This window comes from Nicotiana tabacum, chromosome 9 (assembly GCF_000715075.1).
Source record: "Nicotiana tabacum cultivar K326 chromosome 9, ASM71507v2, whole genome shotgun sequence".
NCBI lineage: Eukaryota > Viridiplantae > Streptophyta > Magnoliopsida > Solanales > Solanaceae > Nicotiana > Nicotiana tabacum.
Window position 1 is genome coordinate 55,995,783 of NC_134088.1, and position 72,089 is coordinate 56,067,871.

The 72,089-nt window shown below is 39.9% G+C and overlaps 1 protein-coding gene across 2 annotated transcripts; it reads left to right on the forward strand.

Moving 5' to 3' along the window:
* Positions 1 to 28,561: 28,561 nt before the first annotated feature.
* On the forward strand, positions 28,562 to 33,660 carry LOC107771935 (uncharacterized). Of its 2 annotated transcripts, none has more exons than XM_016591398.2 (8): positions 28,562 to 28,957; positions 29,520 to 29,628; positions 29,720 to 29,782; positions 29,905 to 30,543; positions 31,060 to 31,351; positions 31,938 to 32,019; positions 32,976 to 33,228; positions 33,307 to 33,660. In XM_016591398.2, the coding sequence occupies exons 1-7, from the start codon at positions 28,802 to 28,804 to the stop codon at positions 33,180 to 33,182; spliced, it is 1,548 nt and encodes a 515-aa protein (XP_016446884.2). In that variant the 5' UTR covers positions 28,562 to 28,801; the 3' UTR covers positions 33,183 to 33,228; positions 33,307 to 33,660. The 2 variants fall into 2 exon arrangements, with proteins under 2 accessions (XP_016446884.2, XP_016446883.2); XM_016591397.2 differs by having other exon boundaries at positions 28,564 to 28,957; positions 33,348 to 33,660.
* The last annotated feature ends 38,429 nt before the right edge of the window (positions 33,661 to 72,089 follow it).

Below are 72,089 nucleotides of genomic sequence, written 5' to 3' on the forward strand. Positions count from 1 at the left end.
TTCCAACTTTCGGCAAATAGCACCAAAACATCATAGGAACCTCCAAATCCAATTCCAAACATATGCCTCAGTCCAAAATAATGATACAAGCCTATTGGAACAATCAAAATACCATTCTGAGATCATTTACACAATCAAACCTCGGTTAACTCTTACACCTTAAGCTTCAAAAAATGACACCAAGTGTTCCAAATCACTCCCGAACCTTTTTGAAGCCAAACCAACCATCCCCCAAAGTTTCAAAACAACTAACACACATAGAGGAAGCATCAAATAGGGGAATGAGACTCAAATATACAAAATAACTGGTCGGGCCGTTATATTCCCCCTCTTAAATACACGTTCGTCCTTGAACGAGATTAGAAACATACCTGGAATGCCAAAAAGATGGGGATATATGCTTCGACATATCATTCTTGGTCTCCCCAGTCGCCTCCTCAACTGTTTGACCTATCCACTAAACCTTCACCAATGCAATATCCTTTGACCTCAACTTTCGAACATGCCTATCCAAAATGGCCACTACTTCCTCCTTATAAGCCAAATTCTTATCCAACTGCACTGAACCAAAATCTAACAAATATGACGGATCCTCATGATAATCCCGAATAATGGAAACATGAAACACCAAATTAACTCCCGACAAGCCGGGTGGCAAAACAAATCTGTAAGAAGCCTCACCTACTCAAATGGTCCAATGTACGGAGGGCTCAACTTGCCCTTCTCCCCAAACCTCATCATGCTCTTCATAGGCGAAACTCTGAAAAGAACCCTCTCACCCTCCATGAAAACTACATTGCGAATATTCCTATCAGCATAACTCTTTTGCCTGGACTGCACTATACCAAGCCACTCTTGAATAAACTTCACAATCTCTAAAGCATCACGAATCAGATCAGTTCCCAACAACCTAGCCTCCCTATGCTCAAACCAACCAATCAGAGAACGACATCACCACCTATATAAGGCCTTATATGGGCCATCTGGATACTCGACTAGTAGTTGTTGTTGTAGGAGAACTCTACTAAAGGTAGAAACTGATCCCATTGGCCTCTGAAATGTATGAAGTTGGCTCTTTACATGTCCTCCAAGATCTGAATGGTCTGCTCTGACTGCTCGTCCATCTGAAGGTGAAATGCAGTACTCAACTCAACTTGCGTTTCCAACTCACGCTACAAAACTCTCCAAAAATGCAATGTAAACTGAGTGTCGCGATCCAAGATGATAGACAAAGGAACACCATGCAGGAGAACAATCACTCTAAGATAAATCCGATCCAATTGCTCAAAAATGTAGGAAGTCATGATTGGAATAAAATATGCTGACTTGGTTAGTGTGTCCACAATAACTCACAAAATATCAAATCTCCTCAAGGTCTATGGCAACACCACCACAAATCCATAATGATACGCTCCCACTTCCACTCCGGTATATCTAACCTTTGAAGCAAACCACACGATCTTTGATGCTCATACTTGACCTACTGATAGTTCAAACACCGTGCAACATGCTCAACAATGTCCTTCTTCATCCTTCTCCACCAATAATGCTGATTCAAAGCATGATACATATTTATAGCACCTGCGTGAATAGAATATCGTGAACTATGAGCCTTCTTAAGAATCAACTCTCTCTAGCTACCAACCTTAGGAACAAAGATCCGACCCTGAAGCCTTAATATCCCATCATCACCAATAGTCACCTCTTTAGCAACACCTCGCTATAGTGTGTAGTTAAGGACAATCAAGTGGATATCATCATACTGGCGAGCCTTAATGCGCTCAAACAAATACGACTGTGATGCAATACAAGCAACAACCTTGCTAGGCTCCAAAATATCCAACCTCATGAGTCTATTGGCCACTGCCTAAATATCCATAGGCAATGGTCTCTCCATAGTTGGAATGAACTCCAAACTCCCCATGCCTCTGCCTTTTGCTTGTTGCACCCTATTTTTACACATGATTCAATATAATGGAAAATCCGAGGTTCATTAAAACTATGGAGTCGCCACCTAATATTTTAAGATATACTAGTATCTACGAGTTAAATCAAGATCAACTCTTAACAGTCTTCTAAACTAGTGAGATTCTAGGTTAGGGAAGGTGTAAGGCATCCCTTAAAATCTACCTAAAGGCAGTTCCTCAAACTTAGTCTAAAAATAGGGAAAAGAATTGTTTATACTCTGATTATTATTAAAGAGCGTTTAGGTTATAGTCTAAAGTTGTTAGGTGAATTTCTGTATGTGAAGTCTGCATACTTCACCTAAACTCATACTAAAAGTTATAGAGCTTAATTTTAGAAAAGTGAATGGCCTTTCTTGATAATGGCTGTTTTTAAAGAAAATGTTTAGAAGTGTTGACAACTTTATTAAATGAAAAGGAATGAGGAAAAATGTGCCGATTAAAAGAATGCATTATTAGTTACTTAGGATAGTAAGGATTGATTAAGTATAATGTAAAATGTACCTAGAGTCGTATGTTGACAAATAATGACCATGTTTGATTTGCGAAACAAATATTAGATATACCTTATTTGTTTGAAGAGATTAATTGGGCCATACCACATAGGCTTCAAAATATTTGTATCTTTTATGACATAACTGGGTTAGATCTTATAATCTACCTTCACGTTGTCTTTGTAACGACCCGACCAGTTATTTTGAGTATTTTAGCCCCTTTTTCCCTATTTGATGCTTTACTTATGTGTAATTATGATTATATGACTTATCGGGGTTGTCGGTTTGGTTTCGTGGAGATTTTGAAGTGAATTGGGATACTTAGTCCTAAGGTTGAAAGCTTAAGTTGTAAGAGTTGACTGGAGTTTGACTTTGTGTAGACGGCCGCTAGAATGGTATTTTGATGGTTCCTATATTTTCTTATGGTGATTTTTGACTTAGGCATATGTCCGGATTTGAATTTGGAGCTTCCTATGTCATTTTGGCTTGAATTGCTGATAGTTGGAAACTTGAAAGTTTAAAAGGTTAGTAGGTTTGACAAGGAGTTGACTTTGATCATATCGGGTTTGGATTTTGATTCCAGGAGATGGAATAAGTCCATTGTGTCATTTGTGCCTATACAAAATTTAAGGTCATTCCGAGTTGATTTGATATGGTTCGGCATGAGTTTTGGAAAGTTGAAAGTTCATTAGTTCATTAGGCCTGAATTGATATGTGATTCGTAGTTTTGATGTTGTATGGTGTGATTTAAGACCTCGAGCAGGTCCTTGTTATGTTTTGGCATTTGTTGGTGTGATTTAAGACCTCGAGCAGGTCCTTGTTATGTTTTGGCATTTGTTGGTGTGATTGGACGGGGTCCCGGGGTGCCTCAGGTGTGTTTCAGGGTGGTTTTTGACCATTTTCCTTGTATAGCATCAATTGTCTCTTGGTATTCAGGTGTACATCACAATTGCGGAAGGAGGGTCACGATCGCGGAGAGTATTTGGTGGAAGGTAAATTATTTCTCTATGTGTTCACAATGGAAAAGTAGTGTTTTCGGAGCTTAAGGAACAGTGGCTTTCGTGTTCGCGTACGTGGAGTCGCGTTCACGTAGAAGAGAGGGTGGTCATGTGCGTTAGGTTTTTAACCTTTGCGATCACGAAGGCTTGGCAGCTAGTGAGTCACGATCGCGTGCCGGGGCCGCGTTAACGTAGGATATTTTGGTGGAACAAGTATTTTGTTCTTCGTGATCGCGAAGAAGGTCTCGCAATACTGATGCATAAGCCTGGGCAGATTATTTAAGTGCTCTATTTCGAAGGTTTTGGTTATTTTGTCACATTTTGAGTTATAGAGCTCGGATTTAGACCATCTTGGAGGGGATTTTCACGATTTAGATTGGGGTAAGTGTTTTTTATTCGAATTTGTTCATTATTCATGATTTCATCCTTGTTTTGAGCATTTAATTGATGGTGCTAAGTGATGAAATTTGGTATTTTAGTAAAAACTTTTCAAAATGTAATTTGAGGATTTGAACCCTGATTCGGAGTCGGAATTGGACGAAATTAGTATGGTTGTACTCGTATCCGATTGGTTATTCAAATTTGTGAATTTTGTCGGGTTTCGGGGTAGGGGCCCGTGTCACGACCCAATTCCGTACTAGGTTGAGATTGCACCTAACGCCATCGATAGGCAAGTACACAAGCGAATCTACCATTTATTTATCCTCTTTGTAACATAATTTACTTACACCAATTTCATTTAATGATGATAAGTCTTTTTAAACAAGTTTCAACATAAAAGTATATATAGTCTAATGTGATAGAAGTGAAGAGTACGACGGTACAAAAGTGCTACAAATCCCCAAAATTTGGCGTCATAAGTACATGACAATCTTAGGAATATACAAACCACTAAGACTACTGTCGAAAAGTAATAGACAGAATCGTAAATAATATAGAAGGAGACTCTGGTGCTGCGGATTGTAGCAAGGCAAGTAGCTCACCCCTAAGTCTTCGTAACGGATCGGCTACGCGCCCGCGTGACCACTGGTGGAACCTGTCTCAGTACCTGCACATCAATGAAGAAGTGTAACGTGAGTACGAAGAACAATACGTACCCAGTAAGTATCTAGTCTAACCTCGAAAAATTAGTGACGAGGGATCGACTGGACACTTATTAGAGGTCAATAATAATAATGAAAGTGCATAAAGTAGACATGGTGAACAAATAACAAGTAATAATGAGACAAATAAGAACAACTACAATAAATACAATAGGAATTTGTAACACATCACCAACATGTCATAACTGGCCGTGAAGACCCTAACTCAATTATGTCCAAATTGGAACCAGTTCTGATTATTAAGCACGAAGTTTCCGAGGCTAATAGCCCGATCCTATAAGAATATGATATTGCCGAGGAGAACGGCCCGATCCCATAAAATTAGTGGTACTGCCGAGGTGAACGACCCGATCAAATAAGAGTAATGGTACTGTCGAGGCGAACGGCCCGATCCCATAAGAGTGATGTTACCATACTGCCGAGTTGAACGGCCCGATCCCATTAGAGTAGAGAAGTTTACCTCGCTCGCGGAAGTACTTGCGACGCGAGAGGACACGGATTTTTCATAGTTATTAAGTACTCCTCAAGTTTCCAAAGAAGAAGGCTACATCGATGATTGCAACTTTAAATCCCTAGTCTTAGCTCTATTCAAGGCAGTCATTATGCAAGGTAATCACAACAGTATAATTAAGGCATGGTGTGGATCAAAGTCTTCCCGGGCCTATCATGGAATATAGCTATGCACGGACTCTCGTCACCTCGTGTGTATGTATCTCCCCACATAAGAAATACACCACAAAATATACCTAAGGGGATGACTTCCCTCTTACAAGGTTAGGCAAGAGACTTACCTCACTCCAACGCTCACTTCCGGTCCACAAATTCACTCTAAAGCCTCAAGTCGGTGCCGAACAATCTGAAACGAGCCAAATATTATAAGAATTAATCAATATATGCTTAAAAGCTCATAATTAAGCTATTAGATTAATTTCCCAACCCAAATTAGAAGATTATAAAAAAAAATCGCCCCCGAGCCCACATTCCCGGATTCTAGAAATTTTGAAGATAATTATTACCCATAGCCTCACGAACTTAAATATATAATTTTTACTAAATTCCATTACCAATTTCGTGGTCAAATTCCATCTTTTACCAAACCCTAGATTCTTCATGAATCCTACAAGTTTTTCCAATCTTTCCATGTTTAATCTACCTAAAACCCGCATAATTAACTTGATAATGGGTGGAAGTTACTTACCTTAGGTTATTGATGAAAATCCCCCTCCAATGAGCTCTGAAAATCTCCCAAGACTAAGTGGAATTGTGAGGACAAAGGTCTAAGTCTCGGTTTAAAACCCTCAATGCCTTCAGCGATTTCCGCTTCCACGGCTCGCCTCGCACACCTGCGACCACTCCATGTTGCTCCCTTCGCATCTGCGATCCCTCCAGCGCAGATGTGAGTCCGCTACCGCGGAAGAAGATTCGCTTCTGTGGATACTGGCCAGCCCACTCCCAGCCGCTCATGAGCTTGTTGGCTCGCACCTGTGGCTAGATTCTCACACGTGCGAATGCACCAGAACTGCTGCTGCTTCAACCATGGTTCTAAGTTCAACCATGTTCCGCATCCGAATAACACCTGAGGCCCCCGGGACCCCTTCCAAACACATTCACACATCTAAAAATATAATATGGACCCACTCGCGTGATCAAAACTCCAAAATAACATCTAGAAATACGAATCGGACGCCCAAACGCATGAATCAAAGTATGAAACTCAATAACTTCTAAAACATTTTTGCGTGTCCGATTCCTATCGAATCAACTCAGAATGATGCCAAATTTTGCATGGAAGTCTTGAATCATCATACAGAACTAATCCCAGGCTCGGAATCCCAACGGACCTCGATATCACCAAAACCTACTCCAAACCAAACTTAAAGAACTTAAAAACCTTCAATGCGCCAACTTTCAATATTAAGCGCCGAAACGCTCAAGGGTCATCCAAAATCTAATCCGAACACGTGCCCAAGCCCAAAATCACCATACGAACCTATTGTAACCTTCGAATCCCGATTCCGGGATCATTTACTCACAATTTTGACTCAAGTCAAACTTATCCATTTTAAGCCATTATCAAGGAACTAGGTGTTCCGATTTCAACCCGAACCCTTCCAAATCCGAACCAACCATCCCCGCAAGTCATAAAATAGTAAAAGCACATACAGGGTCTTAATTAGGGGAACAGAGATCTAGAAAGCAAAACGACCGATCAGGTCGTTAAATTCTCCATCTCTTAAACATAAGTTCCTCCTCGAACGAGTCTAGAATCATACCTGGAGTGCTGAATAGGTGTGGGTATCTGTTCCTCATGTCCTCTTTGGCCTCCCAAATTGCTTCCTCGACTGGTTGGCCCCTCCACTGAACCTTCACCGCAGCACTCTTCTTGGACCTCAACTATCGAACCAGTTTGTCAATAATGGCAACTGGCTCATCCTCATAACGCAGGCTTTCATCTAACTGAACCTTGTTGTAATCTAGCACGTGCAACTTGTCTGCATGAAACCTCTGGAGCATAGACACATGGAAGATCGGATGAACTCCCGATAGACTGGGAGGCAAGACAAGCTCATAAGCAACCTCCCCAACTCGCCTCAATACCACAAATGGACCTATAAACCTTTGACTCAACTTGCCCTTCCTTCCGAACCTCATGATTCCCTTCATCGGCGAGAATTTCAAGAGAACCTTCTTGCCCACCATAAATGAAAAATCACGTGCCTTCTGGTCTGCGTAACTCTTTTGCCTGGACTTTGCTGTACGAAGTCGCTCCTGAATCAACTTTACATTTTTCGAGGCATCCTTCACTAAATTAGTATCATATAACTTAGCCTCGCCAGGCTCAAACCATCCTATGGGCGAACGACATCGATGACCATATAAAGCCACAAATGGAGCCATCTCGATGCTAGACTGATAACTGTTGTTGTAAGAAAACTCGGCCAAGGGCAAAAATCTATCCCACTGACCTCTGAAGTCAATGACACATGATATCAAGCCCTTCCCGCATGAATCAATCTCCGGACGGCTCGAATCTAGCAAAAATAACTTAATACCATCAATAATAGCCATAGGAAATAATTTCAAAAGATAAAGCTAAATTCTTGAATCAAATATGCAAAGTCAACCCCGGGACCGCACTCTGGAACCCGAAAAAATTCATAAATCCTAAATACCCATTCAATTACTAGTCCAACCATACAAATTTCATCTAATTCCATTCATAAATCGACCATCAAAGCACCAAACCTCACTCTCCAATACCATTGTCTAAAAACCCCAATTTTCACTTCAAATTCACATGAACTAGGTATAATAATCAATGGGTAATCAATATTTATTAACATAAGTTATTAAACTTCACTTACCTCTTCAATTTTAGCAAAAACCCTCTCAAAAATCACCCTTAGCCGAGCTCCAAATCTCCCAAAATGAGAAAATACTCAAACCCTTTGATTTATAATCCTGTCCAGCGATCTCGCATCTGCGTTACAAAAGGTCTCACCTGCGACGCCGCACCAACGGACAAACCATCGTAGGTGCAGGAATTCATTAAATCTCTGACCATGCGCACCTGCGGAGCCCTTCTGCATCTACGAATCCAACCCATCCGGCCCAACGCCGCTTCTACGGAACATTCCTCATAGAAGCGCATCTGCTTCTGCGGTATTCTAGGCGCATCTGCGATCTTACCTCAGCCTAGCCAACCTCGCACCTGCGCAACAAAAGCTGCACTTGCGGCTCTGCATCTGCAGCCATACCCACAGTAGGTGAGAAATCAACATAAGTCAGAATCCCTTCAGCAATACTTCAAGTCCAAAAATGATCCGTTAACTATCTGAAACATCCCCGAGGCCCCCGGGACTCCATCTAAACATACCAACAAGTCCTAAAATACAATACGAACTTACTCGAAGCCTCAAATCACATCATACAATATCAAAACTATAAATCGCACCCCAATTTAAGCCTAATGAAACTAATGAACTTACAACTTCTAAGTGTCATAATTCACTCTGAAACCTTCCCGAAACCAATACCTAACACCCCGCAAAGTCACATAACCACAAATGAACATAGAAAAAGCAATAAATAAGGGAATTGTGCTACGGTACACAAAGTGACCGACCGAATCATTACACTTCGGTTTGCAAAAAGTAATCACACATAAGTTGGTTGCTTTTAGGAAGGCGCCTAGTAATCAAACAGAAGTTGGTCGTTTTTTCTTTTGTCGCCCTTCGAGGATGGCTATTCATTTCTTTTCACCAACAAGTTGCAATTCTGCTCCTGGACCTGTTCTGCCACATATATGAGATCATGGGCAGATCCATCTTTTAGGTAACAAGTGTAATGATAGCAATTTGTTCCCCTCCAAATAAATATATTTTAAAAGAATTTAAAATTAAATATTTTACAGTTAATAAATTATTTTTTTATATCAGAGAAATTTCAATGGCTAGTGACGCACAATTTGAAAATGAGTGGATAATCGGTCCTTCCCTCTATTATATTTCACTTAAATACTATGCTTTTATTTGAAGTGAGTTCAAAGCATAATGTGCACCTATCTCACATATCAAAATATTGGGGTTACATTAACAGACATAAAATGTCTGATTCGCCAATGTGCGAGATGGTGCCAAGTACACTGTAGCCATTGATAAAAGAATGACCGGCTATAACTTTAGTGTCCATTTTCCTGCAATTAATTTTACGTAGTAATTTGGTGTCCCAGTTTGACCTGCTTAAATCTAGGTTGTTAAGTTACCCTGTCTCCATTAGTTGTCCCACCTCGAGCCCGGGGGGGAGGGGGGATTCTTGTTAAAGTCTTCTCAGACAACCACAAGTCAATATTGAATAGGGTAGACGAATCTTTTATTTTCTCTATTCTATATTAATTGTCTTTTCAAATTTTTGTATACTTATCAAAACATATATTCAATAATTTCGATCATAAGAGCATTTGTATAAATTAATTTTTATTTTGATTGTAAGTCTCGATTAATTTAACATTCGTAATTGGAAAATCAAGGTTTAGAGGCGGATGCAACACTGCAGCAACGAGTTCATCAGATAATGTTTTTAATGCATAACACAATTTTATGCATAAAAACAAACAAAATTATAAAAAATAGTATATATGAACCCATAAACTTAAAAATAAATGAGTCCAATGCTAAAACCTTAAAAGTTGAGCTCATAAAGTCTAAATCTTCAACCCCTCTAGCAAGTGTAAGTTAAAAAAAAATAGTCAATGACTTCTAATTTTTCTAGAACCTCAAGTATTTTGATAAATTTAATTTTCCAAAACATTAGTGTTTGAGACTAAGGAGAGTATTGCATAAAGGGGATTGTATAAGGGAAGGAAATAGTAAGATTTAAAACTCATTGTGGGTGTCACAATCTCAAATACCACCGAAGCGGTGATGGTGCCTAACACTGCTTGCTAGGCAAGCAAACATTCAATATATATATATATATATATATATATATATATATATATATATATATATATATATATATATATATATATATAAACTTCAATAACAGTAAGAAATAGTCTCAAAGAGGAATAAGATAATTAACTGTAGCCAAATAGTGATACAACTAAAATACCATTCAAGAACCTGGTGTCAACGAGTACATGAACTTTATAGAATAAGTAAGTACAACAGTCTCAGTAACAACACAATATTGTCTGGAGAACATAAATAGTAATATCAATATTAAGGAAATGGACTCCAAGGCCTGCGAACGGAACAACAGAGTTACTTTGAAATCTCCAACAAGTACTGATATGGCCTTCTAGATATCAACTATATCAGCAGCACCTGGATCTGCACCTAAGGCGTAGAGTGTAGTATAAGTACAACCGATCACATATACTCTATAAGTAGCAAGCCTAACCTCGAATTGAAGATAGTGACGAGATTGGCAAAAGTCTGCTACTTACTTTCAACCGTCAACAATAACAGTAACATCATAATGATAAAGCAAAAAGGAAAACAACTGAAGAATAACAAGTTCAACTTAATCACATTAACAGAAAAATAGGCTTGCTTTCCAATCAAATCAGTTAAGGCATCAATTTAAAGATATTAAGTATCAATTAGTATGAGGAAGATGTAACTCTATGCCTGCATGTTAAGTATTCATGCCAAAATCAATAACTTCACAATGAAATCATCAAGTAAGCACAATCTCAGCACTATACGGGTTCCTGACATAAAGCGCCTCACTAAGCACATACAAAGTGCTTGTATTCATAGGGCTCAAAGTAACATGTTTTATCACCTGACCTCGGAGGGGAGGATCCTAACCCAAACGCTGATCCGATCAAAAGTCAACGATTATTATAACTCAGTCTAAATAACCTGGCACACGCGTCACCTCAATATCAATACCACTCAGCCCGATATTGGGCCTGGAGTACGCGTCACCTCGTTATAAATATCAACACGACTCTATGGCCCAAGTTCTGTCATTAATCCACTCAAATCTCAATATGCCAATATTTTACAGTATCAAAAATTCAATATACCGCACAAGTTATACCAACGTGCCACAATTCCACTCAAACACATGTCACACAAGTAAGGACACTAACAAAATGTGAGATAACATGAAACAAATATACAGAGATGGTGATATAACATGCGGATATAATATCATGACTGAAAAGTATGCTACAATCAAGGTAAATAGATCCACAGAGCAAAACAACCCTTTCATATGTCAAATGGATAAACACATAGCCGAGGCATGATTTCTAGCATGAATAATAGCTCAAGTAATCATACAAGTAGAGAAAACACTGTAACAAGGAGGCATGATAGCAAAATAAGGTACATAATAGCTTAATGTCTACCCCAATCATGAATAACCATCGTGTACGCATATACGCTCGTCACCACGTACGTGCGTCTCCCCCAACATATAGCAAGCATCGTAGTCTACGAGGAAAATACCCTCAAGCCAAGCCTAGGCAAGATACTTACCTCAAAGTGTGAGATCAATACTCCAAAAAGCCCTTGCCTCATGAATCGGCCTTTGAACAAGTCAAATCTAGCCAAAATAACTCAATAACGTCAAACAAGGCTACAGGAGTCGATTCCAAGTAATAAATCTCCAATCATTATCAAATTGTAAAAAGTCAACCAAAAAGTCAATCCGGGATCACTCCCCGGAACCCAACAAAAGTCACAACTCCCGACTACCCATCCGCATGCGAGTCCAAATATACAAGTTTTATCTAAATCCAACTCCGAATTCGGGTTCAAATCTCCATTTTTCACTCTCCAAAATCACAGTCAAAATCCCCAAATTTCTCTTTCAAATCTCATAATCTATGTGTAATAATTCATGAAAAAAAAAGATATAATATCACAATCAAAATTACTTAACCTCTTGCCTTGTGTGAAAATCCTTTTCAAAAATTATCCCTCTCAGAGTTTAGGGTGTAAAATATGAGAGAATGAGCTAAATCTCGAAATTAGAACTTCATATAGTCTGCCTAGCGATACCCTTTGCGAACGCGGCCCATGCCTTGTGTTCGCGAAGCACAAACCAGCTCCTGCCTCAAAAGACACATCGCAAATGCGACCAACCATCCGCGAATGCGATGCACTACCAACACAAGCCTACATGAACGCGAGCCTGATCACACTAACACAATGGCTAATCCCCAGCCGGCTCCTAACCAACCTTTTCCCTATGCGAACACGAGCCCATCGCATGCGAACGCAAACAACGTCTCCAACCCTTCAGAAACGCGACATTGTATGCGAACGCGAAGGACAAAAATCACATCTGCCCAAATAAGCCTCTGCGATCGCAAGACCTGCTCCGCGATCGTGAAGCATACCAGACACCAGCAGAAAATTAGCAATTCAACCAAGCTCTGGGTGATTAGAAACTCACCTGAGCCACCTAGGACCCCGTTCAATCATACCAACAATTCTGTAAACACTACCTGAACCTATCCAAATCCTCCAAACACATGCAAGATCACCACATCTAAATCGACGATCAAACCATCAATTGAACTTCTATTAGGTTCATAAGCTTCTAAACTTTCAACCAAACGTCTTATTCCTATCAAACCAACTCAGAATGCAACCAAACTTTGCACACAAGTCCCAAATGACATAACGAATCTATTTCAAATCCCAGAATAATAATCGAAACCTGATATAATCAAAGTCAACTCTCAGTCAAACCTAAAAATCTTTCAAACCTTCAATTTTCCAACTTTCGATAATTAGAGCCAATACATCCTAAGAACCTCCAAATCCGCACATACGCCTCTGTCCAAATCCCCATACGAACCTAATAGAACCATCAAAATATCGATTCGAGGCACACAAGTCTAACCTTGGTCAACTTTTATAACTTAAGCTTCCAACTATGGAATTAAGTGTCCAAATTCACTCCAAAATATTTCCGAAACCAAACCAACCATCCCCGCAAGTTACCCAACAACAAATACACATGTGGAGAAATATCAAATTGGGGAACGAGGCTAAAATTCAGAACATGATCGGACGGATCGTTACAGTGGGAGAGACTTTTAATGATACAACTAATTTAGGGATCGTTTGGTATGATGGATAAGCAAAAATAATTCTGAGATAAAAAATTAGTACCACTTTATTCCTTATTTGGTTACTAATCCTATGAAGAGTTAATCCATGATTAAAAATAGTATCGGGATAACTTATGCATGCCAGAGAATGGAATAGTAATCCCAAGATAAGTTATTCAAGTTAAAGCAGTAAAATTAAAAAATTCAGGATTAATATAACATATCAAACAGTCAATAAAATAATAATAATAATAATAATAATAATAATAATAATAATAATAATAATAATAATAATAGGATAACTAATCTTAACATAACTTGTCTCCAAACCAAACGACCCCTTGGAAAGCCAATTTTTCTGCATGCCACGTCTTCTTTTTCTACTTCCACATTCACTTTTCACCCCCTCTACCTCTGCCTTCTCTTTGCCATCATGTCATTTACCTCAAAGACTCGAGAGTCCAGACATAATTACTTAAACACCTTCTTTCCCTGTTGAACATCAATTATGAAATGGTAAACAATTGAGATTAATATAGCGTGCAAAAGAGTGGAGGTTGAATCCTCTCCCCCTTCATTTTCAATCTTTCTTGGCTCAAAGAAAACTGGATAAGCATTAAGATCCTCAAGTTGTGGATCCATGCTTTTTAGACGTCTAAGAGTGGTAAATGTGTAATTTGCCTACATCTTGCAAATTGAATCAAATCTGAAATGTGGGTTTTTAGATCTATCAGTGTCATATGGACAATGATTAAGAAAAATTATTTGAAGTGATTGTTGTACTTTTATGTACGATATATTAAAAATAGGAACCCCTCAAGTTAAAAGTCAAATTGCAAAATTATCCTTATTTTAGTAGCTTTATACGAAATTACTCTTTACTTAAAAATATTTTTTAGAAAAAACAAACGGAAAACCCTACGCATACGTGCCTCTCTCAACAATCGCACCCTTTTGGCCACAGACGCCTTTTTCAAAATGCCTTCAGCTAAATTTTGCTCTCTCAAAATTAAAGCAACATGTGTGGAATCAAAACTCTACTCCAACACATTCTTATTTTTTTTTTTACTTACGACTCCTTTGGTACGAGCGATAAGGAATAATTAATCCCGAGATTAAATTTTATCCCATGTTTGGTTGGTAGAAACTACGGTATTATTAATCTTGGGATTGTAATATTTTTTTATCCCCTTGAAAATGTGGAATAACTAATCCCGGAATAATTAATCGTGGATAATTTTTTTCCAACCAAACTACCCCTTAGTCTTTTCCTACTCAATTTTTCTAATCTCTTCTTTATCAGATATTTGGCATTATTACTATTCCATCTTCCCATGCCTAAATCCTAGCAAAGTCAAGTTGTAAGTTCCTTGATTTTGTTCTTTCTATGATTTTATTATAATTTTACTTTAATTAGTTTCCGAATCATTGTTTACTTCTCTGAAATGGTTAGAATTTAAGATGACTAGCGTATAAATAAAGGATAACTGTCAAATTATTTAAATGGTTACTTAAAATGTCATTTTAAATTTTTTAAATACTCTATTTTCCTACTAACAACTCTTAATTACCAAATCGTCATTCATTAAAAGTCACAACCCTTGGAGAAAAGAAAAAGCCTAACTAATGAACATGCACAGACGTCTTTGTCAGCATTATGCTTTAGCAAGTTTGCAATTCTCAAGTGAGAATTGAATTCTGATAGTAATTCAAGTATTCGACACAAGCATCTTTGTTACATTAAGCATTACACTTTTGCAGTTCTCAAACGCATTTATTTAATTCTGATAGTAAGGCCTTCTCTCTCTCTTAAATTTTGTGGCTTTTCCTGGACCGAGATGTTTCCGTATTAGAAATATCACATAACTAAACTATGGTAATTCGCAGTTAGAGGCAAAACTTCAAAACAAACTTTAGGTAGGTGGATAATATTGTATACGGTCGAAATTGATTTCGGCCTTCGTATGATATCGAAAATGAAGCCAGCCTTCAAGACGAAACCAATAACTTGACGCCAGGGCCGGAAGGCCGCTTATCGATGCCATGGAAGCTCGAGTCGGAGCACCTGAAGCTCGGATCGAAGTACCACTAGACGTTAATTCACATATGGCCCTTGAGGCGAACCAACGTTCTGAACCTGAAAATAGCGTTCATGGCGGTACTCGATCTACGGCTCGAGACACCCATAACGTTGAGAAAAACGGAGTCAGCTTGCGTATGATTTTTGAAATGCCGCAAGCCCAACAGGTAGCGATAGCTCAGCTGCAGAGCCAAACCCAGACACCAAGCAGGCCAAAGCCCAATCCACCTCAAGAAATTGCCCACAGAAAGGAGCCAGTCGTAGTAAGATCAAACGAGCAAGAATCGGGGACTACTCCCGAAATTGCTAAAATACTTGAGGAGCTCACAAAGCGGATCGAAGCAAATGATAAAAAAGTAGAAACATATAACTCCAGGATCGATCAAATCCCGGGGGCACCATTAATGATAAAAGGGTTGGATTCCAAAAAAATTGTGCAAAAGCCTTTTCCCTCGAGTGCAGCCTCAAAACCAATTCCGAAAAAATTCCGTATGCCCGAGATTCACAAATATAATGGAACTACCGACCCCAACGAATACGTCACCTCTTACACATGTGCCATCAAGGGTAACGATTTAGAAGATGACGAAATCGAATATGTGTTGTTGAAAAAATTCGGAGAGACCCTATTAAAGGGAGTAATGATTTAGTATCACAATCTGCCACCGAATTCCATCGACTCATTTGCGATGCTGGAAGATTCTTTCGTAAAGGCACACGTCGGTGCCATAAAAGTCGCAACAAGGAAATCATACCTTTTTAAAGTAAAACAAAGGGATAATGAAATGCTGAGGGAATTCGTGTCCCGATTTCAAATGGGCATGGAGTTGCCACCAGTCATAGACGATTGGGCCGTTCAAACTTTCACCCAAGGGTTGAACGAGCGAAGTTTGATAGCATCACGTCGGCTGAAACAAAATTTGGTCGAATATCCAGCTGTAACTTGGGTGGATGTGCACAATCGGTATCAGTCAAAAATCAGGGTCGAGGACGACCAATTAGGAGCTCCTTACGGATCAGTACATCCAAACAGGTCGGTTATTAAAAACCAGAGGGACATCGACAGAGAGCCAAGGTCGAACAGAGACCGATATCAACCATACACCACAAATCGAAGGAATAATGATTCGAGACGCAATTCTGCCCGGAACAATCGAAGGAGTGATCAAGGACAGAATTCTCGGGGACTTATGAGCAAAAGCGGTTTCGACAAATATGCCGATCCTATAGAGGCACCTCGATTATCGGAATATAACTTTAGCATCGATGCATCGGGCATTTGTATAGGAAATCGGAAGGATCAAGGATACTAGGTGGTCCAGACCAATGCAAACCGATCCCTCCCAAAGACACCCGAATTCGATGTGCAAATATCATGTCACACATGGCCACAAGACCGACAATTAAAGGAGGAGGTAACTCGTCTATTCAATGAAGGCCACCTTAAAGAGTTCCTCAGCGATCGAGCCAAGAACCATTTCAGAGAGAGAGACGCCAACAAAAAAAATAAACAGGAGGAGCCTCAACATATCATTCATATGATCATCGGTGGGGTCGACACTCCACACGAACCCATACTCAAACGCTCAAAGATACCAATTGCTAGAGAAAAATGAACCCGAAATTACGTGACCGAAGACACTTCATCATTCAACAACAAAGAGGTCGAAGGCATCTCTCAGCCCCACAACGGCGCTCTGATAATTTCTATCTTATTAGATAAAGTTCAAGTTAAGCGTATTTTAGTGGATCCATGTAGCTCTGTGAATATCATCCGATCGAGGGTAGCGGAGCAACTCCATCTGCACAATAAAGTCGTGCCCGCAGCTCGGGTCTTAAACGGCTTCAACATGGCCAGTGAAACAACTAAAGGGGAGATTATTCTACCGATAAACGTGGCCGGGACCATCCGAAATACCAAGTTCCATGTAATCGAGGGTGGCATGAGGTACAATGCCCTACTCAGAAGGCCTTGGATCCACAATATGAGGGCAGTACCTTCGACTCTCTACCAAGTAATAAAATTTCCGACGCCGGATGGTGTAAAAATAGTGTATGAAGAGAAGCATGCTACGAGGGAAATCTTTGCGGTCGATGAGGTAACGCCGATGTCAACACTATCAACCTCGGAAAGGTCAAGCATCAAAGGTAAACGAGAAGCTAAATAGCAATCATAGCCACCAGCCTCAACCGAATCGGGGAAGGTGGAAATAGAAGAAGAAGAAGAAGACGAGGACATCAAGGGTAACGATTTAGAAGAAGACGAGGATTTTCTGATCCCTCGAACTTTTATCATCCCCGAAGATTCTGACACCACCGAATCGACAGTCGAAGAAGTGGAATATGTTATATTGATCGAGCACTTACCCGAACGAAAGGTATACCTGGGAACGGGATTAACCCCCGAACTCAGGAAAAAGCTTATTTAACTTCTTATCGATAACATATATTATTTTGCTTGGTCCCATTTAGATATAACAGGGATCTCGCCGGATATAACGACGTATCGGCTAAGCTTGGACCCTAAGTTTAAACCGGTGAAGCAAAAGAGAAGACCCCAGTCCGAGGTAAAACACGCATTCATAAAGGACGAGGTAACTAAACTTCTCAAAATAGGATCCATTCGGGAGGTGAAGTATCCCGAATGGTTAGCCAATGTAGTTGTAGTACCTAAAGAAGGGGACAAACTTAGAATGCGTGTAGATTATAAGGATTTAAACAAAGCATGCCCCAAAGATTCTTTTTCGCTGCCCAACATCGATCGCATGATCGATGCCACGACCGGCCACGAGATCCTTACTTTTCTCGATCCCTATTCCGGGTATAATCAAATCCAAATGAACCCGAAAGACCAGGAAAAGACTTAATTTGTCACCAAGCATGAAACATATTGTTATAATGTATTGCCCTTCGGGCTAAAGAATGCAGGAGCTACTTACCAACACCGAGTGAATAAAATGTTCGAGGAACAAATAGGTAAATTAATGGAAGTTTATATTGATGACATGCTAGTTAAGTCCCTGCGCGCAGAGGACCATTTGGCTCATTTGCAGGAAACATTCGACACTTTGAGGAAATACAACATGCAGCTCTACCCCGAGAAGTGTGCTTTCAGAGTCGGTTCGGGCAAGTTCCTCAGTTTCATGGTATCAAATCGGGGGATCGAGATCAACCCCGATAAAATCAAGGCCATCGAAGACATCGCCATTGTGGACAGTGTAAAAGCCGTGCAGAGGCTAACAGGACGGATTGCTGCCTTAGGCCGATTCATTTCAAGGTCGTCAGATCGAAGTCACAGATTTTTCTCTCTACTCAAAAAGAAGAGCGATTTTGCTTGGACCCCAGAATGCCAACAGGAATTAGAAGAATTGAAGTGATATCTATCGAGCGCACCACTGGTTCATACTCCAAAAATAGACGAACAACTTTACTTGTACTTGGCAGTATCGGAAATCGCGGTAAGTGGTGTCCTAGTTCAAGAAGAGCAAGGTACGCAATTTCCTGTTTATTATGTAAGTCGAACCTTAGGGGAAGCAGAAACTAGATATCCACACTTAGAGAAATTGGCACTTGCATTGATAAGCGCCTCTAGAAAGTTAAAACCGTACTTTCAATGTCACCCCATATGCGTATTAACCACTTACCCACTTCGTAATATTTTGCACAAACCAGAACTATCGGGCCGATTGGCCAAATGGGCCGTCGAACTCAATGGGTATGATATCGAATATCAACCCCGTACGGCCATCAAGTCTCAAATTTTAGCAGACTTCGTGGTCGATTTCACGCCAACTCTCGTACCCGAAGTTGAAAAGGAACTCTTGTTGAAATCGGGTACATCCTCGGGGGTATGGATCCTTTTCACAGACAGGGCTTCGAACGTGAAGGGGTCCGGGCTAGGCATCATTTTAAAGCCCCCTACGGGTAGCACCATCAGGTAATCTATCAAAAATACTAGATTGACTGGGAGCAGAAGTCATTGAAGCCAAATGCGACTCTTTACTGGTGGTAAATCAGGTAAACAAAACCTTCGAAGTACGAGAGGATAGAATGCAAAGGTATTTGGACAAACTGCAGGTCACTTTGCACCATTTCAAAGAATGGACTTTACAGCATGTACCACGAGAACAAAACGGTGAGACCGATGCACTTGCAAATTTTGGATCATCGGTCGAGGACGACGAGATAAGCTCGGGGATTTTTGTTCAACTCTCGAGATCCGTGATTGAATAAGGTCATGCCGAGATAAATTCTACAAGCTTAATTTAGGATTGGAGGAATAAGTACATTAAATACTTGGAGAATGGAAAGCTACCGTCGAATCCTAAATATTCGAGGGCCCTATGAACCAAAGCTGCTCGATTCACATTGGCTGCAGATGGAACATTATACCGAAGGACATTCGATGGACCATTGCCAGTATGCTTAGGTCCAGGAGACACCGACTATATCCTACGTGAGATTCACGAGGGTACTTGTGGAAACCACACCGGTGCCAATTCATTAGTCTGAAAAATAATCAGGGCAAGGTATTATTGGATTGATATGGACAAAGATGCAAAGGAGTTTGTTCGAAAATGTGACAAATATCAAAGATTTGCACCAATGATCCATCAGACCGGAGAGCAACTTCACTCGGTCCTATCCCCATGGCCATTCATGAAATGGGGAATGGATACCGCCGGCCCTCTGCCATCGGCCCCAGGTAAAGCTAAGTTCATTTTATTTATGACTGACTATTTCTCTAAATGCGTTGAAGCACAGGCGTTCATGAAAGTAAGAGAGAAAGAGGTTATAGACTTTATTTGGGATCATATCATATGTCGATTCGGAGTACCCGCCGAAATAGTGTGTGACAATGAGAAATAATTTATCGGAGGCAAAGTGACAAAATTTCTTGAAGACCACAAAATTATAAGAATATTATCAACACCTTATCACCCTAGTGGGAACGGACAGGCTGAATCAATGAACAAAACTATCATTCAAAACCTAAAGAAAAGATTGAACGACGCTAAGGGAAAATGGAGAGAAATCTTACCCGAAATTCTTTGGGCATATCGAACAACATCAAAATCTAGTACAGGGGCAACCCCGTTCTCCTTAGTATATGGCTCCGAAGCCTTGATTCCAGTCAAAGTCGGGGAACCCAGTGCCAGGTTTCGATATACAACAGAAGAGTCAAATAACGAGGCTATGAATACTAGCCTCGAATTATCGAATGAAAAATGAGAAGCTGCTCTCGTCTAATGTTTTGCGTCAAGGCTCGAGCCAACTATATGAGCATGGTTTGTTTTGACCATTTGGCTCTTATAAATTTTCCTATCGAAACCGTGTTGTTATGAAGTAACTTTCTTGCATCAGAACTTGATATATTTGAGGGCTAATGCCCCCCAGTATTCCCCTCAGTATTCGAGGTAGATTGTAAAGAGGCCTCGGATACCGTCGAATTATTTCCAAGTTTAGCATGATCAATGGTTGCCTCATTAAAAACCTTGTTGAAAAACCCATTTGGGATAAAACCAGTCTAAGGGAAAAAGAGTGCAACGCGTGCTTTCAGATCTAGGGCTTCGTATTCGAAGGATCCATTCTTGCTCCTGATCGGGCTCCTGCAAGGGTTAGTTTCAAAATATAAATAAATATGGGAGGGTCGTACCTTAGCAGTAGTATCGTTTTAGGTGTGACACATTCCAATTGCTTGATAGTTGTTTGCCATTTATAATACCAAGCTTGTAGGATCCTTTCCCGACATTTTCGAGAACCTGATACGGTCCTTCCTAGTTTGGACCCAGTTTTCCTTCGTTTGGATTTCGGGTACTGAGGGTGACTTTTCTTAGCACTAAGTCCCCGAGCTTAAAATGGCGAAGTTTGGTTCTTCGATTATAGTATCTTTCAATTCGTTGCTTTTGGGCGGCCAACTTGCAAAGAAAGTTTTCTTCTTTACCGATATCTTATATCCAAGAAACATTCCTCTATCTCGAGATTTATTATGCAAATGGGATTGAGGTAAATCAACGAGTTTGAGCAGCACTCACTCGACCCTTACGCCTACGGGCTACATAACCTCGAGTTCGAATCATTCACTCGACTACTAAGCCTACGGGCTACTTTTATTTCGAGTTCGATCAAGCACTCACTCGACCCTTACGCCTACGGGCTACATTACTTCGAGTTCGAATCATTCACTCGACTACTAAGCCTACAGGCTACTTTTATTTCGAGTTCGCACTCACACGACCCTTACGCCTACATGCTACATTACCTCGAGTTCGAATCATTCACTCGACTACTAAGCCTACGGGCTACTTTTATTTCGAGTTCGAGCAAGCACTCACTCGACCCTTACGCCTACGGGCTATATTACCTCGAGTTCAAATCATTCACTAGACTACTAAGCCTACGGGCTTTTTTTATTTTGAGTTCGAGCAAGCACTCACTCTACCCTTATGCCTACGGGCTACATTACTTCGAGTTCGAATCATTCACTTGACTACTAAACCTATGGGCTACTTTTATTTCGAGTTTGAGCAAGCACTCACTTGACCCTTATGCTTACGGGCTACATTACTTCGAGTTCGAATCATTCACTCAACTATTAAGCCTACGGGCTACTTTTATTTTGAGTTCGAGCAAGCACTCACTCGACCCTTACGCCTACGGGCTAAATTACTTCGAGTTCAAATCATTCACTCGACTACTAAGCCTACGGGCTACTTTTATTTCTAGTTCGAGCAAGCACTCACTCGACCCTTACTCCTACGGGCTATATTACTTTGAGTTCGAACAAACACTCAACTCGACTACTAAGCCTACGGGCTACCTTATTTAGAGTTTGAGTAAGCGCTCACTCGGTTATGAAGGTTACAAAGTCCAAATTCGATCAAATTTCCTATATCCTTATGAAAACATTCATAAGGCATGAACAAAACTAAATCTTCACAAGGCAGGAAAGAAAACAGAGGAAAGTCGGTAAAAGAAAAAGATTTATATATATATACAAGATTGTTTACATGATTGATTGCAACATAGAAACTAAATGCTAAGTTTCATGGTTATCTCCGGGAGCGGTTTATTCTCCATCGGGCTCCTCCCCGCTCTCGGACCCATCATTGTCATCATCATCATCATCGTCATCATCAGAAGCCAAGGCTTGAGCATCGGCTTCAAGCTCTTTAGCCCTCTTTATCTCTTCAGCAAGGTCGAAACCTCGAGAATGGATCTCCTCGAGGGTCTCCCTCCGAGATCGGCACTTAGCAAGCTCAGCAACCCAATATGCTCGAGTATCGGCGGTCTTGGCTGCCTCTCTTGCTTGTACCTGGGTAACTTCAACATCGGCCCGATAGACGACTACGAGTGCATCCGCTTTGGCCTTTGCCTTTTCGGCGTCAGATTCGGCCTTGGCAAGTTCAGAGGCCAACTGAGCCTCGAGCTCCTCTATTCTTCTTGCTTGAATCGAGCTTTTTCCTTCATACTTTGAAGTTGGCTTTCGACCGATGATAATTGGGCTCGAGCAGCCTCTTTCTCTACAGCGACGCGATCCATACCTTCTTTTTACTTCAAGGTCTCCGCTTGTATCACATCGACCTCCTCACGAAGTTTCCCGATCATCTCAATTTTCTGCTGCAGCTGTGTGATCGAAACATTAGCCATCATTCCGGTATCGAGCCCATAGGCTTTTAAAAGTATCATTACCTACTCGGACAAATCGGTCTGATCTTGGTGAGCCTTGGCCAACTCAGCTCGAAGGTCTTTAATTTCCTCTCCCCTTTGCCTTAAGAGGATTTTAAGGGAGTTCCTCTCCTCCGTGACCCGTCGAAGGTCGGCCTCGTATCGACGCAGCTCGGTTTGAAACCGAGAACATGCTTCTCGATGAACTGATGCGGCCTGCAAAGAAAGAAGAAACAAAATTAGAAAAGAAAAACAAGCATAAAAGCATTACTAACAAAATGAGTCAAGGCTTGCCCGGTTCAAAGCCTGCTGCACTCCGATGAAAAAATCCAACGCATCACTAGTATCGACAACGTCATCAACACCGGCAAACAAATCACGAAAAGGATCATCTCCCTCATGAGATCCATCTACCTCAAGGGCCCCCAAAGCTTGGGCTTCCAAAATCTCCCCTTCGGAAAAAGTAGGGAAAGTGGGTGAGTCTTCGATTACTACTGCCCCAAGTGAGTCGCTTGGGGTGTTCTCTTCGGTTCGAAGAGAGTCAGGAACGGCCCCCTCAGGCATATCCATTATCCGTTGAATTCGATAGGAGATATCCTAGATTCCCAACGGCTAGGGGACTTTGCCCGAATCTTTCTCCGATATATCCTCAGTTCGAGGCGGAGCCTGGTAAACCACCATCGACCCAGCTGCGTGTGGGGCATCAATGGTTTTCTTCATTCGGACCGCCAGCGCGAAACCGTCATTTTCTTCTTCTTCTTCTTCTTCTTCTTCATCCCTTAGATGCAGAACTGATTCTACAGTCAAAGGAATGGTATTCTTCTTCGGCTTACGAGTCGTCCTCTTCTTCGGTTTTTGGTCTTCTGGAACGAAGGCCCTTTTTTCTCTTATTTTTCTTCACTAGCTTTGGAATAGAGGCCGAAGCCTCCTCCTCGATGGACGAGGGCCTCAAAACAGTATTTTTGCCCACACCTACACACGAGAAAGATTTATTAAAATATATGGAAAGCATCTTGTTCGAACTACCAAAAAATATGAGAAAGGGGCTTACCATGATTTTTTGCCTCCCATCGGCCCTTTGACAAGTCACGCCATGAGCGCTCGGCGTATGTGGAGGTTGAAACCAGATCCCGTACCCAGTTCTTGAGATCGGAAATTGCGCCGGGCATTCTGGGAATCGCTGTATCACAAAAAAAGGGATATCAGTGAGAAAAGAAATAAACCATCCAGCGTCGATCCTTGTCCTAGTATATACTCGAGATTAGAGCCTTGGTAGCTCGACGCTGAAGTTTTATTAACCCTCCTCAAAAAAGGCAAGGGCGGTACAATCAGATGAGATGATAGAGTGTGAAAGGCATCCCCTCGATTTTGTTCACAAAGTATCAGATCAAAATAACGATCCGCCAAAAAGAAGGATGGATCTGGCCTAGAGTTATTAGGTATTTACGACAAAAAATCTATGATAACAGGGTCGAGGAAACCTAACGTGAAAGGGTAAGTGTACACACTTAAAAACCCTTTCACGTGAGTAGTAATATCCTCTTCGAGAGACTGCACTACCACTTTTTTGTTCCCCCAGTTACAATCCTTTTTATCTGCTCGATATACCCCCCGGTTATCGAACAAATATATCTCGATACGGGCTCACATCGTCTGGGAACCGGCGAACCTTTATCGAGTTTGAAATCAGAGGTAAGAACACACGACGCCGGAACGCACTCCTCAGGCCGTGGATCCACCAGTATTTTATCGGCAGCAAATTGGGAAGAAGAGGCTTTTTTTTTAGGGAACGATTTTTGATGTCTTCACCATTGTTGGATTTAAATAAGGTGACAAAGATTTGGTGGTTTAGAAGAAGAATTTTGCAGAAAAGAATCACAAATATACGAATGAACTCAGAAGAAACGAAAAGGAATTTAAAAAATTTGGAAGATTCAAGATGTAAAAGTGATAATTGTTAAAAGAAAGGGCTATTTATAGATTAAAGCAATGGCGGTTCAATATCAGCGGTGGCCGACTACCGTCTGATACATATTAAATACCTTGGTAAGCTAAACCGACGGGACATCTATCACGTACGACATGGTCGGGCTCGATGCAAATGTCAGTGCATGTCCAATCGAGCCATTGAAAAATCATATCGTTTTTCACCATATCCTTTCCGAAAAATGAGGGGACTATCTGTATACGGTCGAAATTGATTTTGGCCTTCGTACGATATCGAAACGGGCTCCGAAGATGGTACGAACGAGCTTCAGATTTCAGGTATAGGTCAAACATCGAGTTCGAAGTCATTATCAAGCTCGGGTTCGAGTCGAACTATGATGAGATGTTGTGGTCTCGAGCTTAAGAGGCAGAGGCCAACAGATACCGAGCTCGAATCATCACCTGATCCCAAGTCGGCATCGAGCTCTAAAAATAATACCGACCGGTATCGAGGTCGATCGAGCTCGAGCTCACAGACAAAAGCCGTTGCAAACGCACTAAGGGAGAGAATCTCGGCGGAAATTAAGGAAAAACTGATTTATCATGGGTTTCTCACTATGTATTTTTAATTATATCTAAAGTATGATCTTCTACTATAAAGAGTATGACTACATTTCTGTAAAGGGACAGTTTTTATGCTCACATTGTAACTAAGACACCATACACTCCTATATTGAAGAATTATTCCTTTAAGCTTCATACATTGATTCATCTTGCTTGGTCCTAAAAATCATCTTCTTTCCAACTTTGTTTATTTTGCATTCTTTGCAATTCGTATTTGATATTTCTATTTATTCTTATGATTTGTATTAAGCTATACTACATATCTTTAGAACTACGTATAAATTCAACTCTATCCGTTTTTCGGGTAAACATATATATTCTTTGACACATAAAAGTTCAGCTCTCTTCATCCTTCTACTCCAGTTATGTATATACACATTTATGTGACTATAAATACTAATAAGAAATTAGATATATCTATGCTTCCTTGAACATGTTAGTTTGAAAGAAATACACCTATCGTGCTACTTAAAAATTTGGACCCTCAAATGGTTTATGCAGCAGTACAAGGATCAGCTGTAGAGGAACATGATATACTATATGACTCGGCATACACGTGCACTGCACATGCCGAGAAACTAATATATCTTTATGTTTATGCATTATTTTTGTTTTAGATTCTAACTATTTTACTGTTATTGTGGTAGAGTCGTTTTTCTTCTTTATTCATATTTTAGTTTATGTGTTGTTGGCATGTCTTGCTAAAATTTTGAGTCCAAGGAACATACGGCAAATAAATTGTGTCGATTGATTTCTAATTTACTCCTTTATGAGTTAAATAATCATTTCTTCGACAATAGTTTTTCCAAATATTTTGATAGAATCATTTTTCTATTCTATTCACATCTTAGTTTATGTGTCTTTAGTCTTTCTTTCTTAAATGATATGAAATATATTTTGGTATAGATATTTTACAAGTATATATATAGAATTGCACGTGCAGAGAGACTAGTATATACAAGAAAATAAAAAGTTTATTAAATGAAGATTTGTGAGTGTAAGTTGAAAATATTAAAAATAAAAAAATAAAAAAATCACTTAGATGGAGAAAGTAGTTATTATTGACCTCGATGAAAAGAAATTCGAGCAGCATGTGCGTATGGGAATCCAAAAGAAAGAGACAGAGAAAATGTAGTGACAGTTCCAACTGTGATACTGTAGCAATCAATGTGGGGCTTTGCCAATCTTACCTAAGTACCTAACTCCTAACATAGAAGTGAAGCAATTTATAATTTACACATTTATTCATACCTGATCCTGAAGCGATCATACCCCGGATGCCCAGATTAGAGTCATATGACCCCTGACCTTTAAAACTTGGACTAAATAAAAGTGCCCCGCGAAAGCAAAATGCTGTCAGATGTGATTTACAATATAGTTATGTGAGAAAATGTAAATGAGGCAAATACAAAATTTTGGAGCGAGTGGTAACCGTTGGACCAAAAATAAATAAATTTCGGTGTTGATTTTAGCATTTTGCTTGTATGGAATCACCCAAAATTCATTCGTACAACTAAGGGCGGCAAACGGGCGGATCGGGTCGAAAACGGGTAATAAAAAACGGATAATTTATCTGACTCGATCCATATTTAATACGGATATATTATCCATGATCATTTTTGGAAGAATTGCTAGTCTCCTAAACTTCAGGAACCCTCAATTTGAGATTTTACAAATATAAAAGTTAAACTCATTAGTTATCTATTTTCTAAGTGAATAATATGGTTCTTATTCATATTTGACCAATTTTTAAAAAATTTATTTTTCAACCTACTTTTTAATGGATAATACGGATAAATAACTATTTTTTAAAACTATTTTGCCACCGTTGCTTGCATAACTAACGACAACATACTGTACTAATGATTTGCCCATTTCCACCGGATTTCAAAGATATCTAATAATTGCTCTTTTTGGCACGAATAGCTCCTTAATCAATGGAATTTCAGGGAACAACTTCAAACGTGATTAGACATATGTTTCAATTTACATGGCGCTTGGGACTTCATCTGTTTTCAAAAATAGTAATACATTCAAATGAAACTTTTCTTAGCTGCACTAGATTGTTAATTAGTACAAAAATTAAATAGTCCATAATTAGAATTAAAAGATATGAAATGTTAAACTTTACACCAGTAAACTAATTACTAATTGTCTGGAATTAAATCATAAGAATGTGAACTTATATTAGCATAAAGAAAATGAAACGCTCCGTACTAAGAGAATGAGAGATTTTCAATTTTCAATTCTTAAACACGAGAACTTAATTAAGGGCGAATGAGTTCAAATTATACCATAACATTCAGAGCATATATGTTTAGGATCTAAAATTGATAAGTTCTAATTTTTAAAGTTTTTAAATTGAAGTTGTTGTACTTTTAAGATTATAACTCTATAATCTAGTACTACTCTATTTATTAAAATTATTGCATTTTCACACATATATTCATGTTCGTATAAAAAATACTGAGTTGGATGGAATATAGCTAATTAGCTAATAGCTACATTCACTGAGGCCATCTCCAACTCTCGCCTCCATTTTCTCTTCCAAAATAGAGCAAAGATATTCCAACCATTACTTTATTGTTTACTCAAAAAAAAAAAAATTCCATTTTATATTCTTCTCTCTTCTCAATATTATATTATTATATTTTATTTAAATTTTATTTTCTTATTTCTATTAAAGAAATTCTATCTTTTTTCTTTTCTAATATTTTATATTTGCACCATTCATTTTTTGAGATGATTATATATTTTTTGTACAATTATAACTTATAATAAAATTAACTTATAATTTTACATAAAAATAATAAATGCACGAAAATTAATTTATCAAAATTATACGCCAAAGTTAAGATGTAAAATTAATATTATAAAGATATTACATAAACATAATTAGGTATATATAAAGAGATAAATTAAAAGAGTTAAATAATAAAATATGCACCCCAAATTTGGAGTAACACTATTCATCCCCATTTTTGGGGCAAAAATGGGGGAGCATTGGAGTCACATTTTGGCAAAAAAGGACTGCATTTTGGAGAAATGGGGAGGGTTGGAGATGCTCTGAGGGCACCCCACACAAAAGAGAAACTTTAAAAATATGGGGAAAAGGTCTCTTGCATGGAGAGAAGAGAATCCGACGTTTTGTTTTATAATAGTGAGAACAAAACATAAAACGTGATGATGAAGTCACATTCCCACTTCAGAAAGCTTTGTCCTTTCCTTGAAGATTCCATTTTTGTTAAATACAGTCATATGACATCGACCTTTACAAACACAAGTAGAGTAGAGTAGAGTACATGTCAGAAACAATTGTATATATGATGTAATGTAATGCGGAATTAAGAAGAAGAAGTGAAAATGTCGGAACTGAGGTTTCAGGATCAGAGATTGAGTTTGATATTTGGAGGTCGTGATGTTAGCCCCGATTCTGTCATTTTCACCGCCGACTCCTCTGCTTCTCCCAGCCTTGATCGCTGCTCCTTCACTTCTCTATCTCACCATCCGCTTTCTCATGTAACAAGTTTTTCATTTTTATTGCTCTCTCTACTTTTTTGTATTAACAATGTCATTGACGATACTCATCATATAGATGTTACGCCTGAACAAAAGCAATAAATTTCCTATTCAGATCTCATCGCACGTTTCTTTATGAGTTTGAAATTTGAATCATGCAAATGTTGATCTATCTTCTATGTTTTTGTTTATATGCTTATGAATTTGATATTTATTTGATTGAAAGAGATTAAAAAGATTGAATAAGAACATAGATAACGCAGTACTAAAAAATTGTACTTATATTCTTTCTTGAGAAAATGATAAGACAATTTAGGTCTGAATGGAGAGGAACAGATTATAGAGGGTGAATTCTTTTTTTATAAGGACGTATTTATAAGATTCATATAGCCGGGCAACTAGTTTGGATTGAGGTTTAGTTGATCAATTGATATTTCATTGAAAAATGAGGAGTGAAGATATTGATTTTGGATTCTTTTATAGTAATTGGTGTTTAACTGTACTACTTCAAGGTATGTAGTTTGCCCAATTTCAAGAAATTGAAATCTTTGATCTGTACCAGCATTTGACAGGGTATGAATTTCATGAAGCTTTGGGTGGTCCACCTCCAGATCTAAGCAAAGCCATGGTACACAAGAATAGTCACCTTCGCAGGAAAGAAAAAACAAAAGGTAACTCTTGCCTGTGTATCAGCTGGCTTCCTTCAAAAGCTTTGAAAGAATTAGAGATTAGACATTTACATTTACATTCACTGTTTTCCAGTTCGAGAGGAGAAAAATCTGACCTTAGATTCAGCAAGAAAGTCATTTTCACAAGCTCTCAAAGGTAATACACAAGTATAAAGGTTTTTGAAAGAAATATTGCAATTCAGTCTGTATTTGTTTAGTCTAGCTCTTTGATATCAGATGATTTGATCGAGAAGTACATTTGTGAATTCATTTGAATAGAATGTCAAGACAGGAGGTCTAAGGCCGAGAATAAATTAGATAGGCAAAAACCAGATCTGAATAATGCTATAATTAAGGCAACACACTCTTCTCCGCGAATTGGAGTCATGAAGAAAACAATTGTTACTGCATCTGGAACTTGTATGTTTCCTAGCCCTGGGACGCCAAACTATAGGCATTACATTCAGAAAGGCTGGAGCTCAGAGCATGTGCCATTGCGTTCAGCTGCTAATCGGAGGCAACTGAATACTGCATTGCTGCCTTATAACAATGGAAGAACATTACCTTCCAAATGGGAAGATGCAGAGAGATGGATATTTAGCCCAGCGTCAGGAGATAGGGGTTCATTACAGCAGCGACAGAGGCGGCCTAAATCCAAAAGTGGACCTCTTGGTCCTGCTTACTATTCATTGTATTCTCCAATAGTGCCTGTTTTTAAGGGAGGAAATGGTGGGAATCTACTAGCCAGTTCTCCACGTTCAAGTAGAGTGATAGCTGCTGATAGTTCGGCATTTCGTTCTGGAGGCAACTTAGGTGGTGGAAACTTTCCTTCATTCGTGGAGCCGTGCATGGCAAGGTCACTCAGTGTACATGGGTGCTCTGAACTTCTCAGTCTGTCAACACTGTCGATTCCCCAAGGTATAATTGACCAATTTTGGTTGGTTTGGTGCTTGTTAAATCTCATTAGAAAGTTAAAATGTGCTCTTCAATGATCAAATGTGCCAGATGTCCTAGCACCTTGCATCAAGCTCAACATCAACTTCCTTTCCGTAGACTTGATTCTCCGAAGCACTTACTAAAATATGTGGTAGAAATATAGCTTAATCAGTCAAACAATCGTGTAATCCAGACTATATACCCCACACCATTTGCCTGTAAATCATAAAACCACAATGCATAACCCAATTGCTCTGGAGCTAGTATTCTGTCGTTTAACTTGATCAGGTTTACTATAACATAAAAGTTTTGGTCCAGAAATGTCGAAACTTGTTATGCCACTAGCATTTCCTTTTCTTTAGTTTGCAGTTTTTCTCCCTCCATCTGGTGTTTACACACATCTTTATCAATTTTATCTTGAGAACTGAGTTTAATAACTCGTAAAGAATGATAATCCCTTTTTATTGTGTTTCACTGTCACTATATTTTTATGTTTAGACGAGAGCAGTGATGATATTGAGGATGCAACCAATGGAGTGTCTAGAATTATCTCAAGGAGGGATATGGCCACGCAGATGAGCCCCGAGGAAAGTCCTTCATCTCCATTGAGACTGTCGCCCTTCTCACCCTCAACTCCCTCTGTTCTACCAATTGTAAAATTGCAGAGAGTCACTTCCTCCAAAGCAGAAGTGAGAGACGTGCCAGTTGATGAATGCGGAGCTCCGACTCCAGGAAGGGAAATCCGTTCTTCACATTGGGATGTTTCCAACACAACAAAGAGTGCTTCAAAGTAAGTGACGCTATTTCTCTTGTAAACTTGAAAAAGAAAGTTCAAAACTGTAACTCTTATGTAGAAAATACTATTCAAAAATATGAAGAGATAAATATGTAGTTCCTTCTCAACTAAATATTATAAAGAAAAGGGCAGCGCGGTGCATGAAGAATCCCGCATTCACGCAGGGTCGGGGAAGGGTCGCACCCCAAGTGGTGTGATGTTGGCAGCTTACCGTGACGCAAGCGTCATCATCTGATTCCACGGCTCGAACCCGTATCCTATAGATCACACGGAGATAACTTTACTGCTACTCTAAAATTCTCCTTCTCTCAACTAGATATTATGAGAATCTAGTCTTATAGAAGGTCTATCTCCTAGCTGCCAATTAGATGCCTTGTTTATGTTAGTTTATCAAATTACTTGTTTAAATATTTGCATACACTGGAATTCAGTCTATCTGATCCGTCAATAAGTGGTGTTTATCAAGAATATCATAAAGCTGGCCGTTCTCCAAAGACCAGAACACATTCATGTTTTTAATCTCTTTCCCTATATCTGTATGTATTCTTGCTAATTATTCTCTCCTGTAAATATAATCCAGGATTAGGAGGGAAGAAGCCAGAATTACTGCATGGGAGAACCTGCAAAAGGCAAAAGCAGAGGCAGCAATAAGGAAACTAGAGGTTGGTCTTAATTGCATACCTCCATGATGCATTTTTATATTTGGGAATTTTCTTACATTGGTTACTGCATTCACAATTCTTCAACTCTACGGTGTCCATTTAGTATATTAATAACATCTGTGTTTGAGAAGTTAAGGAAAGACAACCTAAGTTGAACTGTTAAACCATACATTGTGAAACCTACGCTTCCTATTGTGTGATAAATTTTTGAAACCTGCGCTTCCTATTGTGAGAAAAGTATTGTTTCAAAAAAGTGAAGCAGCCTTTTACCATTGGCTGGCCTAGAGAACTAGGCTAGTATAGTAATGAAGGTTTTTGGTCATTGATACTGGTGGCAGCAATGCTGCCCTCTTAACTGTGATGTGTTCTTTTATCTTAAATGTTCTTTCATCTTTAGTCTTTTGTCATTGTAGATGGACGTATAAGTTAATAGATGAGCAATGGATTCTTTAAATGATTTAAATATGTAAGGAACTAATAACATTACATGCTTTTTTTGCTTGAAGATTTGGAAAGTAAGACCAAATTTTCTATGGCATATGCAGCCAACATTTGGAGTTGGATTGCTTTAAGTTAGATCCCAAATTTTCCAAAAATGAATGCCTAACTACAACAAACTCTTCTCTCCCCTTTCTCCCCAATAAGATTAAGTCGTCAAAAGAAACCGTACAATGAAAAAGTTTCGTTATTATGTATTTGGATAAGAATGCGCTATAACCATCAGGAAATGTGTCTCTCTGTAGATGCTACTACACATAATGGGGTGTATCCTTAAGTACATGTAGAATGGGGGAACGATGTGGTTTAAATTTTGGTGGAATACCAATGAGAGAAGGATGAAAAGGGCTTGCAGTTGCACCAATAATAGAAAAAAGGATTTCTATTTGCAATTAAACTTAGTACTAACTCTCAACTGATCTTATAAGAAAAAATACTAACTCTCAAATGTAATGCAGATGAAACTGGAGAAAAAGAGATCATCATCCATGGATAAAATTATGAACAAATTTAAATCAGCACAGAGAAAGGCCCAAGAAATGAGAAGCTCAATGTCCGCTAACCAGGCAAATGAAGTTACAAAATCTTCTCAAACAGCCCTGTCTTTCCATCGGACTCGTCAACTAGGTTCTTTGAGTGGCTGCTTTACATGCCATGCGTCTTGATATTCTTGAAATCTCTGCTCTCAGCATTAGTGAGCCTCCATATCAGGTACCCTAACCGTTCTATCTTAAGCTATTTTTGGATTCAGATTATCTTGCAGAACATTAGATGGTACTGAATGGTTAGATTTGTTTTCCTTCCTGATGTATGTTGCTGCATTTTGGAAGTGAACTGTCCGGATAATCTACTTCTTGAAGATGTCAAGATCAGAGGCGAGTTGAGGATCTAAAGTCTGTGGATTTAGAACAATGGCGGACCTACATCGCGGTGTTGGATGCTCAGTGCCATTGTTTTTGGAGCCCAACACTATTTATTTATACATGAAACTAGTACTGCATAAACAGATTGCCTGAGCAATCCATCTCAGTAGCATCTCCAGATTAAGAAGATGTTGAGCACACATGATTAAAAATCTTAGGTACACCATTGGTTCGACATGAAAGTAATCTTATTATATGTAAGTATACAGTATATACCATATACATCTCCTTTTTTTTTTTTTTTTTTTTTTGTGTGTGTGTATTTATACATATATAGCTCTAAAGGGAAGCAATGGGTTTAATTGAAGAGAAAACTGTGCTAAATGCCCAAAAAAATCAAAATTATTACCCGTTTCCTACCCATTGTAAAGTTATTTCCATTTATACCCATTTTCCTAAAAATAATTACCCGACCATCTATGAAACCTCTTGTTTGTTCCTTCTAATCTGAACTTCAAACTACTTGCCAATGTGCTAAAGATGTCACATGAGAAAGGAGATTCTACTAATTTAACTCGGGTTAGCATTATTAAGTTAGATGAAACTTTGTTCTTCTACGTGTTGTTTCTTCCATTACTCTAAAAGCCGCTTGTTTTATCAACTTCTCCTTTTCTTTGTTGCTGCTATTTGCTATAATTTTTTGGATTAATTAATTTATTATCTGAATAGATCTAAAAGTTGTAATCTGAAAATTCAAAAGCTAAAGTTACATACTGATTTAAGAAGATATAAAAGAAGAGAGCTCAAAACAATGTTATTGGGGTTTGAGAAAACTTGAAGAGCACAAATGGGTTTTCGATAATTTGTTAATATTTGATTCAGTTTTGATTGAGGTTTGTTTAGAGAGTTGTTTGGAAGATTTGGGTAAAGTTGATATTTGAAGATCTATTATTAGAAAAAATCAAATTCATTATTGAAGGACTATGAAACTTGAAACTCATATAATGAGTTTGTAGTTGTTCTGATATGATTTGCTTGAGGTTTGTTTGAAATTTTGATTACGGGTTGTCGTTAAAACTTGGGACAATTTGATGAAGATTTTGCAGTAGAGTTAGTGAAATTTTGGTTGAAATTAAGTTGAACTAGCAAATGAGACGAATTTGTACTATATACCAAAATGGTATACATATATACCAGTTTGGTATATACAAGTTTATATTAATATGTGGTACACTATTTTTTGATTTTTCTCTTTATGCATGTGTATTATGTAATAGTAGTATAGTCATATATAATTGCCTGAAATTAATTGGTAGAACTGTATACCCTATTGGTATCATATGGTAGTTGGAATAAGTTTTGTTTGTTTTGGCTGCATTTTTAAGTGAATTCTATTCTGAAATGGTTTATATGATCATGTTTTGCCGTGTTGGATTTTTTTGTACCTATGGACATAGATTTTGTATATTATGTAATAGCTTTTATAGTTATATGCAGTTGTTGGAACGACCCCGTACAACTATATACCTATTAGTATAGCTATATACTATATTGGTATCATATGCTAGTTGAATCCTTTTTTGGTTGTATTAGCTGCATTTAATTGGTACACTATTTGATTTTCTTTTAATAATAGTAATATAGTATAATACAATACCTTGAAATACTTTATTATATTAATATGTGGTACACTATTTTTTATTTTTCTCTATATGCATATGTGTTATGTAATAGTAGTATAGTCATATAGTTGCCGAGAATTAACAAGTAAAATTGTATACCATATTGGTATAGTTATATGCCATATTGGTATCATATGGTAGTTTGAATATTTTTTGGTTGTTTTAGCTATATTTTAAGTGAATTCTATTCTGAAATTATTTATATGAACATGATTTGCAGTGCTGGAATTATTTTGTGCTGATGGACATAGATTATGTAATAATTTTTTATAGTTATAGGCAATTGTTGGAACGACCCCATACAACTATATACCCTGTTAGTATACGCAATGAGCAAGTTGCTTTGCGAATATTTAGCTTGCAATGTGAGCATATAATTTTCTCACACTTTTATTGCATCCTTTAATGTTTTGGTACTGTAGTATAGTCGCAGATAGTTGTAGCAATATTCTAGAGCAATCATATACTCTATTGGTATATATGTATATCATATTGGTATCATATGGTACTAGAAGTCTTTTTTGCTACTTATATTTTTATTGTATTTTTAAATATTTTATTATCATTTGTATTCTAACTAGTATATATGGAGATTTGATGGCCGTAGATTATGTTTTCTTGCTCCATAACTGGTTGTATTACTGCTAATGGTAGAGTGTGTATTGATATTTGTAGGGGAGAAGATCAAGGTTTGCATGGCAATCACGTGGATTTAGAAAAGGAACAAGAAATAAAGAAAAAAATTAAGAGGGAGTCAAATTTGAGTGTGAAATAAGTTATGGTAAAAATAACAATAATACGATTTGGACAAAAATAAATGAATAAAAGAGAAAAAATAAGAAGAAAACGAGAAAAAGAAAAGGAGAAAAGAAAGAAAAAAGGAAAAAAGAAAAGAAGCATAGAAACAAAAAAGAATTGGAGAAAAAAGAGAAAATTCCCCACAAAAACTACTATGAGTAGGAAATGTAATTAGTTTGATAAGTAGAAAAATAAATAGGTAGGTAAGGGTAAATAATTTTTTTTGTGTGAGTAACTGTGTCATTCACCCTTAATTGAACCCAAAGAACCCACTTTGGGGTATCCTCTAGCCAAAGTATGCATTTTGGAAATCATGTACATGTCTCTATTTTTAAATTTCTCTATTGGGCAGAAACATGAACATAATATGGTCCAATTGAGGTTGAGGTTTCCCTACAATGCAACTCAGATTTCATTTTGATTCTCATTGCTTTGAAAGATTTTGTAATTCTTGGATGAATCTATATAAAGAATTGGCAAGAATTCTGTGATTAACAAAGCTATGCCACCTTTTTTTTCCGTAACCGTGATTTCCGGGTATAATAACGAACTTTTTGCTATGCTAGTGTATTACCTGCATGTATATTTTTTTGATTTTTTTGTTGTATAAAAGTGATTGATATGCCGTTAACGACAAACTACCAGATTTATTTTTGCTAACGCGAACGTGGGCATGTGGGACTTGGGAGGTCTCAAATCTTGGAATTCAAAGGTTTTCCAATTAGAGGGAGAATCTTAATTAGAACAAACACTAAAGACATTATGGGAGAATCTTAATTAGAACAAACACTCAAGACATTACTTTGGCAAGAGCATAAAGGAGAGAATTGGGACTTGGGAGCATGAAATGGTTGAAGTGTGGCTAGAACAACAAGCTGATAAGAAACCATGATTAAGTCTTATTGTAAAACTAACTAGTGTAGCTAGTTAACTGAGGTTGTTAAATGTATACAAATATTTTTGTACAAAATAGAAAGAGGTGCAGTTCATTTTCAACATCAATAAAACAGTTCTTCTTCTTCAAGCTAAATGTTCCCTGCGCTCTTTGCTCCAACTTCTGCATCCATGGAAGCTAACATGGTATCATAGCCATCAATATTTGTCTAAATTGACTCGCGATTTACTTCTCTACTTCTGAATTGCTTCAATTCTGCAACTGAATGCTGAATTGTCTTAGAGTAATCTCAATCGAAGCTTGGGTTTGTGATTCTAGAAGTTGCCGTCAACAATGGCGATTGGAGTGAAGAAAATAATATGATTCCATTCACAATTGCTACACTATCAGCTAATGGCAATTATGCTTCAGCTACACAGGTTTTTCCCTCGATTGATCATAATCTTCCATTGTATCTACAACCTACAGACACACTAGGTAGTTCTCTAGTCTCTATTCAATTGATTGGATCTGATAACTATGCCTTGTGGAGTCGTGCTATGAGAATTATTTTTTTAGGCAAGAGCAAATTACATTTTTTTTATGGTCGATTCCCTAAATCTAAATTCAAACCGAAACTTCATGATTTGTGGGAAAAGGTGAATGTAGTTGCCTTATCTTGGATCATGAAAGTTGTAAGACCAGGACTGCTCAATAGTGTACTGTATGCATCTAGTGCTCATAAAGTTTGGGAATCTAAAGGAGAGATTTGACAAAGTGAATGATTCTAGAATATTATTCCTTCACAGAGAAATGCGCACTCTAACTCAAGGGACTATGACTACAACAGATTATTTCTCAAAGTTGAAAGATCTTTCGGATGAGTTTGATGCTCTCATGCCTTGTCCATGTTGTCCATGCCTGAGTCAATGTTGTCCATGCCTGAGTCAAAGAAGTATTCTCAACAGTTTGAATCTCAAAGACTTCTGCAGTTTTTCACTGGTATAAATGAGTCCTATTCTCAGTCAAGAAGTCAAATTATGATGATGTCTTGATGGTAGGCTATAATCTTGTATTTTAGTCGCTTATTATATTCCAATTTACTGCACTTTAATTGAGTTTGAGCATTAATTACTAGTATTTTGTACTAATTATGTGTTTTATGCCTTGTAGGAGTGATTTCGAGCTATGTAGATGTTATGGAACTAATTGGAGCTAATTGGAGTTTTGAAGTATGAGTAAAAGCCCAAAAGAATTGGCTGAAATCGTGTTCGGGGGTCGAGGATCACTTCTGGGCGTCAAAATTCAAGGAAGAAATAATCTACTAAAAATATCACTAATGCTACGCAATCTGCTACGCATAGTGCGACGCATGAAAAATAATAAGTTTGCAAGTTTTCCTATTTCGACTAGGAAAAAGGAATTTGGTCTAGGCCCGATCCTACTTGGTATAAATACATTGAAAAACGGTATTTTCTGAACTTTTGATACATCTAAGACCTAAGGAGGTTAGAGATAAGGTGGAGAAGCTAAAGCACAAGGGATTCATCATTTAATCCTGACTCAAGACAAGAGTTTGGATCATTTAATGCTTTTCTTTATATTTGTGATGAATTACTCCATATCTGTGGAGTAGTTCTCTTTAGGGATTGATGGATTTGATGTTTTGATGATTGTTTGTGGATATTAACTCTAGTTTTCATGTATTGAATTATTTTGGGTGATTTTATTATTGCATCTATATTCACATGTTCATGTAATCGAGAGAGGCATAACTTGTGATGTTTTTGCATCATCATGTTGGTTGAATTCATTGATTCTTCTTAGTAATCGAAAGATGCTAGTTGAATTATTGTTTAGACCTAGTTAGGAGGATAATCGAAAGAGGTTCTCCTAAAAATCAGTCCACTACGAATTCGTGCATATCTTCACCGATCATAAATTGATTCATATTGTGAGGTTGAGACTTAATCGAGAGAGGAGTTTCTACTAAACGTTTGAACTAATAATTGAGTGAATTCGAGAGACTCACTTGAACATTAGAAGTGAACTAATGAGAATTAAATCCCAAACAATTATCTTGCTCCTATCCAATCAATCCCTATTTTCTTCCATTGATATCTTCTTTGCTTACTTTTGTTTCGATTGTCAATCGTCAATTAGCTTTAGATTCTTAGTTAATTTTAGTTTTTAATCACATAATTCTCAACTGTTGATCATATTGGATAGCAACCAAGCTATAAACTACGAAAATATTGTTTAACTCCAATCCCTGTGGATACGATAATTTTTTATACTATCTTTGACTAGCGAGCATATTTAGGTGTGTGTTTTGAGCTCGTCAAATTTTGGCACCGTTGCCGGGGATTGGCAATTAATAGTGTTTGAAATAGTTTGTAGTGCTAATTCAGGAATTTTTCTTTTTCTTTTTATTTTATTTTTCCCTTTTTATGTTTGGGTGTTCTTTGACTGTGCGCGGGCTATAGGTTAGATTGGTGCATGACTCGATCTTCTGGGAAGGAATTGCAACCAAACGAACCAGAAATCGAGAGACATTTACGACAGTTGAGGAGGGAAAGAAATCTTTCTGAGAATATAGAAACGGTTGGGCAATCCTCAACCAAAGAAAAGGTGGCGGGAGATGATGATAATGTTAATTTGGCTGCGAGAGAGGCATCCCAACTCAGAGAGAAAGCTGCAATAGATGCTGAAGAAGCAGCACTCAGAGATGCACATATTGCGTATGAAGAGGAGAGAGCTCGAAAAATGGCTCAGAATCAGCCCGTGGGTGCAGACCAGTTTGGAAACATAGCCCCAAGCCAAGGGAGATCACTTTGTGATTATGTTAGACCGGTCTACAACCAAGGTGTATCTAGTGTGAGACCACCTTCAGTTGCAGCCAATAATTTTGAGTTGAAGCAAGGGTTGCTCCAAACCCTCCAAAATAGTTGTGTCTTCAGAGGAAAGATGAACGAAGATCCAAACAATCATCTGATGGACTTCGAGAAGATTATGAACACCTTTCAATATAATGGCGTGTCACAAGATTATCTAAGGGCATTCCCCTTCACACTAAAAGATGATGCAAAACACTGGCTTCGAAGCTTGCCCCAGGGATCGATTAGAACATGGGAGGATATGACCAGAAAATTTCTTGCTAAATATTTCTCCTCAGCTAAAACGGGCAAGTTTAGAAGAGAAATCCACAACTTCTGCCAGAATGAGACTGAAATTGTGTTTGAATTCTGGGAGAGACTTAAGGAGATAGTCAGAAAGTGTCAACATAGTGGAATAGAACTCTGGATGCAACTCCAGGATTTTTGGGATGGATTGACACCAACTTCACGTAGAACATTGAGCAATGCAACTGGAGGTCCATTGATGAAGAAGACTCCAGAGGAGATAGTCACTATTCTAAATGAGTTGCCTGAAGATGCAAATCAATGGCCGCCTGAAGTTGCTGAAAGAAGAAGAATAACTGGAGTTCACCAGGTTGATACTAACACATCGGTGCAGGTACAACTTAATGCCATGGCAAAGGAAATAAGGAAGCTAACCTTAGCTTCAATACATAATGAGCCTCATGCAGCATGTGACATATGTGGAAGAGGACACCCTACTCATGAGTGTCAAGCCTCGATCGAGGAAGTTAATATTATTGGTAATTAGAACTTCAATGCAATGGGTCAGAAGCATCCTGATTTTTCATAGAGTTCACCTGGGGGTACATCAAATTCATGGAAACAAAATAACTCCAGATTTCAAGGAGCTCCTGGTTTCGTGAATCAGCAGAGGCCGCAGTTTCAGCCTCAACAGCAAATTCAGTCTAGGTTAGAAGATCTGATGAAGTCATTCATTGTCAAGACAGATGAAAGATTAGATGCTCATGGTGCAGCTATTAAAGAACATGGTACTGGTTTGCGATGTTTGGAGAGACAAGTGGGACAAATTATAACTATATTATCCGAGAGAACTCTGCCAGCTGATACTGAAAAGAATCCCAAAGAAACGGTAAATGATGTGACCTTGAGAAGCGGACAAGTGTTGAAAGATCCCACTCCAATTCACAAAGAAGTTGTGCCTATAAAAGAAAGTGGGTATGAGCTAAAAATTGAAGATGATGATAAAAAGACTGAGAAGAAGAAAAGCAAGAAGGGAGTTGAGAAAAATAAAAAGGATGAAACTTCAAGAAGGGAGGAATCCAATGAAGAGAGTATGCACATGCCTGCTTTACCTTTTCTCCAAAAGCTCTATAGAGAAAATCTAGATAAACAGTTTGAGAGATTTCTAGATATGCTGCGACAGGTTAATGTAAATTTGCTATTCACAAAAGTTCTCTCACAAATGCCAGCTTATGTAAAGTTCTTCAAGGAGATCCTTACAAAGAAGAGGAATATAGAAGAGACCTCAGTGGTAAAACTTACAGAGCATTGCAGTGCAATATTGCAAAACAAACTCTCACAAAAGTGTGGAGATCCAGGGAGTTTTACGATACCTTGATCTTTATGCACTCTTAACTTTGATAAATCTTTATGTGACTCTGGTGCCTCAATTAATCTAATGCCATTGTCTATTTACAGGATACTGGAGAAGGAGATTTGAGAGATAAGGTCGGTGCCAATATCTTTGCAGTTGGCAGACCAAACGACTATAAAACCCGAGGGGATAGTAGAAGATGTTTTGGTACGGGTGGATAAGTTTGTATTTCCTGTAGATTTCATAGTGGTGAATATGGAGGAGAACAAATAGGTCCCCCTCATCCTAGGAAGATCATTTTTACCAACAGATAGAGCTATACTTGATATACATGATAGAAAACTCATGCTTAGAGTGGGTGAGAAAACTATGACTTTTGAGATGAATGTAGCAACTGGAGTGAAAAAGGAGAAGCCAATTGCAAGTGTTGAGTTGAAGATGAAGAGTTCAAAAGAGAAGGCTCCAGTGATTGAGAAAGATAAGTGTGGGGTATACCCCAAGAAGGCTGAGAAGAAGTTGTCTGCGTGGATGTGTGCACTAGTTCGGGCGCGTGGAATGGAGCCCGATTTCGACTCAGACCCCGACTGAAAATTCAGGGAAGTTTCCTTTACCTTATAGTTTTTAATTGTGTGTCATGGGGACATGCCACAACTTAAGGGTTCAACCACAATTGAGAGATTGATTAACCCAATTAAAGGGTTCAACCAAGAGATAGTAATAACCCGACTTGAGCTCTTATCAACTGTTTTGAGTGATACCCATTTGGTCTTGAGAAAGCCAAATTTGGCAAAATCACTCTCTGACCGAGAGGTATTTAGTGGGTAATTTAGAGTTGAGAGCTATAATACACCCCAATCAACAAAACAAGCATTAAAGTCTTTATCCCATTAGGCAAACAACGAGGTCGTGGTCACAACCCTAGGCTTTTTATCCATTTCGAAAAACCTTAAAAACAGTTATCTCTAGTATTCTTTCTTTATTTTGCAACCATTAAATTAACATTAGAAATAGAAAATAAAATCCTTGTTGTGGAAGTATAATCTAGATAATTCAATTGCTCATTTGAAATATATACCCCTAACTTCCATCCTAACTCCCTATGGATTCGACCCCGACTCTTAGTTGGGTTTCTATTATTGCATACGACCATTTCATATCTCGTTTGAGGTGTGCTTTGGACGTGATCATAACTCAAATCAATTTAAGAATCCTTATAGTTTTAATTTTCATGCAATACTGCCAAAAAACACCCAAGGCCTCGGGTCCTAACCAGGGGCGGCTCAAGCACATGAGGCCTTTTAAAAGGAAGTTATAAGATATATTTTTATTTTAAATCTAATCTTCTAACTTTTTGAGATATAAAATTGTTAATAATCTTTTTTATAATTAATTTTTTCTAATAATTCTTTTTCAATTGATATTATAGACAACTCATTTAGTATTTCTTGAGATATTGTTGATTTTAGATAAGATATTATAGAGCAATAGAGGTATAGAACTATTGAAAGCTTAAAAGTATTTGAATACTTAAAGTAATAAAATCTTACAGAAAGAATGTGAGTAAGAATAATAAAGAGAAAGATAAAAAAATATGTAGGAATTTATGAAATATGAAGAGATTGGAAAAAAGAAAGATTGACTAGAACAAATTAAGAAATGGAGAGTAAATATTTTATACGTTATCTAATGAAGGAGTAAAAAGTAAAATATTGGAACGTTAGAAAACTATTCATCTACCAATTTTTAAGTAAGTCAAATTACTACTTTATTTATGTATATAAAGAGCTTTCTTTCCTTTTATATTAAAAACTATACTTATGTATTAAAAGAACTAAATATTATTTTTAAAATACCTATAAAACTATTATTTTTTAAAAATGGAGCCCCCCAAATTTGGAGGCCTAAGGTATAAGCCTTACCTCTTATAACATTAGAGCCGGCCTTGGTCCTAATCCGAACATACGTACAAGTCTAATAGTTATATAAAATTTTACATTTAAAAGCTTTGATAAGTTGATTTGTTCACTTGATTTATTTTCATCATGTCTTTATTATGTTTGTTATATATCACCCTTTCCCATCATGAGTGATTTGGCTATGACGTGTACTGAGTATTCCATACTAAAATCAAACATCCAGTTATGAAGCCAGGTTTAACAATTGGTCAGAGTAGAATGGTCCGCGTGCAAACTAGAATTCCTTCGCATATTTGGTGAACCTACTTTGTGATCACGAGAACCACGCTTTTATATTCCATTTCTTGTATACAGTGCGGACTAGACCTATAACCTTATTGTTTACCCTTAAAATTAGATAACAATTAAACTTATAATATGGTTCTAAGGACACGTGATTTCACCTAACACCAATTGATAAATATGAGAATGAGTAATAGAAATTAACAATAAAGTAAAGCAAACCAGTGTTAGAATGAAACTCAGCCCTCGAGTTTGGACACTCTCGAACTGGTTGATGCAAGAACTATGAACGTATAGCAAGCTAATGAACAATGGTGCGAACGAAAAAGAGAATTATATTGCTTTTTGTGTCTGTCCACAGTGTGTTACAAATGATTAGAAACCCCCTTTATATAGTAGAGAAATTCCACTTATGGTATAATCCTAATTACAGAAGGAAACCCCATGATTAGCTAATTAAACATTTTTGATTTGATCCGTTCCGAGATTTACGCCATGATCCTCGACCAGTCACCGAGACTTACGCCATGATCCTCGACCAACCACGGGTATCTCGCCTTTCTGTTATTATGCTATCTTCGATCTTGCTCGATGTCTGTCTCATATGGCTTTGATTGCTACTAGCCTCGATCTCGACAGGTACCTCGGTTCTGAACTCGGTACCTTATCCTCGTGATATGGCCTATTCCGTTATGAGGCCGTCCGTCGATGCAAACTGCTGGCCGGCGACAAAACACCGGCGGAGCCACGCTCTGAGGAGTGTATTCCCGGGGTGTGTGTCATCACTTCCAAATTTAAGACCGATAAAGCCTCATCGATTCCCGGTCGATGCGAGCCAGTGTCGAGGTATATATGCTCGATAACTGAGGGATACCTTAAGCAGGTAAAGAAAGATTGCAGTTGGGAGGGCAAAGAGGTGGTGATCCCGACCCCAGGAGAGGACATCACCACCCATGTGGAAGGGTTTTTAAGTGTTTACAATCACCCTTTCACGTTGGTCCCCCTCGACCCCGTCATCGTTGATTTTTGCCGTCAGTATCAAATAACCCTAGGCCAAATCCATCCTTCCTTGGGGCGAATTATTATTCTGCTCTGATTCTTCATGAGCAAAGTCGAGGGGATGCCTTTCATCCTCGACCACCTCATCAGGTTATATAGCCCCCCGCCTCTATCGAGACGGGTTAATAAAACTCCAACGCTGGGCTACCAGAGTGTTGTTCTCGAGCATAGACGAGGACAAGGACCGAGGCTGGATGGGCTGGTTCGTTCAAGTGAGGACTTCCGACCTAATCCCGGTCGAGAATATACCATTTTCCGATAGTGGAATATGAAGCGTAAGTACAATCCCACTGTTAGCTCCTATTTATTGTTTTGCTCCTTTGCTTCTTCTCATTGATATCCCTTCCCTGATGTAGCGGTCGCTTGGATGCCCGATGCAATTCCTAACCTTAGTAGCTGGGTTCGAGACCTGGCCGTGACCTCTTCGTATGCCGAGCGCTCATGGCGCGATTTATCGAAGGGCCGGTGGGAGGCCAAAACTCATGGTAAGCCCCTTTTTCCACGTCTTTGATGATTTTATTACAGCATTAATTACTTAATTTCCTTTTATATAGGCCTTGACAAAGATGCTGTTATGAGGCCCCTATCTGGTGAGGAGGAGACTTCGGTCCCGGCATCGAAACCGGCGAAGGACAAAAAGAGGAAAAAGATCTCAACCTCCTAAGAAGAAGGCGGCTCGTAAGCCGAGGAAGAACGTCATCCTCCTGACCGAAGACTCTATTCGGTGTCTAAGGGATGAAGATGAAGAAGAGGAAAAAAATGACTCCGGGCTGGTGGACTGAGTGGGAATGAGCATCGAGGCCCCAAAAGCGACTAAATCGGTGAAGACTGTAGAGACTCCGTCTCGAGATAAGGGGGTCTCGGGAAGAGATTCGGGTGAAGTCCCCGAGTCATTGAGGATTGAAGATGCCTCGCACCATAATGAGCCAGCGGTGGGTACAGCTGTAGGGGCTGGTCTTGAGGCCCCTCGAGATGGAGAGAACGCCCCAAGTGATCCACTTAGGGCAGTAGAAATTGGAGGCTCACCACTACTCCCCCCGTTTTCCGAGGAGATGATTCAAGAAGATCGGGCCTTGAAGACCCTCTCCATTGAAGGAGCCCATGGAAGGGAGGATCCTTTCCGTGATTACTTTACTGGGGTCGAAGATGCTACCGGCCTGAGCGACTTGGAGGTCTCTAGGAAGGACTCGGGGGAGGCATCAAGCCTTTTCAACGAAGCGTAGCAAGCTCTGAATCGGGTAAGCCTTAACTTCGTTTGTTGGTATTACCCTTGTGTTTATTTTTCTCTTCCTATCTAACTTCTTTTCTTCTTTCTGCATAGGCCTCAACGCTTCATTGGGAAGCATTTTCTCGGTCTAGAGCTGAGCTGAGTCGGTATGAGGCCGCCCTCTGAGGGCTCACGAAAGAGAGAAATGCCCTTAGTCTATGGGCAAAAAGAAGAGGAGACCAAGGACCTCCGAGCCGAGTTGGCCAAGGCTCACTAAGATCATACCGACCTGATCGAGTAGGTAATGAAAATCTTAAAAGCTCATGGGCTCGATTCGGGAACGGTGACTGACATTTCGATCTCACAGCTACAACAGAAGGTCGAGAGGATCGAGCAGCTATGCGAGGAGGTCAATATGATGAAGGCGTAGACCTTGGAGTGGAAAGAAGGTATGGACCACTTTGCTGCAAAAAAATAGACTGCTTTATTCCAATTGTCATCGGCCGAAATTTAGCTTCGAGGCATGAAGGAGAAAAGCTCAATTCAAGCAAAGAAAATAGAGGAGCTCGAGGCTCGGTTGGCTTCCGAACTCGCAAAGGCCAACTGTGAAGCCGAAAAGGCAAAGGCCGAGGCAGAGGCGATCGTGGTCGTATACCGGGCCGATGCTGAAGCCTCTCAAGTCCAAGCGAGATAGGCAGCTGAGACCGCTCAAATTCGAGCATATTGGGTTGTTGAACTCGCAAAATGCCAATATCGGAGGGAAACCCTCGAGAAGATCCACGCTCGAGGTTTCGATCTTACCAACGAGATAGTAAAGGCTAGAGAGCATGAAGCTAAAGCTGGAGTACTGGCCTCTTCCGATGACGATGATGATGATGGCGGCAAGAGCGAGTCCGAGAATGGGGAGGACCTCGATGGAGAAGAATCTGCCCCCGGAGAAAATGAGGAACCTTAGGATTTTTCACTTTTGATCTTTTGTATAGGATCCTGATCGGACCTTGTAAATATTCTCATATATATAAAGATCTCTTTCCTTTCCGACTTGTCTTTATTTCATTTTCTGCCTTGTGAAAACTTTGTTTCATTTATGCATTATGAAAATTTTGTTCATAAGTTTGAGGCTTAGGCAATTTGATCGAAGCCGGACTAGTTTAGTTTTTATAATCGAGTGAGTACTTGCTCGAACTCGGAATAGGGTGACCCTTAGGTTTTAATTAAGTGAGGATAATTTCTCGAGCTCAAAAATAAACTGGCCCTTTAGGCTCTTGAATTAGGCCGATACGACAATAGTAAAAAGAATGGCTTTCTCCCCTTTTCAGATTTTATTGTTTAATCATATAAAATCTGTTGTGTCTTAGCATGAAATAAGAGATTTTCTCGAGAGTTTGAATGGTTCCGTACCCATTAGGGTTTTCAAGGGTCGATATTATCGAGACTCTTTATTTCGTAATGCCTTAGCATAAAATAAAGAATTTATTCTAGAGTTCGAACGACTTTGTACCCATTAGGGTTTTCGAGGGTCGATATTGTCGATACCCTTAGTAATTCAGCCGAGGGTAGCCTTTTTAACCGGTTTATGAAAATATTCTAAGGCTTGTTTTATAACGATAATCGGACGTCTCCGAACCGTGTTGATTTGGCCGTAGCCTTTAGTTTGGGATTTGTCCATTAGGCTTGTTTCCCTGCTATACTTCGAACTCGTTCGAAGTGTCAGTCCCCGAGTGGGGTGGCCGTGGCCTATAAAATTGAGGATTGCCTTTTTAAGGTCTTATGATTTCGAGGTTTAGTAATTCGATCATGTCAATTTTTTGGATGGCAGTCCCTGAGTATAGGGTAAATTGTTTGAACTTCAGTTGTTATAGGCCCTTAAGCCAGTTGCCACAATAGATCATAAGCATGAAATTATAAAGTATAAATTTTTCGAAGGCATGCAACATCTGGTAAGGAAAAATACTTCTTTCAATAGATTATACATGCGTACATGTTTTTCCATTAGGGCTCGAGTAATCTACATGGACACAGTTTATTTGACCGTTTGGTCCTCTACAAAATTTACCTATCGAGACCCTGTCGACACGAAGTATTTTCCTTGTAACTATCCGAGGGTGATGCCCCCCAGTATTCGAGGTTGATTGTAAAGGAGCCTCAGATACTATTGAATTGTTCTAAGTTAGCACGAACAATGGTTGCCTCGTTAAAAACCTTGCCGGAAAAAACCATTTGGGACAAAAACCGATCCAAGGGAAAAAGAGTGCAACGCGTGCTTTCAGACCTAAGGACTTTGTGTTTGAAGAATCCTTTGATGTTTGTTACACCCCATGTTTTCGTACGTGGAAGTACGCCATAAGTAAATTGATATAAGATCGGAATTGAGATGTTACATTCCGTATTTTCATACGTTAAAGTTTTGTCGTAAGCTAATCGACGTAAGTTCGGGAAGGAAATTATTTTGAGATTATAAGAATTATACTATTTCAAACAAGTGATGAATAAATTCATGAAGGTGAGAGGGTAAGCAAATCAAAGAAAATGAATTTTCGTCAAAGTTTGACATGTTGGGGTAAAATACGGTCCGAGCTAAAATACCTGGTATTTATGGACTAGTGCCATACAAGGTGCTACATGACCATAATAGTAAGTTATACAAAGTGTGTTAAAATTGAGTAGTATTTTAAGTAATTTAAAATAATTCTTAATTATGGGGGTAATGGTATTATGGATTCTAGTAAGAGATTAACTAAGTGATTAAGTTATTTGGATAAGGTTTAATAAACCTTCACGTGGAAGCAAGATCTAACTCCAATTTGTGACACTTAAGTCAAATTTCAAGGTGGCAAAACTTAACAAGCCTTTGGCCAACTAAGCCACAAGTAGGGCCCGCACCCATTAATACAAAAGCCTTCTCAAACATCACCAAATGAAGAAATGTCACACTTTCTAACGGATGAAAAAGCTCCAAGCAAAGATCATATTCTTCAAATAGTAACGTGAGTTACTTCAACAATTCATGCGAGATTATGTCTTAACAACGTGAGATTTTGCGATTTTAAGGGAGTATGGTGCAATCTTGCTCAAGAATATCATACGGATTTTCCCCTATTCCGGTCTTGCTGTCACGTATTTTGTCGCGATTGTCGTGTGTTAGAGGTATTGTCAAGAGAACCGGCGCAGGTATATTAAGGCTATCACTTATTTCTTTTTATATGATCTATACGACACAAATGAAACGAGCAAATGCACAATTTCCATAAATGACTTTATTCGTAGAAATACTAGAGATGCTTATGCTCTTGATTCCCCATGTGTCATATTATTCTATCATATGTTCATGGGTCTAAGAAAATATGTAAGTTAATAAAGTTTATTTCATGATATTAATCAAAGGTATAATGGTCTAATGATACTCTGAAGGATTATTTTGACGTACTTCTCATGCATTGCATTTATTTACATTGACCCATGACCAGATGGCGTTATATACGCGTATATATATATATATATATGGGAAATGGGATATGGAAAAAGGTTACAACGTTATATACGCACCACCACCTGATCAGCTGGTATACATTGATAATTTGCCCACAATGGCTGAAATGATTTGATGGGATGTCCTCAAAGGCTTGATGATGTTATGTACGCATATAGCTATGCATGGTATGACATTTATACGCATATGCATGACATTATAAATATTAATGATTCACAGAGTTATTCAGATTTACATGTTGAGTCATTTACTCCATGTTTCCCTCATGTCTATTGTTTACTAATTTTCATTCCTTGCATACTCAGTACATTATTTGTACTGACATCCCTTTTTACTGGGGATGCTGCATTTTATGCCCGCAGGTCCCGATAGACAGGTCAAGAGTCCGCCGAGTAGGCTATTAACTCAGCGGAAAGTGTTGGTGCGCTCCATTTGCTCCGGAGTTGCTAGTTTGGTCAGTATGATTTAAACGTGTATTGTTTGGTATGGCGGGTCTCTATCCCGACCTTTATACCAATTATGTATTCTTAGAGGCTTGTAGACAGATGTCATGTGCGTAAAAGACTCTATGGCCTTGTCGGCCTATGTTTAGTGTACGAGTGGTTATTTTGGCCTTATAGGCCCGTATGTCTTAAGTATAAGTTGGTATTTCATGTTGTATTCTACTTATCTCACTGCAGCCTCTCCGGCTCAGTTATCTATGATAGTATGATACGAAAAGATACGTTATGTTGGTACTCGGTTGAGTAAGGTACCAGGTGCTCGTCGCGGGCCATCGGTTTGGGTCGTGACAATGTATTCGATTAAACACCTGCAAATGGTTAGTATAAAAAATAAATGAAAATGGAGAAGGTCGTACCTTAGCAGTAATATCATTTGAGGAATGTTATATTCCAATTGTTTGGTAATTGTTCGCCATTTCACCATGCCAAGTTTGTAGGATCCTTTTCTGATGATATCGAGGACCTGATACGGTCCCTCCCAATTTGGGCCAAGTTTTCCTTAGTTTGGGTCTCGAGTATTGAGGGTTACCTTCCTCAGAACCAAGTCCCCGATTTTAAAGTGCCGAAGATTTGCTCTTCGATTGTAGTACCTTTCGATCCGTTATTTTTGTGCGGCCATCCAAACGAAGGTGGCTTCCCATTTTTCATCTAGTAATTCAAGGCTCATATTCATAGCCTTATGATTTGACTCTTCCGTTGCATATCAAAACCTGACGCTAGGTACCCCAACTTCAACCGGGAACCTAGCGTCAGGTTTTGATATGCAATGGAAGAGTCAAATCATAAGGCTATGAATACGAGCCTCGAATTGCTAGATGAAAAACGGGAAGCCGCCTTCATTTGGATGGCCGCACAGAAACAACGGATCGAAAGGTACTACAATCGAAGAGCCAATCTTTGGCACTTTAAAATCGGGGACTTGGTTCTGAGGAAGGTAACCCCCAATACTCGAGACCCAAACTAAGGAAAACTTGGCCCAAACTGGGAGGGACCGTATCAGGTCCTCGATATTATCAGAAAAGGATCCTACAAACTTGGCATGGTGAACGGCGAACAATTACCAAATAATTGGAATATATCACTCCTCAAACGATATTATTACTAAGGTACGACCTTCTCCATTTCCATTTATTTCTTATACTAACCATTTCCAGGTGTTTAATCGAAGACATTGTCACGACCCAAACCGATGGCCCATGACGAGCACCCGGTACCTTACTCAACCGAGTACCAATATAATGTATCTTTTCGTATCATACTATCATAGATAACTGAGCCGGAGAGGCTGTAGTGAGATAAGTAGAATATAACATGAAATACCAACTTATACTTAAGACATACGGGCCTATAAGGCCAAAATAACCACTCATACACTAAACATAGGCCGACAAGGCCATAGAGTCTTTTACGCACATGACATCTGTCTACAAGCCTCTAAGAATACATAATTGGTATAAAGGTCGGGATAGAGACCCGCCATACCAAACAATACACGTTTAAATCATACTGACCAAACTAGCAACTCCGGAGCAAATGGAGCGCACCAACACTTTCCGCTGAGTTAATAGCCTACTCGGAGGACTCTTGTCCTGTCTATCGGGACCTGCGGGCATGAAACGCAGCATCCCCCAGTAAAGGGACGTCAGTACAAATAATGTACCAAGTATGTAAGCAATGAAAATCAGTAAATAATAGACATGAGAGAAACATGGAGTAAAAGACTCAACATGTATGTCTGAATACCTCTGTCAATCATTTCATATTTATAATGTCATGAATATGTGTATAAATGCCATACCATGCATAGGTATATGCATTCATAACATCATCAAGCTTCTGAGGGCATCCCATCATGTCATCTCGACCACTGTGGACAAATCATCAACGTATACCAGCTAATCAGGTGGTGGTGCGTATATAACGCCATAACCTTTTCTCATATCCCATATACATATAATATACGCGTATATACTGCCATATGGTCATGTGTCAATGTACATGTATAAATGCATGAAATGCATAAGAAATACGTTAATAAGATTTCTCAGAATATCATAAAAATCAATATGCCTTTTGGATAAACTTTATCAAATACGTATTTTTCCGAGACCCATGAATAGAAGATATAATAATAATTCACATGGGGAATCAAGAATATAGACACCCCTAGTATTTCTATGAATAGAGTCATTTATGAAAGTTGTGCATTTGCTCGTTTCATTTGTGTCATATGGATCATGCCAAAAAAAAGAAGGGATAACCTTAACATACCTGAGTCGATTTTCTTGACAATCCCTCTAACACACGTCTTTTATGATAAAACACGTGACGACGGATCGAAATAGGGAACAATTCGTATGAAATGCTCGAAGCAATAACGTTGCTATTGCAAAATCCTCTATGTTGAAACTTTCTTCTTAAGATGTGAGTAATCATGTTGCTTATGTACAATCAAGCTTTTGCTGAAACTCTTTCTTAAGAGAGGAGTATTAACATTGCTATGCAAAGTAAGATTTTGCTGAAACTCTTTCTTAAGAGATTACAATGATTTTGAACTAGTAATGTTACCTTAGGTGGGCCCCACTTAGGATGACTAATCCTTTTCTAAAGGCTTCTAATTTGGCCACCTAGATGTATTGAATCTTATTCAATTCTTGGGGCTGCCACGTTTTTGGGCCTCTTAGGCCTTATCCCAATATCTTAATTAATTACTAAGGCCTTATTTAGCTAATTAATCTCCCACTAACCAATAATCAATCCATTATCCACATAATTAGGAATTATCTCAAATTACTTAAAATACTACTCACTTTTAACATACTTTGTATATCTTACTATTATGGTCATGTGGTACCTTATACTACACTAGTCCATAAATACCAGGTATTATAACTTAGACCGTATTTTATCCCTAAATGTCAAACTTCGACGAAATTCATTTTTCTTCGATTTGCTTACCCTCTTTCCTTCACAAATTTTCTTATCACTTGTTTGAAGTAGCACAATACTTATAATCCCAAAAAAATCTTATTCCCGAACTTCCGTCGATTAACTTACGATGAAATTTTAACATACAAAAATGCGGGATGTAACATCTCATTTTCGAGCTTTTATCAATTTATTTATGGCGTACTTTCGCGTATGAAAATATGGGGTGTAATATGTTCGATCAGTATGACTTGCTCCAGCTCTTCAACTGTCGATTTGGTGGCGTCAGAATCATTGAGGATTATGAAAGATCGAGGGATCCAGTAATCATCGCCCTCGTTCGTTCCCTGCTTCTCTGACTGAGTCGAGGCTGGTGGCTGTCATTGCTATTTAGCTTCCTAATTTCCATTGAACTCCGATCCTTTTGACGAAAGCGCCGATATCGGCGTTACTTCGTCGATTGTGAACATTTCTTTGGCAGCACGCTATTCCCCAAACACCATTTTTACTCCATCGGATGTTGGGAACTTCAGCATTTGGTGAAGGGTTGAGGGGACCTCCCTCATGTTGTGAATCCAGGGTCTTCCGAGCAGTGCGTTGTATCTCATATCGCCCTCGATCACATGGAACTTTGTTTCTTGAATCGTTACGGCTATATTCACCGGTAGGATGATTTCACCTTTAGTCGTTTCACTTGCCATTCACCGGCTACATTCACCAGTAGAATCCGAGCTGCGGGTACGATCTGATCTTGTAGGCTGAGCTGCTCCACGACCATCGATCGAATAATATTGGCTGAACTTCCTGGATCAATTAAAACACGTTTATCCTAAATTTTATTCATAAGGATAGAGATTACCAAAGCATCATTGTAGAGTTGTGAGATCCCTTTCGCTTCCTCATCATTGAATGATAAAGCGCCTTTTGGCACATAGTCTTGAGTTCGTGTTTCTCTGGTGATTGATACTTTAGTGCGTTTGAACATGGGCCCTTGTGGAATATCGACCCCACCAACGATCATGTGAATCACGTGCTGTGGTTCTTCCTGCTCGTTTTTCCTGTTTGCGTCTTTGTCTCTGAAATGTTTTTTAGCTCGGTCGCTCAAGAATTCTCGAAGGTGACCCTCGTTGAATTGACGGGCCACCTCCTCCCTTAGTTGTCTGTAGTATTCAGTTTTATGACCATGTGTACCATGGTATTTGCATCTTTGATTGGGGTTCCTTTGGGATGGATTGGTTTGTAGGGGTCTGGGCCATCTAGTATCTTTGATTTTCCCAATGACTGACACAATACCTGATGCGTCGATGTTGAAGTTGTATTTTGATAATCATGGTGCTTCTGTGGGATTGGCATATTTATCGAAGCCACTTTTGCTCATGAGACCTCGGGAGCTCTGTCTTCGATCGTTCCTTCGATCATTTCGGGTGGGATTGCGTCCTGCGCTATTGTATCTACGATTAGCGTTGTATGGTAGATACCGATCTCTGCTCGACTGGGGTTCTCTGTCGATATCTCTTTGAGTTCTGCCAACGGGCCTGTTTGGATAAGCGAAATCAGAAGGGGTCCCCCAATTGATTATCCTTGACCCTGATCTTCGACTGGTACCGATTATGTACATCGGCCTAGGTCACCGTTGGATATTCAATTAAATTCTGCTTTAGCTGTCGTGATGCCACCGAACTTTGTTCGTTCAAACCTTGATTAAAGGCCTGAACAACCCAATCGTCTGTGACCGGTGGTAGTTCCATGCATTCCATCTGGAACCGGGATACGAATTCCCTCAACATTTCGTTGTCTTTTTGTTTCACCTTGAAGAGGTTCGATTTTCTATTCGCAACCTTTATTGCTCCGGCATGTTCCTTTACGAAGGAGTCTGCAAGCATGGCAAAGGAATCGATGGAATTAAGCGGCAAATTGTGGTACCATATCATTGCTCCTTTCGACAAGGTTTCTTCAAATTTCTTTAGTAGAACAGATTCAATCTCATCGTCTTCCAAGTCATTTCCTTTTATTGCGCATGTATAAGAAGTGACATGTTCACTAGGGTCGGTGGTGCCATTGTACTTAGGAATTTCTGGCATTCAAAACTTCTTCAGAATGGGTTTCGGAGCCGCACTTGGAGGGAAAGGCTTATGTACAAATTTCTTTTAGTCCATACCTTTTAGAATCGGCGGTGCCTCCATTATTTGGTCAACCCGGGAGTTGTATGTCTCAACTTTCTTGTCATTTGCCTCGATTTTCTTTTCTCCCAATTCAATCCGTTTAGTGAGCTCCTCGAGCATTTTCATAATGGCGGGGTCAATACTCGATTCATTGTTGAGCCTATAACATTTCGAATATCAATTGGAGGCTAACTCCACCATCTTCTCCACCCTGCGTACCTCGAACACCTGGTCGAACTTCTCTGCGTATGCTACCTTCGGGATCAACGCCCAAATTTGCGTTTAGGGCGACATGTCAACTGACATCGATAGGATTTGCAATTGGCGTTTCCTCGAGGTCAGTCTGAGGCACCTCGATCTCTAGGGAGGCTATATTGTCATTTTCCCCGTGAAATCCGAGGCCATTGTCACCATGTGTAGGCGCTGCTTGTGAGTTTGACATGTTTATCCAGAAAATAAAGATCCTTATGAGAATAAGTGTAAAGCAGTGTGTATTATTGGAATCAGTATTAAGCAATCACTATTATCCTTAGCCCCACAGTGGGCGCCAAATTGTTAACAATTAAACTTATAATATGGTTCTAAGGACACGTGATTTCACCTAACACCAATTGATAAATGTGAGGATGAGTAATAGAAATTAACAATAAAGTAAAGCAAACCAGTGTTAGAATGAAACTCAGCCCTCGAGTTTGGACACCCTCGAACTTGTTGATGCAAGAACTATGAAAGTATAACAAGCTAATGAACATTGGTGCGAACTAGAAAGAGAATTATATTGCTTTTTGTGTCTGTCCACAGTGTGTTACAAATGATTAGAACCCACCTTTATATAGTAGAGGAATTTCACTTATGGTACAATCTTAATTACAGAAGAAAATCCTATGATTAGCTAATTAACCGTTTCTGATTTGATCCGTTCCGAGATTTACGCCATGATCCTCGACTAGTCACCGAAAATTATGCCATGATCGTCGACCAGCCACGGGTATCTCGCCTTTATGTTATTATACTATCTTCGATCTTGCTCGAAGTCTGTCTCATTTGGCTTCGGTCGCTACTAGCCTCGATCTCGATAGGTACCTCGGTTCTGAACATGGTACCTTATCCTCGTGATATGGCCTATTCCGTTACGAGGCCGTCCTTCGATGCAAAATCCCTGTCTCGGTCAAATAGTAAAATTGGGTGAGCCCGATTTTAACCGTATACACTTAATTATTCATTTAAAGCTTCATAGAGATCCATAGATAAACTTGTATTCTTTTTAGTAATGGGTACTCGAGTGGGTTTGCTAATGACATTTATGATTATGGTTTACTTTAAGTTATTGATGTATGTTTCCCTTTAAACATTTAATATTACTATTGATAAAATGAATTGGATCATGTGGGTGCTAATTGGGTATGTACTAGTTTGCTCGGTGTGAGTTGATAGGCACCGTAACATCTATTGTTAGCTAAAGAGACCCTAGAGTCCCATTTTTCGTGTTCATATTTCTAGATAGCATTAGTAGGAGGCAAAAACAGTCCATTGAGAAATCACTTTTATATATATATATATATATATATATATATATATATATATATATATATATATATATATATATATATATATATCATTTTGATATAGGTTGGATACAAATAAGCAGAAACAACTAACATAATTTTGAGCAAACATAGGGGATGTTTTTAGCTAAAAACTCTTGAATACCCTTATAGAAACTATATGCCACATATCCACGTTTAAGGGGCTACTTTGACCGCAGTAAAGAGAAATTGGATAACTGGCGAGGAGTAGTACACGCTTGTTATAATGAATTGAACTATTTTTATTGAAAATATAAAAATCTTTTACCTGTCAGGTATTGTATAGGGTAAAATATGCAATGCCAGGTGGCCGTTTAAAAAAATGACACGTGAAACCGAAGGCAATTATCCTATTTGGTACCGGAATGAATGATATTCATAAAGATGTAATAAATACCCTCCGCCCGGTGGCATTAAGGAAGAGTATTCCACAACATTAAGTGCACTGTCCGTTACAAGAAATTTAGCATTTATACTCATCATTACATCTTCATCAATGGCCCTCATAATTGACATTAAAGAAGGGCATGATCCTAGGACCTCGTTTCCTAGACGTAGCTATAAATAGTGAGCTCTGTTATCATTGTAAAGGACACTCATTATCTGAAAAAAACTGATACTATAATCTATCCAAAGCTCGATACAACTTTGTCTTTTTATTTTTTGTTCTTATTATTGTTATGCCCGGAATTATTATTTCTGCTATTTCATCTTCACATCAAGGCTAAGCATTACATATTTTTTTCAATTATTTCATTATTTCAGGATCGAATTAATTCACTTGTCTAGAAACCACGTATAAATGCAACTGTACCGTTTTACGAGTAAATAGTTTGGCGCCCACCATGGGGCCTAGACATCCGTGTAATTAAGTTGATCCTTGCCTCTTTTACTAACGTGTTTTGATTATTTGTCTTAGAAAGAATCATAAGAAATGGTAGATAACAGTGTTAACAACACACACAATCCTGAGGTTCGAGGAGACCAGCCTCATTTCGAGGATTCTATCAGTGACACCCACAATGAGGGGAACGATGCCACGCCAGTCCACGACAGGCGATACCCGCGACATGTTCGGGAGGCAACTCCCGATGATGCTGAAGAGGAACATGTTGTTAATGCGGTAATGGTCCTACAAGAGCAACAAGCAATCATTTTGGGCCATCTCACAAGGCATGATAAGGCTATGATGGAGTTGAAGCAGGCATTATTGGGGGCTTCCAATAATGCAAATAGACGAGATCCAGTTCCTCCCGGTGTTCCTGTAAATCAAACAACTCAGAGGGCCGAAAACAACACCCCGAGGGGCGAGGTTGGCTCTGATGGAGCTGGGCGGAGCGGATCCGGCCCCAAATAACAAAAACGATCCTTTCAAGAACAAACTTTTACAGTTTATGAGAGAAGTGAACGCCCACATGGACCAAATCTCGGGCGCATCACCTGTGCTAAAAGGACCAGACTCGAAGAAGTTTACTCAGTTGCTGTACAAACCGAGCGCGACACTGGAGTTAATTCCAAAGCGGTTTAAAATTCCTGACGTGCCAACGTACGATGGAACTTCAGACATTCAGGAGCATATTACCAACTATACAATGCCGGTAAAAGGGAATGATTTAGCTCCTCACGAGGGGAGACTTGACGTGGTATTCACTGTTACCCGAGCATTCCATTGATTTCTTTGAGATGCTCGCAGACTCTTTTTTTAAGACTCATGCTGGGGCCAGAAAGGTACAGGCCCGAAAGGTCGATATATTCAGGATTGCACAAGAAGAATCCGAGTTACTGCGAGAGTTCGTTACCCGATTCTAAAAAGGAAAGGATGTTGCTCCCAGCTGTTCCGTATGAATGGGCGGCTGAAGCATTCAACAAGGGTTTGAATCCAAGAAGTTCAGACGCTTCCTAGAAATTGAAGAAAAGTTTGCTTGATTTCCAAGCAATGACTTGGGCGGATGTCCATAACCTATACGAGTCAAAGATAAGGATCAAAGATGATCAGGTTAGTTTCCCGTCATCGACAAAGGGGCGGGAGAAGAATAAAGAAAAATCAAAATACGACTTTGACACGGACATACGGTCTTCGAGGGGTCAGTTTTTGCCCTACAAATGGACTTAAGGCCGCGGTAGAGGTTTCCAGTCAGGAGATAGATTCGCCACCGACAGAAGGTCTGATCGCATACGGAATAACAGATCATTGCAGGACAAGGAAGCGTCTAGAATGCAGGTTCCTTCCTACCCCAAGCTATCAGAATACAAGTTCAAACTCAGCGTAGTAGAGTTGGTATCAGCCATAAGAAACATCAAGGACGCACGATTTTCGAGGCCAATGAGATCCAATCCCAGCCAGAGGGAGCCCAACTTGTGGTGTGAATACCATGGAATGAATGGACACCGGACTGGGGACTGCTGACATCTCCGGGAAGAAGTGGCGATACTATTGAAGAATGGTCATCTTAGAGAATTCTTGAGTGAAGGGGCTAAAAACAACTATGGTCGCAACAGGGACAACGTGGAACCCTCAAAAATAGGGAAAGATCCCCCGCACCAGACGATCAACATGATCTTCGAGGGGAACGAGATCAATTGGGTCACCTTCTCGGCAGCAAAAAAGACAAAAGTATCAATAACTCATAGCAAGAGACTCCGGGAAGTTGCAAAAGATGACATCACTTTCACGGAGGAGGACTGAGACGGATTGCTGCTACTGCACAACGACGCACTGGTAATTTCTTTAAATGTGCTAGATTTTAAAATTAGGCGCATTTTGGTGGATCGAGGAAGCTCGGCCAATATCATACAACCAGAAGCATCATTCCGGCCACAAAACTCCTCGCCGGATTCAACCTCGCAAGCATGACAACACGAGGAGAGATTTTGTTGCCCACGAACGCCAAAATAGTGATGAAAACAACTCTTTTTGAAGTGGTAGATGGTGATATGGGATATAATATTATTCTGGGAAGACCATGGTTACACGAGATGAGAGCTGTACTATCAACGTATCATCAGTTGCTGAAATTCCCAACGCCCGAAGGAATAAATGAATAAGGGGCGAACAACCGGCGGCAAGGGAGATGAATGCGATTTCGGTTTCTAACAGCAAAGGGAAGGAACACGTGGCATAGAAACTACATGAATCAGCGCCCGCTCCCAAAATAAATGAAGTTATCTTGGAGACAGAAGCGTTGGAATCCTATCAGGTGCCAAGGTATTTCCAGGTACCAGAAGATACGGATGTAACAAAGTCCACGACAGAAGAACTCGAGCATGTTGCATTGTTTGAAGAATTCTTGGAAATGAAGTTTTACTTGGGGACAGGACTGCACCCCGAGCTCAGGTATGGCTTTATTAAATTTCTTAAATCTAATGCCGATTGTTTTGCGTGGTCACATGCGGATATGACAGGTATCCCGACAGAGGTAGTTGTACACAAGTTAAGCTTGGATCCCAACATACCTTTGGTAAGACAAACGAAATGCCCTATTGCGGAGGCCAGAAATAAATTCGTCAAAGAGGAGGTAACTTGCTTACTTGATATCGGTTCGATCCGAGAGGTAAAGTATCCATATTGACAAGCTAAAATAGTCGTAGTTCCTAAGAAGAACAATAAATTTCGCATATGCGTAGATTATTGGGACTTGAATAAGGCCTGCCTGAAAGACTCGTTCCCACTGCCAAACGTCGATCAAATGATCGATGCGACGACCGAGCACGACTTAATGAGTTTCCTAGATGCTTATTCTGGGTACAACCAAATTAAGATAAACCCGAAAGATCAAGAAAATACTTCATTCATAACAAATTTCGGCACATATTGCTATAACGTGATGCCCTTCGGATTGAAAAACACTGGAGCTACTTATTAGCGGCTCGTAAACAAAATATTTGGAAAACAAATAGGGAACACTATGGAAGTTTATATAGAAAATATGATAGTTAAGTCTTTGAATGCAGGTGATCAACTTAAGCATCTTCAAGAGACTTTTGACATCCTAAGGACGCATACACATGAAGCTTAACCCCGAGAAATATGTGTTCGGGGTCAGCTTGGGCAAATTCTTAGGATTTCTTATATCATAAAGGGGGATTGAGGTAAACCTCGATAAGATCAAGGCCATCGAAGACATCCTGGACCAGCTGTGAAGCTTGAAAGAAGTCCAAAGGCTCACGGGGAGATTGGCAGATTTGAGCAGGTTCATTTTCCGGTCGTCGGAAAAATGTCACTATTTCTTCGCACTGATCAAAAAGAAAAATAACTTTGAATGCACTTCGGAGTGTCAACAGGCTTTCAGAGATTTGAAAAGATATTTGTCAAGCCCTCCGTTACTTTCGAAACCAAAGGAAGGTGAAAAATTATTGTTCTATCTTGCAGTCTCGGAAGTAGCAGTAAGTGTAGTTTTAGTCCAGTTTTAGTCCATGAGGACGAAGGTACACAATCTCCTATTTATTATGTTAGTAAAATTTTAACGAGAGCAGAAACTCGCTACTCGCATTTGGGGAAGCTGGCCTTAGCTCTCATAGTTGCCGCTCGGAAGCTGAGGCCCTACTTCCAATGTCACCCTATAGCTGTGATGACCATATTTCCTCTGCGGAACATCCTTCACAAGCCTGAACTCTCAGGTAGGTTGGCCAAATGGGCCGTCAAAATGAGTGAGTTCGACATAGAATATAAACCAAGGACTGCGATTATGTTACCAAAGAGGCAGTAATGGTGTCAGAATCGACATCAGGAATTTGGACCTTATTTACAGACGGAGCCTCCAACGTAAAAGGGTATGAGCTTGGCATAATATTAAACACGCCTTCGGGAGAAACCCTAAGTCAAGCCATCAGAACGGTTCCTTTAACTAACAATGAAGCAAAGTATGAGGCTTTGATTGCAGGACTCAAACTGGCCCGAGGATTAGATTTTGTGGTCATAGAAATTTAATGCGACTCACAGCTGGTGGCAAATGAGGTCTACGGGATCTTCTAAACCAAAAATGAGTGCATGTAACAATATATGATAAAAGTTTAGGCCCTGCTAGCTCGATTTCGGGAGTGGTCGATTACTCATATCCCGAGGGAAGAAAATACAGACACAGATGCACTAGCTAACCTCATTTCATCAATGAAAATGAAGGGATCAGAGTCCGAGATGATAGTACAATGGATGCACTCGGTCCTAGATGCAGATAGCTACTCTGAGGTAAATACGACTAATTTGGTCTGAGACTGGAGGAACAAAATTATCGATTATCTCGAGCACGGGAAGCTGCCGGAAGACTCGAAGGCATCCCGGGCGCTGCGCACCAAAGCAGCACGATATAGCTTCAAAGGAGGCCAATTGTACAGAAAATCTTTCCAAGGACCGCTGGCCCGATGCTTGGGGGCATCTGAAGCTAATTATGTTATGCGAGAAGTCCACGAAGGGATATGCGGAGACCATTCAGGCACAAATTCCTTAGTACTAAAACTGGTAAGGGCAGGATACTATTGGCCCCTCATGGAACAAGATGCCAAAGACTTTGTACAAAAATGCGATAAGTGCCAACGCTACGCACCACTGGTACATCAACCGGCAGAACCACTGCATTCGGTTCTGTCTCCGTGACCGTTCATGAAATGGGGGATGGACATCATCGGACCACTATTGCCGGTTCCTGATAAGGTAATATTTCTTTTGATTTTGACTAACTTTTTTTCTAAGTGGGTGGAAGCAGGTCCTTATCAGAAGATTGGCGAACGTGAGTGGTGGATTTCTTGTGGGAAAACATAATTTGCAGGTTCGAAATACCAAAAGAGATAGCATGCGATAATGGGACGCAATTTATTGGCGCAAAAATCATAAAGTTCCTCGAAGATTTGAAAATAAAGAGGATCACATCTTCACCCTACCATCCGAGCGCAAATGGTCAAGTGGAGTTAACGAACAAAGTGATCATACAAAACCTCAAGAAAAGGTTAGAAGCGGCTAAGGGTAAATGGCCCGAGGAACAACCCGGAGTTTTATGGGCATACCGACCGACGACCAAATCAAGCACATGAGAAACTCCTTTTTCACTTGTTTATGGCGCATAAGCCTTAATTCCGGTGGAAGTAACGGAACCCACCTTGAGATATTTCCAAGAAAATAAAGAGTCAAACAACGAGGCAATGTTAGTCAACTTGGAGCTACTCGATGAGCGCAGGGACTTGGCGTATATAAGAATGACAGCCCAAAAGAAAAGAATGAAACGATATTATAATCGAAGAGCCAACCTCCAGTATTTTAATGTAGGAGACTTGGTCCTAAGGAAAGTAACTCAAAACACCCAGGAGCTCAACGCAGAGAAGCTAGGTCCAACATGGGAAGGTCCCTACCGGGTTTCAGCTATCACCAAAAAAGGTTCGTATGAATTGGAGAATCAAGATGGAGAAAAGTTGCCCAGCAACTGGAATGTGGCACACCTCAAAAGATATTATTGTTGATAAACATCACCTGTACTAACAGTATGTGCTGCACTCTTTTTCCCTTCGTTCCGTTTTTGTCCTAATTGGGTTTTTCTGGCAAGGTTTTTAACGAGGCAGCAACAGAAAGCATACTACGAAGAAAGCTTCAACGGCAACAATAAGACCATTAATAACAGGGCATATAAGCAAATTGCCACTCCAGGACGGTTAGATAATCTTTGGCTCTATAGCGAAATTCCCAACGGGAAGTTAAGTTTGCTATCGAGCAAAGGTTACCCGGCCGTTCATAAGTGCAAACCACTAGAGGGTTGTTAGATAGTCCTTCGCTCGATAACATAAATTACTAAGGGGAAACAAAGTGTGTTATCGAGTTAAGGAATATCTAGCAATTCATTAGTGGGATCCTCGAATGTACAAGACTTCCAGTGTTCCAATTCGCATTCGAACACTGGGGGGGGGGGGGGAATGATATAAGGATATAGTAACAAAGACTGTCACGTCAACTGGAAAACAAAAATCGGAAACATAGTTATATCATCGGGACCAGGGACTGCGCGGCCAACCCCGTAGAAATAAGTTGTATAAGTTATCCACAAGTAATGGCAATTTATTTTTAGCATAACAAATTCTTATGTACATTTTGAAGGAATAAAATGAAGTCCTTTGATTTCTATCTTGTTTCTTGTCTGAACGATGAATTAACTTTGTCATTTGAAAGTTAAACAAATACTTCAAATGCTAGTGTCGTAATGAACAGGAGACGTCCTCTTCAAGAGCACCGTAAACATAAGAGGGCCCTCTCTTATAAAAACCCTCATGTTAAAGGCTTGATTTCGGAATTATGCCCGGAATCAAAATGCCTTCGTGGAAAAATACACCCGAAGCCTTGCACAAAAAGACACAAAGAGCAAACTTGTGCAAATACTGTAAATGACCCCGAAATCGGGATTTAAAGGTTCCAATAGGTTTGTATAATGATTTTGGACTTGGGCGCTTGTTCAGACCCGATTTCGGATGACTCGTGAGTGTTTCGTCGCTTAATGTTGAAAGTTGGCGCATTGAAGGGTTTTAAGTACTTTAAGTTTGATTTAGAGTAGGTTTTGGTGATATCGAGGTCCGTTGGAATTTTGAGCCTGGGAATAGTTCTGCATGATGATTTAAGACTTGCATCTAAAATTTGGCATCATTCCGAGTTAATTTGATAGGAATCGGATATGCGGAATTGGTTTTAGAGGTTTTTGAGTTTCATAATTTGATTAATGTGGTTGGGTGTCCGATTCTTATTTCTAGATGTTATTTCAGAGTTTTGATCACGTAAGTGGGTCCGTATTATATTGTTGGATGTGTGAGTGTGTTTGGATGGGGTCCCAGGGGCCTCGAGTGTTATTTGGACGATATGCGAAACATGGTTGAAATTTGAACCATGGCTGAAGCAGCTGTAGTTCTGGTGTATTCGCAGGTGCAAGCCAACAAGAACAGGAGCGGCTGGGAGTAGGCTGGTGAGTGTCTGCAGAAGCGAAGCTTCTTCTGCAGAAGCGGACTCGCTTTTGCGATGGAGGGGTCACAGATGCAAAGGGAGCAGTATGGCGTGGTCGTAGGTGCACGAGGCGAGCCGCAGAAGCGGTCTCATAGATGCGAAGTTTGTTCGCAAGTGCGACAAGAGCTGGGTCATGTGTGCTCCGCAAAAGCTGTCAATTGCCCACAGAAGCGGCAAAGCTGCCGCAGGAGCGAAAATCGCTGGAGGCAGTGGGGGTTTTAATCCGAGAATTATTCCTTTTTCCACACAATTCCACTTAGTCTTGGGAGATTTTGAGAGTTCATTGGAGGGGGATTTTCATCAATATCCTAAGGTAAGTAACTTCCATCCATTTTCAAGTTAATTATGCGGGTTTTAGGTAGATTAAACATGGAAAGATTGGGAAAAATTGTAGGATTCATGAAGAACCTAGGGTTCTGGTAAAAAATGGAATTTCACCACGAAATTGGGAATGGAATTGAGTGAAAATTATATATTTGAGTTCGTGAGGCTATGGGTAATAATTATCTTCAAAATTTTCACAATCCGGGCAAGTGGGTCCTGGGGTAAATTTTTTATAATCTTCTAATTTGGGTTGGGAAAATACTTTAATAGCTAAATTACGAGCTTTTGAGCATATATTGATTAATTCTTATAATATTTGGCTAGTTTCGGATTGTTTGGCACTGACTTGAGGCTTTAGGGTGAATTTGTGGACCGGAAGTGAGCGTTGGAGCGAGGTAAGTCTATTACCTAACCTTGTAAAAGGGAACTAATCCCATTAGGTATTTTTTGTGGTATATTTATTGTGTGGGGAGCTACGTACGCATGAGGTGACGAGAGTCCGTGCTTAGTTATATTCCATGATATATCCGGGTAGACTTAGATCCACACCATGCTTTAATTGTAATGTTGTGATTACCGTGCGTAATGACTGCCTTGAATAGGGCTACTAGGGATTTAAAGTTGCAATTATCGATGTAGCCTTCTTCTTTGGAAACTTGAGGACTACTTAATAACTATGAAAAATTTGTGTCCTGTAATGTCGCAAGTACTTTAGCTAGCGAGGTAAACTTCTCTACACTAATGGGATCGGGTCGTTTGCCTCATCAGTATGGTAACATCACTCTTATGGGATTGGGCTGTTAGCCTCGGCAATACCACTACTATTATGGGATCGGGCCGTTCGCCTCGCCAGTACTACTATTCTTATGCGATCGGACCGTTCGCATCGGCAATACCACTACTCTTATGGGATCGGGTCATTCACCTCGGCAGTACTGAGTACCACAATTCTTATGGGAACAAGTCGTTCACCTCGAAAACTTTGTGCTTAATAATCGAAACGGGTTCCAGTTTTGACATAATTGAGTTTGGGTCTTGATAGCCAATTATGAGATGTTGGTGATGTGCTACGGATTCATGTTGTACTTATTATAATTGTTCTTATTTGTCTTATTGTTACTTGTTATATATTCACCTGGTCTACTTTATGCACTTTCATTATTATTATTGACCTCTAGTAAGTGTCGAGTCAGCCCCCCGTCATTACTTCTTCGAGGTTAGACTAGATACTTACTAAGTACGTATTGTTATTCGTACTCACACTACACTTCTGCACTGATATGCAGGTACTGAGACAGGTTCCATCAGTGTCACGCGGGCGCGTAGCCGATCTGTTAGGGAGACTTAGGGGTGAGCTACTTGCCTTGCTACGATCTGCAACACCGAAGTCTCCTTCTATATTATTTACTATTTATGTCTATTACTTTCCGACAGTAGTCTTAGTGGTTTGTATATTCCTTAGATTGCTCATGTACTTGTGACGCCGGGTTTTGGGGATTTGTAGCACTTTTGTACCGTCGTACTCGTCACCTCTATCGTAGTAGACTATATATATTTTTATGTTGAAACTTCTTTAAAAAGACTTATCATCATTGCATGAAATTGGTGTAAATAAATTATGTTAAAAAGGGGATAAATAAATGGTAGATTCGCTTGTGTGATTGGCTAGCGGTGGCGTTAGGTGCAGTCTCAACCTAGTATGGAATTGGGTCGTGACAAATTGGTATTAGAGCTTTAGGTTTACATAGGTATCACGAGTCATGAGCAGGCCTAGTAGAGTCTTGCGGATTGGTTTGGAGAAGTCCATCTTCGAGAGGCTATAAGGTGTTGGAAACTTATCTTTCTTCATCTCCTATCGTGTAGTTGATATATACTAAGTGTCTTTCTATTGATCTCTCACAGATGGTAAGAACGCCTGTGGCGAATATACTAGGCGGTCGAGGGGCTGATCTCCTATTGCTAGAGGCCGAGGCAGAATGCCTGGGGAGGGCTCCAGCTCCAATCAGAGGACGAGGGCACCCTAGGGTTGCTCCTATTGCACCAACAGTGGATCCAGTTGAGGATCGCGTTGTTGAGGAGTAGGATGAGGCACCTACAGCTATGCCAGCCCCAACAGATTTCATGACTGCGTAAGGATTCCAGGAGGTCATGAGTCGTATGCTACGGTTCATGGATTCTATGATGCAGGCTGGTTTATTTCCAGCATACCGTGCCACATCTTAGGCGGGAGGGGTAGCATAGACCCCGATCGCTCAGGCTCCAGGGAATGCCGCTTCCATTTATAATACCCTAGGCACATTACATGCTGGCGGGGCCCAGCCTATTACAGTGGCTATGCCAGAGGCTTTACCAGTCATGACCGATGATCAACAGAAGCGACTGGACATATGGACTAGGCTTCGCCCCCCTACCTTTGGGGGTGAGCGGTTAGAGGACCTCCAGGATTTCATTGACCGGTGTAGGGATAGGCTCTGGAACATGGGGATAATGGAGTCCAACGTGGTGGACTTCACCACTTCTCCGTTTGAGGGTAAGGCACGTACATGGTGGCAGGCTTATTTTCTTAGTATGCCATCAGGTTCACCTCCCTTGACCTGGGATCCGTTTACACATCTGTTTTTGGAGAAATATATACCACCTTCTAAGAGAGAGGAGCTTCGGGTGAGTTTGAGCGACTCCGTTAAGGTCACATGTCTGTCACCGACTATGAGGCGAGATTCACTTACTTGTCCCGCCATGCAACCATTATACTCCCCACAGATGCACAGAGGGTGCGGAGGTTCATTGTAGGTATGCACCTTGAGATTCAGGTACCTATGGCCCGTTAGGCAGAGCTGGGGACTTCTTTTCTTTAGGTTATGGATATTGCTAGGAGGATCGAGCATATTCGCAACCGTACTGGTGAGTTTATGCCGAGGGACAAGCGGCCCCGGTAGTTTGGAGGATTCAGTGGCACCCCACTTAGGGGAAGAGGTCCGTTCTCTAGGGGTCAGGCCAGCAGGCCCATGCATTCAACACCACCGCCTGCTCGGGGTGATCCAGTACGACCTTATTTTAGTGGTATTCTAGAGAGTACTTATCACCCACCCGCTATTAAGGGTTCCTCCAGTGGGTATTTAGCCATCAGGGTCATACTTCAGGACAACAGTCCACTGCTCTGAGGGGTTGCTTCGAGTGCGGGGATCTTAGCCACGTGAAGAGGTTTTGTCCTAGAATTCGGGGAAAGGTTGGGAAGTAGGACTATCGGCCCATGATTACTGCACCAGCTGCCGCACCAGCCGTTCGGCCATCTATAGGCGGAGGGTAGGTGGGTAGGGGCCGTCCTAGAGGTGGAAACAATTCAGGTGGCGCTCCAGCCAGGTTCTATGCTTTTCCAGCCAGACCAGATGCATTAGCCTCAGATATTGTGATCACAAGTATTATTTTTGTCTGCGGTAGGGATGCTACAATGTTGTTTGATCCAAGGTCTACATATTCATATGTTTCATCTCTATTTGCTCATTTTCTGGGTGTTCCTCGCGAGTCCTTGGGTACTCCTTTATATGTGTCTACACCAGTTGGCGATTCTATTATTGTGGATCGGATTTACCGGTCCTGTATCGTTACTTTCTGTGGTTATGAGACTAGAGCGGATCTTCTGTTGCTCGATATGACCGACTTTGAGGTCATCCTAGGCATGGACTGGTTGTCTCCATATCATGACATCCTTGATTTCCATGCCAAGACTGTTACCTTGGCGATAACTGAGTTGCCTAGATTGGAATGGAAGGGTTCATATGTCAGTGCATCTAGTCAGGTTATCTCTTTCATGAAGGCTCGACACATGGTTGAGAAGGGTTACTTGTCTTATCTAGCTTATGTTTGTGATACTGCTGCAGACACTCCGATGATTGATTTAGTGCCCGTGGTGCTGGAGTTCTCCGGTGTGTTTCCTTCTGATCTACCGAGCATGCTACTAGATTGTGATATCAATTTCAGTATTGATTTGGCTCCAGGTACTCATCCTATCTCTATTCCACTGTACCGCATGGCTTCAAAAAAGTTGAAGGAGTTGAAGGAACAACTTGAGGAGTTGCTAGCAAAAGGGTTTGTCAGGCCGAGTGTATCTCCTTGGGGTGCACCGGTGTTGTTCGTGAAGAAGAAGGATGGGACTATATGGATGTGCATTTATTACAGCCAGTTAAACAAAGTTACCATTAAGAACAAGTACCCGTTGCCGTTTATGGATGATTTGTTTGACCAGTTGCATGTTGTTAGGGTGTTCTCTAAGATGGACTGGAGATATGGGTATCATCAGCTGAGGATTCGTGCTTCAGATATTCCGAAGACGACCTTCCAGACTAGATATGGTCACTATGAGTTTTTTGTAATGTCCTTTGGTTTGACTAACCCCCCGGTGGCATTTATGGATTTGATGAACCAAGTGTTTAAGTCATATCTTGATTATTTTGTCATTTTTTTCAATGATGACATATTGATCTACTCGCGTAGCATGGAGGAGCATGAGCAGCATTAGAGAGTTGTGATTTAGACCTTGTGGGAACAAAAGTTATATGCTAAGTTCTCCAAGTGTGAGTTCTGGTCAGATTCTGTGGCATTCTTAGGGCATGTCATATCAGGCGATCGTATTAAGGTACATCCAAGAAGATCAAGGCAGTCCAGAGTTGGCCACGCCCTACCACAACGACGGAGATCAGAAGTTTTCTGGGGTTAGTAGGTTATTATTGCAGATTGGTGGAGGGCTTCTCATCTATTTCAGCACCTTTTACTAGATTGACCTAGAAGGGTGCTCCGTTCCGATGGTCCGACGATTGCCAGGCGAACTTTCAGAAGCTCAAGATAGGTTTGACTACAATACTACTTTTAGTGTTGCCTTCTGATTCGGGGATGTATACGGTATATTGCAATGCTTCATGCGTTGGCATGGGTTGTGTATTGATGCAGGATGGGTGAGTTATTATATATGCTTCATGTCAGCTGAAGTCCCATGAGAAGAATTATCCCGTACATGTTTTGGATTTGGCTGTGATAGTTCATGCTCTTAAGATATGGAGGCATTATCTTTATGGGGTGTCATGTGAGGTTTACACCGATCATCGCATTTTGCAGCATTTGTTCAAACAGAGGGATCTTAATTTGAGGTAGCGCAGGTGGCTTGAGTTACTAAAGGACTATGATATTACCATCCTTTATCATCCGGGCAAGGCGAATGTAGAGGAGATGCCATTGTCTTTGGACATTCTGTCCTTAGCTAACATACTTGTGAGGTGGATATTTCTGAACCCAGTCGAGTTCTTGTGTGAATGGTGGCTCAGTCTTCCTTACTTGAGCGGATCAAGGCTCGTCACTACGCTGATCCGCACTTGTTGGTTCTCAGAGACACCGTACTACAGGGTGGTGCCAAGGAGGTTACTATAGGTGAGGATGGTATTCTGTGGCTCCAGAGTCGCCTATGTGTTCCTAATATTTATGGCTTGAGAGAGATGATTCTAGAGGAGGCACACAGTTCTCGGTATTCTATTCACCCAGGGGTTACGAAGATGTATCGCGACCTGAGGCAGCATTATTTGTGGCGGCGAATGAAGAAAGACATAGTTGAGTATGTGGCAATATGTCTAAATTGGCAACATGTCAAGTATAAGCACCAAAGGCCAGGTGGCCTACTTCAGTTGATGGTTATACATGAGTGAAAATGGGAGCGCATTACTATGGACATCGTAGTTAGGTTTCCGCGGACTTTGAGAAAGTTTGATGTAGGAAGGGTTTGATATTTCTCATAACAAGTTATCTGTTATGATTCTGGAGACTTTTTATCTGTTATGAGAAATAGCATAGATAAACAGATATCTGCTGAGCTCTAGTCCGTCTGCATTAATCTATGCTATTTCTCATATCTGTAACCTTGTTGTGAACTATTTGACCCATGTTTGAGGTTACATAGAGGCTAATTCGCTGAATTAACTTGATAGTTGCTATCTCTGTGATGAAATTGCCGATCTGAGCTATGATAGCACACTTTGCCCTTGCCTACACTTTAGCATGTCATTATACCAGTTCGGGAGTATGAAACTTGATGATTATTGATCATGTACATGTATTCCCGTATATTTGCTTTTTGTGTGTTATGATTTGGACTGGTAGCCTATGATCATGTCGGGCTGATTGTGATTATTTGTACGTAAATTGTCCGTGATGTGAGTTGTCTGTGCAACACATGAGTTGTCTGTGTGGTTGATATTATTAGCACGTGAGTTATCCATGCAGCGTGTGAATATGGATCCATCCCCCTAGGGTCACCATCTCATGTTTCTCTCTTGATGGTGTACACACATAGTTGAGGAAATTCTGGCAGTGTTTGTTTTGGATTTTGCATTTCATCTTTACTTTCAATTTCCGTGGTCACTTACCTGATTTATTTGCATATCATCTTTATATGATGTAACATATACTGAGCAGAGAACTTGAATAATTGCACATACACACAAATGGTTCCTACTATGCTTTATGACTAGATCACTTTATTGTTCTGTACTTGTTAAATTGATGAAACTGTACAAGTTATAGCAAGTATCATTTATATTTCTTGCTTTTTTACCCTCGCCGAGGTTAGTTATGATATTTGATGAGTACATTGGGTCGGTTGTACTCATGCTATACTCTGCACTTAATTGGGCATTTCTAGGTGTCAGACCTAGTCATCAGTAGCCGAGGCTTGTAGCAGAGTTGATTACGGAGGGACGAGGTGCAACTACATTCTTGACCGCAATCTTGACGTCTCTTTCTTTATGTACTATTGTCTTTATTTCAGACAGTATTGTACTTGGTCATTTCAGACTTGTATTTCTGTAATAGAGCTAATGACTCTGTATTTACTAGTTTCTAGGGGATTTATCATGTATTAAAGGTATTACCGGTTGCTCCAGCTAAGGATCAGGCAACCGATGTTGTTGAGACGGTGGGACCAGCTCAGGAACCAGTTGTGCCCATTCTTATTCCCGGCCTTTAAGAGGCCTTTGCCTAAATTTTGACTGTGTGCATGATCCTGGCTCAGGCGGTTTCGATTCCAGCTACACCAGCCACCTCACAGGCTGGGGGAGGTGCCCAAATTCCTGCCGCTCATACTCCAGAGCAGCTTTCTTAGGGTCACCAGACACCGAGTGAATTGCCAGTTCAGTCGGTTGCCGCTGCTCGGGTCGAGGTTGGTCCACTTATGAGTGATGAGGAGCAGAAAAGGTTGGAGCGGTTTGGGAGGCTTAAGCCTCCAGAGTTCAGTGGAGTATAGTTAGACACTGGAGGGGTTGCATTTACTACTTTTCAGTTAACATGGGCTTCTTATAGATGGTGGCAGACTTACGAGTTGAGTAGGCCAGCCGACGTAGTGCCACTTACAAGGCATGCATTCTCAGTTCTCTTCTTAAAGAAGTTTGTCCTATGGACTCGCAAAGAGGAGTTGCGT

Coding starts and splice junctions, on each gene's coding strand:
- LOC107771935 (XM_016591398.2), top strand. CDS start 28,802: ATGTCGGAACTGAGGTTTCAGGATCAGAGATTGAGTTTGATATTTGGA. Junction 29,783..29,904: donor ATTTTCACAAGCTCTCAAAG/GTAATACACAAG, acceptor TCATTTGAATAG/AATGTCAAGACAGGAGGTCT. Junction 30,544..31,059: donor AACACTGTCGATTCCCCAAG/GTATAATTGACC, acceptor TTTTATGTTTAG/ACGAGAGCAGTGATGATATT.